General features: G+C 45.5%; 1 protein-coding gene and 1 pseudogene across 1 annotated transcript; one reads left to right on the forward strand and one right to left on the reverse strand.

The window, feature by feature from the left end:
• The first annotated feature begins 17,327 nt into the window (after positions 1 to 17,327).
• On the forward strand, positions 17,328 to 23,614 carry LOC101401351 (cytochrome P450 4B1-like). Its single transcript, XM_087445990.1, is given in 9 exon segments — positions 17,328 to 17,348; positions 18,181 to 18,305; positions 18,601 to 18,752; positions 18,903 to 19,009; positions 19,816 to 20,021; positions 21,877 to 22,010; positions 22,784 to 22,848; positions 22,949 to 23,031; positions 23,431 to 23,614. Coding segments are annotated over 9 exon segments (1,062 nt in total). The 5' UTR covers positions 17,328 to 17,342.
• Positions 23,615 to 27,195: 3,581 nt separating this feature from the next.
• Positions 27,196 to 39,824, reverse strand: LOC101398050 (cytochrome P450 4A11-like; annotated as a pseudogene).
• Positions 39,825 to 71,728: the final 31,904 nt, after the last annotated feature.

The raw sequence follows: 71,728 nt of genomic DNA on the forward strand, positions 1-71,728 counted from the left end.
AACACCAAGATGACAAGATTGCAGCAGAGAGAGGGTTTTAATTACAGGGCAGCCAAGCAAGGAAGCAAGAGAATGAGTCTCAAATCTGTTTCCCTGAAAATAGGGACTCAGGGATGTTTATAAGGCAGGGGGTGTAGGGGAGGAAGAGAAATCCTCTACCCTCTGGGTCCTTTTGGCTGGGCTATGAACTAAGTTGATATGAGATAGAATAACAGGAGAAAATCAAACAAAGCTTCCTAACACGTATACATGGGAGAGACTCAGGAAAATTGAGCAACTCGTCAAAATGGTGGAGGCTCTCACCTTAAATACCATCTTCACCTAAAGACAAAGGAGGATGTTGGGGGTGGTGATTTGGGACTTCAAAGGGGAGAAGGGCAATTCACATGGAAATGGAAGAGCAAATGTTTGGTAAACAGAACTTGGATAAGAATGGGCTTAGCAAGGACCCTCCCAGTCTATCAATACCCAGAGTTATCTATAGTGATGGCCTGTCCTGGGGACAGACCTTCTGTCTTAAATTTCTTTTAGGCAGTTAGTAGGGGGGAGGTCAAAGTTTCTTTCAGAATCTTTTGTTATTGAAAATAATCAAGGCAAAGAGATATATATTGAGGTGGCTAATTCTGATTCCACACAGTGGTAAGGTGGTCTGAAGTGTGGAGATTGATGATTGGAGGTGAGGAGAGGTGAGGTAATGATGATCTGCACAAGTGTAGTCAAACTTCATACCTCTTCATAGGACGCATGTTCATAAAATGGTGGCATTAGCATGATCTGAGTGTGGATTTTTTAGCTTCTTGACGTCAAAAGGTCACTTATCAGATATCTGCAGGGGCCCAGCTGATGGGTTGGTGGTCTCAACCAGCCTGAAGTGGAGAAGGGGTTCTAATTCCTGAAAAACAGCTCAAATACCCATTACCATGGTGACCGAGGGGCCAGGGAGATGTTATCTATGGGAACCTAGTGAGAGTTAGATAGCATATTGCCTAAGCAGCACAGTTAACAATGGGTGGGTGAAAAACTAAAAGCTATAATCAGTAGTTGCAAAAAAGAAAGAGAACTTTAGTTACTAGCTACCTAATCATCAATGGCTAACTGTTTATTGGTTTCAAAAATTTAATAACATGGAATACATGTTATCCTGTATACGTGGAAGAGACCCAGGAAAACTGAGTAACTCTCCAAAATGGCTGAAATCATTACCTTAAATACCATCATCAGCTAAAGACAAAAGATGTTGGGGATGGAGGGAATCAGTTATAAGAAGTTACCAGGAAAAACACACTAAGCAAGGGTAAGGTTGTTATGCAGATTTAAGTCCTTGCCTTCTGTATTGATAAGAGTTTCTAGAGATAAGGTCATCCTCCTCTTCCTGGTACAGCCAGAAAGATGTCCTTGCAAACAGAGATTTTCCTTACAAATGTAAATGTTTTTTGAAGCAGTAACTTCTAGTTGGTTTTCAGAGCTTCTGTCATGTCTGCTATTTCTTTAAAATAACCCACCTAAAATAATCCAATGCCAAAGAGACGTATTTTGGGGTGATAAATTCTGCTCTGCTACACATGCAAGTGACTGCAAATTTGATTCCTAGGCCTGGCGATGATGGGAGTAGGACGGGGAGGAGGAGGACTGGTGGTGGAAGGAAGGGCCTGGGGTGGGGAAGAGCTGCCCGTCAGGATTAACTTCTCCCTTCTAGTCTCCAGTTATAGCGTAGAGGCCCTGGAAACATCCACCTGTCATCCTCCTCAATTCTCAGAGTGTATCCGCTTGAGGCAAGTCATGTCCTATTCTAGGGTCCACCTCACTACACTCTGGGGCCCAGGGAGGACTTTGCACATAGGAAGTGCTCATCCATATTGTTGGCCTGAGGTTGGGGCCCCTGGGAGGGGCCCAGGAATCTGACCTATGTGTGTGTGTGTGTTTGTGTGTTGGGGGTGGGATGGGAGGGTGGAATGCCAGCTCCCAGCCCAGGAAAGGTGATCCCCTGAGACTGCATAGGCCTCTTCCCTGGCCTTGCTCATCACTGGGATGGTTCCTGTGACCTTGGGCTGTGTAATGAAGAGCACTGGCCTGGGAGTCTGGGTCATTTCCACTCAGCAGACATTGATAATGGGCCTTCACTGTGCTTCCTCTCTGGGCTTCCTTTTCCTTGTCAGTAACATGGAGATAAGCCTTTTTACCTTACTGGGTTAGAAGAGGATCAGAAGAGATCAAGTACAGGTACTTTGCAAACTGCTGGGCAGCTGGATGTCAGGTATTAATCATTGTAGAGGTTTTCTTGCTACAAAACACCCCGAGGCATTTGCTTCCTTCATCCTTTTCCTTCCTTCCAAATCAATCCAGTCTTTGGAATTCAGAGAAGGTCCCTCTTTTTCCAAGCAACTAGCATTGTCTTATCAATAACTCTGGGTCTGGCCCCATGCTGAGACCAGAGGATGAAGAAACAAGACTAGAGGTGGCCTTAGAAGACCCCAGTCTGTAGGAGAGACATGACGCAGCACAGTGTTCCAGATCCTTGGGCCCAGGGAGGGGATGCTGAGGTGAGTCCTAAGAGATCTGGAAGTAGCAGCCTGTGGAAGTGCAGAAGGAAGAGTGGAAGACACTACCTGCACAAAGGCACAGAGGCTGGAAAGAATGTTGCGTGTTTAGGAAATAAGTTTGTTCAACAAATATTTGTTTCTGGAGGTCTAGTGTATGCCTATGTTAGTAGCTCTGCACTTCTTGAGTGGTGAGAGGGAGGACAGAATGGAGAGGATGAAGCTGGAAGTGGGTAGGGGCAGATCACATAGGACCTTGTAGGCCATGATAGAAGGCTTTACTTTATTCTGAGGACAATGGGGGACCATTGAAGGAATTCAAACAATGAAGTGACAGCTCAAACTTGTGTGGTAGAAAGATAACTTTGGCTTTGGGGTGGTGACTAGATTGACAGAGACTACAGATGAGTCAGGAAGACCAGGGCAGAGGCTGAGGCAATGATCCAGGCAGAGATTGGTGGAGTGAGCCTGTGAGAGGGAGAGAAATGAGAGGCAGAGCAGGCTGTCTTGGCATCATGGGCATGGGAAAGGGAGGCAGTAAGGCCCCCACCACAGCCAGATGTGAGGGTGTCAGTGAGGCCTCCTATATGCGCTAGGAAAATGGGGGCACAAGATTGCCCTGGGGGCTTTGTTAAACTGTGGTATCAACGTAGCTGATCAGAGCAGAATTTGGCAAAGTCACTGAAAGAGAGACAAGGACCACTTGAGTCACAAGATTGGGTTGTAACCAGGAGGAATGAATTTCTATGTCTCAGTGTAAACATGTGGGTATCTGAGACCCAGGGAGAGGAGGCTCAGGGTCTGGCAGAACCTGTCAGTGTCTGGGCACAGGAACGTTGGGTTCTGGATTTCGAGAGTTTCATGGCAGGACCTTCCTGTGGGAACTTCTACATCTAGCTCTCTTAGTTCCATTTTGCAGATTCCAATGTAAGAATCACTTGGTGGACCTGCAGGAGATAGGGGCAGACTCTACAGGGCAGCCACCTTGGTATTGCTATAAATCATGGGGAGACCTCCAGTCCATGATTCTGGCTGGCATCAGGGTGGACAGTGGTTCCATTCCTAGGTAAAGGAGGAGGAGCAGATTTGGGGGGCAAACATGCTGTGTACATGTTTGGAAATGCTGGGTCTGAGGGTCCTGGAGGATGTCATGCAGAGGTGTTCAGGAGGTAGTTGGTCATGTTCCTGGAGCTCAGGAGAAAGATAAGCTGGGATGAGCTGTTGATTTAGGAACTAGTGTCAGGTAGATGGCAAAGGAAGCCACGGGAGCTCGTGAGAGCCTACAGGGAGAAGGTGCAGCATGAGAAGAGGCCAAGGGCTGGACTTTGGGGAGGCTCAGTCTTTCATTAACAAATGATGGGTGAGGAGCTCCTGAGAAGGGACATCAGGAGAGTTGGGAAGACATCTAGGAGAGAGTTCAAGAAAGAGAGGGGAATTGACTGTGTCACAGCAGCTGGAAGTCCTCTGGGCTTACCACCAAGGAGAGTGCTGGTCTCCTTAGCAGGAGCAGTGTCAGAGAGGTGGGAACCAAGGCAGGATGAAGTGGAAACAGTGGAGTCAGCTCTTTTGAGAAGTTAGGTTATGAAGGGAGGAGGAAATAGGGTGTTAGCCAGAGGAGGAAGCAGAACCAAGGAGTTTTTTTTTTTTTTTTTACATGAATCAATTTTTTTGTTGATGCCGTAATAGTTTATAACATTGTGAAATTTCAGTTTTACATTATTATTTGTCAGTCACCATACAGATGTGCCCCTTCACCCCTTGTGCCCACCTCCAACCCCCTTCCCCCTGGTAACCACCAAACTGTTCTCTCTGTCCGTGTGTTAGTTTATCTTCCACATATGAGTGAAATCATGTGGTGTTTGTCTTTCTCTGTCTTGCTTATTTCGCTTAACATAATACCCTCCAGGTCCATCCATGTTGTTGCGAATGGGACAATTTTGTCTTTTTTTCATGGCTGAGTAGTATTCCATTGTATATATATCTACCACATCTTCTTTCCATTCATCAGTTGATGGAGACTTGGGTTGCTTCCACTTCTTGGCTATAGTGAATAATGCTGCAATTAACATAGGGGTGCTTAAGTCTCTTTGGATTGTTGATTTCAAGTTCTTTGGATAAATACCCAGTAGTGGGATAGCTGGGTCATATGGTATTTCTATTTTTAATTTTTTGAGAACTCTCCATATTGTTGTCCATAGTGGCTGCACCAGTTTGCATTCCCACCAGCAGTGTATGAGGGTTACCTTTTCTTTACAACCTCTCCAACATTTGTTATATTTTGTCTTGGTGATTGTAGCCATTCTAACAGGTGTAAGGTGATATCTTAGTGTAGTTTTGACTTGCATTTCCCTGATGATTAATGATGTTGAACATCTTTTCATGTGCCTATTGGCCATCTGGATATCTTCTTTGGAATAATGTCTGTTCATATCATCTGCCCATTTTTTGATCGAGTTGTTTGTTTTCTTGTTGTTCAATTGTGTGAGTTTTTTATATATTATGGAGATTAACCCCTTGTTAGATATATGATTTCCAACATTTTCTCCCAGTTGGTGGCTTGTTTTATTGTTTTGATCCTGGTTTCCTTTGCCTTGTAGGGGCTCTTTAGTCTGATGAAGTCCCACTTGTTTATTCTTTCTTTTGTTTCCTTTGTCCAAATAGACATGGTATTTGAAAAGATTCTTCTAAGACTGATGTTTAAGAATGTACTGCCTATATTTTCTTCTAGGTTTCAGGTCTTCCTTCAAGTCTTTGATCCATTTTGAGTTAATTTTCCTGTATGGCAAAAGATAATGGTCTACTTTCATTCTTTTGCGTGTGGCTGTCCAGTTTTCCCAGCACCATTTATTGAAGAGATTTTCCTTTCTCCATTGTATATTCTTAGCTCCTTTGTTGAAGATTAGCTCTCCATAGATGTGTGGTTCTATTTCTGGGCTTTCTATTCTGTTCCATTGATCTGTGTGTCTGTTTTTGTACCAGTACCATGCTGTTTTGATTACTATAGCTTTATAGTATATTTTGAAGTCTGAAATTGTGATGCCTCCAGCTTTGTTATTTTTTCTCAGAATTGCTTTAGCTATTTTGGGTCTTTTATTGCCCCATAGGAATTTTAGGATTCTTTGTTCTATTTCCGTGAAGGATGTCATTGGGAGTCTGATTGGGATTGCATTGAATCTGTAGATTGCTTTAGGTAGTACGGACATTTTAACCATGTTTGTTCTTCCAATCCATGTGCATGGAATATCTTTCCATTTCTTTATGTCATCATCGATTTCTTTCAATAATGTCTTATAGTTTTCATGGTACAGTCTTTTACCTCCTTGGTTAAATTTATCCCTAGATATTTTATGCTTTTTGTTGTGACTGTAAATGAGATTGTCTTGAGTTCTCTTCCTGTTAGTTCATTATTAGAGTATAGAAATGCAACTGATTTTTGTAGATTGATTTTGTACTCTGCAACTTTGCTGTAGTTGTTGATTATTTCTAGTAGTTTTCCAATGGATTCTTTAGGATTTTCTATATATAAAATCATGTCATCTGCAAACAGTGAGAGTTTCACTTCTTCAATGCCTATTTGCATTCCTTTTATTCCTTTTTCTTGCCTAATTGCTCTGGCCAAAACCTCCAGCACTATGTTGAATAAGAGTGGTGAGAGTGGGCACCCTTGTCTTGTTTCTGTTCTCAGAGGAATGCTTTCAGTTTTTCCCCATTGAGTATGATGTTGGCTGTGGGTTTGCCATCTATGGCCTTTATTATGTTAAGGTACTTTCCTTCTATACCCTTTTTATTGAGATTTTTTTATCGTAAATGGATGTTGGATCTTGTCAAATGCTTTCTCTGTGTTTGTCGAGGTGATCATGTGGTTTTTATTCCTCATTTTGTTAATGTGGTGTATCACGTTGATTGATTTGCAGATGTTGACCTATCCCTGTGTCCTTGGTATAAATCCTACTTGATTATGGTGTATGATCTTTTTAATGTGTTGTTGTATTCAGTTTGCCAATATTTTGTTGAGTAAGCACAAGCAAGGAGGTTTTGTCTTGCTTTTTAAGTGGGAGAGACTTGAACATGTTTTAAATGCAGATGGGAAGGAGCCAGTAGAGAGGAGGCGGGTCTGTGATATGGGAGAGAGAGGGACTGATTGATGGGTGAGGTGCCTGAGTGGAGGGTTGGAATCCAAGGAGATTGGCCTTGGACAGGCTCTGGATGCCTCCTCTACTGGAACCGAATGGAGGGTGGGGAGGCTGGATGAGGGCAGGTAGTTCTTCAGGTCTGCTGGCTGACTTTTAGGGATTTTTTAATCTAATGGCTTCTATTTTTTCTGTGGAGTAGAGCAAGGCCAATTTTCTGGGAGCAAGGAGCAGAAGGGTGGAGGAAACAGTTGAGGATAGAGAAGGTTTTGAGGAGCAGATTGTGGCCAAGGCTACAGGGCTTTCTAGAAGGGCTTTCTGCTGATCTTTGCTGAAAAGTTACCTCAGAGAGGCCTTCCCTGACCCTTCCAACCCCTTGGCAACAGTAGCAGCCCTGCCCTTATCCTGCTGTATTTTTGTTTCTCAAGTTGTCACTACCTGAAATTATATTACTGGTGTATTTCATTCTTGATTATTTCCTTTTTCACCACCTGGAATGTAAGCTTGGGGAGAGCAGAGCTTGTCTCGTTCCCATGTGTCCCCAGGAACTAGCACCATGGCTGGCATTGAGAGTGGGTTCTCCACGCCCATTTGTTGAATGCCTGAATGAATCCCTGGGGGACCCAACTTGGGGCAGCAAAGCCACCTACACAGGGTAAGCACCAATGTCTGCAGCCTCCTGAACTCTTGGGCACTTCTTAGGCCCCTGCCCTCTTCTCTTCTTAAGTGTTTGGATGCTTCCCTCCAACCGGGTCATTGCTGAGGCTGAGTTCATCTTTGGTGCTGAAGACAGGGAAGGTTGAGGGGCAGAGCACACAATTTGGAACCAAAAGACTTGGACTCAAAAGTTGTATGACTTTGGGCCAGGCCCACTGTCAATCTTCAAAAGCAGAAACCAGTTTAAGAGGGAAAGCATTTATTTGGGATCGAAGAATTGCAATTCAAGGAGCACAGATTCAGGAAGAAACCCAAATAGTGTCCCAATTACAGGGTGGATGAGGAGGGTTTTTGTGGGTAAGGAAGAGGGTTATTAGATGAAAAGAAGAGGAAAAGAACAAGATCTTCTATAGGTGCTAATAAGCTGGGTTATTCTTTAGCAATACATGCCTGGTTACTGATTCTGTCTTTAGGAGAGAGTTTATAATCATCAGTCTTTGTGGTCAGGATGTCTGTTTTCCTGTTAGCTTTACAAACAGTTGTTTGGAAGATAATATTGATTTGGCCCAGTCCAAAGGTCTGGCCCAATTTAAACAGTCCAAAGGTTCAAGGAGTAAGACATGCAGGCATTTCCTCTGAAATGTCTGCTCCCACCCTATTTTAAAATGGCTCCACTTATGTCAACTTTTCACACCACCATCACTTCTCGGAGCCAATATGTGTGGCTAAGGGAGTCATGGTGACTCATTTTGATCTCACCCAAAGTCCGTTTACTCCTTCTATTGAGCCAGGGGTTCTATCTGTGTGTTGACTGTTCACACATGTTCACGTGTTCTCAAGTACGTTTGTAGTAGCACACTTGTCTCTGAAAAAGAGGCTGGAGGATGAAGCCACCTATTTGTCACTCTGTTGTGGGGGAAGTTACTTCTCTGCTCCTTGGGGCATTACACATTAGATCTCCTCCCTCCAGGATCCCCATGGCTCTCTGCTCAACCTCGTAGTTGGATCCCCAAAAAGTTTGTGTCAATTGAGTCCATTTTCTTCACTGATTTTTATGGTTATTTCTTTTCCTTTTTTTTCTTTTTGTGTGAGGAAGATCGGCCCTGAGCTAACATCTGCCAATCTTCCTCTTTTTGCTGAGGAAGACCGGCCTTGGGCTAACATCCATGCCCATCTTCCTCCACTTTATATGGGACGCCTGCCACAGCGTGGCCTGACAAGTGGTGTGTCAGTGCGCGCCCGGGATCTGAACCGGCGAACCCCGGGCTGCCGCAGCAGAGCGCGTGCACTTAACTGCTTGCACCACCAGGCTGGCCCCTATGGTTATTTCAGAGATGCTGCCTCTTCTCAGTTTTAGTTCGCTTTTCTTGGCGGGTGCTCTTAGCCCTTTAGTTTTGAATACACAGCTTTGCTGTCCTTGACACTGGCTAGGCCCCATGCATACCCCAAGTGCTGACCAATCTCGTGTGTGGGGGGCAGTGCCCACGGGTGGGGGAGACGACTGAGACCAGAGCCCCCAAGGGCACCTAAGGATGTCCATCCTGGAGGAGAGCAGACCTGGGTGGATATGGCCCCCACTCCCAATCCCTGCAGGACTTCCCTGGGCAGTGGGAGCCTGTGTGGCCCCAGAGACAGAGAGCAGACTCGTGGGGAAGTCCACAGGGAGGTGGCTTTCCGTTCAGTGACCAAGAAGTCTTTGGCAGAAAAGAGACAGTCCAAAGATGGCTGGGCTGTTTGAAAAGCAGTAAGTTTCCTGTCACCGGAGATGTTTGAGCTCTTGGGGCAGGATTCATTCACACAGGGTCAAGGTGCTGGGCCAGGCCACCCTGGGTACTGGGATTGGAGATCAGCATGATCTGCCTGGAGGGAGCCCCACCATGTTGGGGAAGAGGAAAGCCCTGCCGTTTCCCCTCCCTAACCGTCTGTTTTTATGAACTCCCATCCCGGGACAGTTCGAGCAGATTTATTTTTGTTCTCAAGCAGCCTCCCTGGGAGAACTGTGGCTGCAGCTGACTTGCTGAGCAGGTAGCTTGTTTCTTGAAGACTGGCCAACTGAGCTTCAGGGCAACTGGCTGCTGGCATGGGCAGGCTTGTCAACAGGGGAGGCAGCAAAAGAGCCTCAGTCAGGATCGCAGTCGGCCCGACTCAGGTGGGACAGTTCCCTGTGGTGTGTGGGCTGCACTGTTCCCACTTATAAAGATGGAATGTGGTTCCACTAGGCGATGTTGAAGTCTCTTTCAGATCTGATTCTCAGAGCAAGCTTACTTGGACTGTGGGGCAGCAGAGAAGAGGGTAGTGACTTATGCTTGCTCTTGCCAGTCCCTCCTGTTGTGTGTTCTTGGTGAGGTCAACAAGGAGTGCAACTGTGAGTGTGAGGGGTGTGGCTGGGTAGCTGGGCTCAGTTAATTACCTCCATGCCTGGCTCTTTCCCTACTTCTTTCCTCCTGGAGAAAAACAAGGTAGCCCACCCTCAGAGCCCTGTAGAGGTCCCAGTTCAGGGCATCTGAGGACGAGTATGAGACATCCAGTTGTGTAACCCAGAGGAGCTGGCTAGGCAGACATGCGTCCCCCAGGGAGGACGCCCCTGCCCTCTTGGGGCTAGTGGGGCCAGGTGTAGAGAGCTGTCCTCACTCCTGGAAGATTCTTGGGGCAATAAGGGCATAGGAGAAAGCTGGGCACAGGGAGGCAGGGGCCAGCTCAGGCTGTGAACATGGGGTCAGCATGTTCCTGTCAGGTCTCCTGTCCCAGGTGGGGATGCTGCAGAGAGGCACACTCATGGCTGATGAGGAGAGAAGTGGAGCTCAGATGAACCAGATCAGCCAAGGGCTCCTTCCAACCCTCAGATCCTGTGAGTCTGGATTCTCTGTGACTTAAGCCTCTCCCTGCCCCCCATCCAACAGGGCTCCCTGGACCTGGGAGGAATGGAGAGAAGGGGAGTAGCCATGGTGATCAGAAAGTTGGCATGGAAAATCCAAGAGGGTAGATGGAAAAATAAGAGAGACACTGGGGGAAGGGGGCATTTCCAGGGACACCAGCCAGGAAGGAGGCAGGAAAGGAGTCAGGGACACCAGAAGGTTCCCTCTCACCAGTGGATGGAGATGAGTTTCATCACTCTGTGCACTTTTTGACACTGTGTGCCCAAGGGCAGTGAAAACTCTTACAACCCCGTGGGTTGAACTCAGGATGCTGAGTTCAGAGGCAGTGAGGGAGGGATCCATGGGGACATTACACTGGGCTCTGCTAGGGCCTGGGTGGAGAGGAACCTCAGATCAGGCACATGGGTGGAGACCAAAGTAACCAGGCCCAAACTCCAGGGCCCTTGGGGGAAGTGGTTTGGTTCAGACAAGTATCCCTGGGGGCTACATTATCAGATGCTCTGTGTCCTTCTTCAAGGCTGTTTCCTGGAAGACACAACATCGATCAGTTGAGTGGCTAAGGACTATGAAAGGGAACCTTACAGGGAGGAAAAGAAGGGCCAGCACTTGTACAGACCTCAACATGAATGGCACACCTAGGATTGTGCAGTGCACAATTTATGCAACTGAACGTGCAGTGCTGACAGGCTTCAATGTGCAGAAGAGACTGTGGGGTTCTAAGCCAAGTCAGAGCACTACTAACCTACAAGCAATGGACAAGTAAGTTCACATCTCTGAACCTCAGTTTTCTCATCTGTCAAATGGGAGTAATCATCTGCTCTGCATTAGGTGCGTGAGGCAATCTGAGAATTCACTCACATAGTACCTGACATATAGTAGATACTCAATATGTATCTTTTCCTTTCCATTCCCTATGTGGAGAGAGAGAATGTGGAAATGATACCAGACCTCTTAATCTCAAGTTCGTGTGCCTGATGAACAGGAAGCCAATCACTCAGAGGTTGTTGCCTGCAGATGGAGAAAGGTTTATTGGAATTGGCCAAAATGAGAAGGCAGGAGGATAGGTTCTCTCAAATCTGCCTTAACAAGAGAAGAAAGCAGGGGTTTTTATAGAGCTAAGGAGCTTGGCAGGAGGAGTTTAAGAGAAACAAAGGAGTAATCCTAACTTGTGTTTCTTTCACTCCAGATAAGCCCTTGGGCAATCTGGCTTCTGGGCGTCAACAGCAGCTGGAGGCTGGTTATCTGGGGATGGTAACTTCCTTGAAGGCATTCTCTTTCTTCTGTAAAACAAGCTCATAAATCCTTGTGACCCTTGAGATACCCTCAGGTTAAACAAGAAAACAGTAAATTGACAAGATTAACTTCTTTCCATCTATGTCTGTGTTGGGAACAAGTTCGAAAGGTCTTACTGAATATTTGCAGTAATCCTCAGGTGCCCAGATTCAGAAACAGGTGGTGAATTGGGACATTAGGCAGAGCAGGCAGGCTAGGCCCTCCTGGAGAAACAAGTACAAATCTGCAATACTGTTTACCACACAGAAGTGCTGGTGGTGGTGACCACATGGACTGTGTCAAGGCCCTGTGCTGAGCTCCACGGTGACCTGTTGATGCCACTGATATGATCTGTGCACTTGGGACACTCACAGCCCAGAGGTGGAGGCAGGAGTCCTGGGTGTGAATCCCAGCTTCATTGCTAATGAACCATGTGAGAGAGCTTCCTTTCCTCATCTGTGAAATGGGAATTACGATAGTGCCTCTTTTATAGAATTTTCTGAGGATTAAATAAAAGAATTTGTGTAGCAGGATGAGCGCAGTGTCTGAACACATTAAATGCTCAACAAATGTTAATGTGCTTATTTGGGTGTGTTTGTGTTTTTAAAAAAATAACTTTACTGAGGTACAATTTACATACAATATAATGTGTACACTTAACAGTTTGATGAGTATTGAGAAATATATAAATCCATGTAACACCACCCCAATCAAGGGACAGAATATTTCTATCAATTTAGAAAGTCACCTTGTGCCCCTCTTTGCAATCCGTCTCAGTCTCCTCTTCCTCCACCAAAGGCAACCAGAAATCTAATTTTATCACTAGATCTGATTTCAATCATTGGAATATCACATAAGTAGAATCATACAGAGATAAATGTAATCACTTGTATCTGGCTCCTTTCGCTCAGCCTAATGTTTTTGAGAACCATCTACGTGCTTCTGTGTATCAGCAGTTCATTCCTTTTATTGTTGAGTAGCATTTTATTGTACGAACATACGACAATGTGTTTATCCATTCACTCAATGATAGACATTTGACTTGTGTCCACTTTTAGGCTAATATGAATAAAGCTGCTATAAATATTTATAAACAAGTCTTTTGTGGACATGTGTTTTCATTTCTCTTTTGTAAAAACCTAGGTCACATGTTAAGTGTACGCTTAACTGCCAAACTCTTTTCCAAAATGGTTGCATAATTTTACACCCGCATCAGCAGTGTATGTGAATCTCAGTTGCTCCACATCTTCATCTACACTTGGTCTTGGTTGATGTTTTATGTTTAGCCTCTCTAGAGGGTGGGTAGTGGTATCTCTTTGTGGTTTTAAGTTGCATTTCCAAGATGACTAAAGATATTGAGTATCTTTTCATGTTATTTTTGGTCATTTATACATCTTTTTTAGGAAGTGTCTGTTGTTTTAGTTTTAGCCTCTCCCTTTTTTTGGTATTGTTTGTCTCATTAGTGAGGAGTAAGAGTCACTTTTATATTCTAGATATAAGTCCTTTGTCAAATTCATTTATTACAAATATTTTCTCCTAGCTTGTGGCTTATCTTGTAATTTTCTCAACAACGTATTTTTATTTTTGCATTAGCACATTTGTATTTGAGTTACAAAACAAAGTCAGACTTTTTAAAATGAACTGTCTCATTTAATAATTTTTTTTTATGAGTAGGACTGACTCTGCCAATTAGGTTATATGGTGGGCTTTTTCCATAAATTAAATGAACTTAAATCAGCAGTTTAAAAGTTTTTTCCCCCCCTTTTGTTGATATATAATTAACACATAACATTGTGTAAGTTCAAGCGAATGTAAATGTTAATAGTATTAATTTTGTTTTGTTGTGGATGCAAGCAATTGTAACACCAAGTGGAATGTGGGTAAGGTACTAGCAGTGCTGGAGAGGCCCAGAGGAGGGAGAGATTTTGGTCATGGAGGACTGGAGAGGTTCCTGGAGAAGGGTGTTCAAGCTGGATGTGGAGGAATAGGCAGAATTTCACAGGCACCTTGGGTACAGGGTATACGAGGAGCAAGGAATGGTCTAAGCAAAGTCCCAGAGATGATGCCACACCCCAGGACGTCATCTTAGTCCTAACATTCACACTCACAAGGCTACCGCAGGCACAGTTAGCATCAGTCTAATCAGAGGATATGGGCAGCTTGCCAGCAAGGCAGCGTCAGGCATTCCTCACCACATCCACACAGGCATTGGCGATCCACGTCAGTGGGTGTGGGTCCATCTTGTCTTAGAATCCCCTGGCCCCACAGAATTCCAGTGTCTGCTAACAATCCCAGGGTTCCCACAGGGTCCACGCATATTATATGACTCACCACACTCAGGGAAGCCCAAAGCTTCCCGATTATAGTTCATCCATGGTTCTCCCCAGTTCAGAGGTTAGTTACCAGCCAGGGTTCATTTTTGCCATAGCCATGTTGCCTACTGTCAACTTAAAAATAAAATTTGCCTCTTATTTTATCCTTAAATATTTTATCCTCGAAAGGAGTTTATTCGGGAATAGACAAAAGAATTGTAATTTGGGATGTGCATGCTATGGCAAACTGTAAGCAAATCCAGAAAACAAAGGAGGGGAGCTGCTTTTATAGAGAAAAACGGGGAGTAGGGAGGTGCTGTTCTAAAGGAAAGTCCACTGGGGAAAAGTAACAGTTCAGGGTGGCAATGGCTTCTCATTGGCTGAGCTGCAGCATTTCTCATTGGCTGGGCTGTTGCCAGGTGGGGAGAGAAATCTTCCTTCAACAGTAAAGTAGTTTTGCTTCCGTCCAGGATGCAAATATCTGTCCCTTCCTGTTTGGTGTAAGTGACGATATAGAATATGGTGTGCAAGCTCCCCCTACAGGCCTTCCTGACTCCAATTTAATTAAGGTTTCTTTCATTAATTTCCACACCAGCAACATGGTGAACATTCTACGGTTATCAGGTTTCCTGTGAGACAGATTTGGAGAGTGTAACCCAAGGTCAGCTTCCCAGGTGACGGGGGACATGGTTTGGGTAATCCTTTGCCCACGGGTGGAAGTATCTCAGGGCGTGTTCCGAGCCCATTCTCTAGTGCAATTTGGGGGATTTGGGATAGGATGTGGCAGGAGATGCAGGGAGGAGGCTGGAAGGAAGATGTTGGGGAAAGGGAGGCTTGAAGGGGAGAGAACTACTCGTTGAAGGCTTAGTTTGTGCAGGATGCAGCGCTAGGTGCTCTCATGCAATGTGAGTTAAGGGTCTTGAATGCCACATGACCTCAACTAGACACACGTGCTGCGTGATTTCGTTAATGTCAAAGCAATCCTATAAGCTAAGTGTTATCCCATTTTACAGGTGAGGAGAGTAAGATTCAGAGAGCCGAAAGAACTTGCCTGAGTTCACACATATAAAAAGTAGGGGAAATCAATATTCAAACCCAGGTCTGTCAAGCCCCAAAGACTGCGGGCCACGGACTCAACTTTCCTTGGTTCCCATCCCAGCTCCCTTACAAGCTGTGTGGTCCTTGGCAAGCAACCTCTGATCTCTATACCTCAGGCTCCTCTTCCCTAAACCTGGACTTCACAGAGCTGTTGTGAGGATTTGATGAGGTCAAGATGTCAGGTGCTTAGACGAAGGCCTGGCACACAGCAAGTGCTTCATAAAGATGAGCTACACCTCCTCACAAACTATGGAGCTCAGACTTTATTCTGAGGCCCATGGGCAGGCCACTGAGGGGTTTTAACTGTGTCTCTGAGAGATTCCCTCAAAATAGGGAAAAATGGACAAACACATAATGGTACATTCCTGGGGTGGAATACTATGCAATTGTTAAAAGTATTGAGGGACAGTTAAGTGCGCTAGTTTGAGAAGAAGGACAAGATATGTTACATGAAAAAGAGAAGGTTTTGGAAAAGTATCTACTGCAAACTCGATTTACATAAAATGCCTCTGGGTGAGTACATGTGCTAGAAAACTCACAAAGAGCACACACCACCCTCTGGGTGATCCCTCCAACCTCATCTCAGGCCACTGCCCCACCAAGTGGTAGCTCCTGGAAGACACCATGCTCTTTCGCACCCCAGAGCCTCGGTGCTTGCTGTTCCCTAACCAGGAATGGTTCCCCCTTACTCTTCACCCAGCCAGCTCCTCGTCATCCTTCGGGTTTCAGCTGAAATGTCATCTCCAGCAGGAGGCCATCCTGGATCATGTGATCTCAGCAGGTCTCCCTGTTGGTCTGTCTCGTAGCACAGTGTTCATTTCCTTCTTAGCACTTCCTACTGTCTGTAATCATTTTACTTAATCATTTACTTGCGTATTATCAGTCTTTCCCATAGAATGAAAGGGCAGGACCATGTCTGCCTCATTCCCCTGAGACATTGAGACAGTGCCCTGCACATAGTAGGTCCTCAATAAAAATGTGTCGAATGACTCAACAGGGCTGGAATCGAGGTGACTTGTGTATTGTACAACAAGCTGGTATTACCTTTCTAGTGAAAAAGCTTCAATGCTGAAAAGAAAACTCTTTCTGGCTGCAGTGTAGACAGAGGGTTGGTGGCAGGCACCAGATGGAAGCAGGATGGCCAGTTTGGGGTTGATGAGCTAAGCCAGGTGCAATAAGAGGGTGGCTTGGACTTAAAGCAGTGACTCTGGGCTGGATAGGTGATTGAACTCAGCGATGTATAGGACTGGGTGACAGGCTGGGAGGGGAGTGAAGGAGGAGGGAGGGATGCTGGGGGCCTGCCTGGGCAGCCTCCCCTCTTCCCTGCCCAAGGTCTTGGGACCGGGCTGGTGACACTGGGTTCCTGAGTGGCCTGGTCTGCTGCTGTCCTTTCAGATCCAGCAGACGGGGAGCCTGGACAAGGTGGTGTCCTGGGCCCACCAGTTCCCGTATGACCACCCACTTTGGCTGGGATAGTTCCTTGGCTTCCTGAACATCTATGAGCCTGGCTATGCGAAAGCTGTGTTCAGCCGAGGGGGTGAGTGCTCCTGGGAGAGGGCAGGCCTTCCTGAGACCAAAGGGCGCAGGGCACCATGTGGGGAGGAGTTCTGGGCCTGCCCCCCTAAGTCTGGACAGCTGAGGTCCCCATCCTATTTATCAGCAAGCCTCCTCTGGGATCCCCCAGTGTCACCTGGCCTGATTTTCTCTTCGTCCTGCAGATCCTAAGGCCCCTGATGTGTATGACTTCTTGCTCCAGTGGATTGGTGAGTGGGCACCTGCCTTCCCATCCCAGACCTTTGGTGTTGGGTGACCAGGATCCTTCCCTGTCTTGTCCCTCCCTGCCCTGTCCCCACTCAGTCAGTTATCCCATCAACTGGACCACCTGCCCCCCGCCCAGTGCCCCTTGGAAGCTCAGCTGCTCAGTGGGAGGACAAGAGAGGAGGCAGGGGAGCTCTCGGCTGGTGGGGGAAGGGGACCCAGTTATCTTCTCCTTCCAGGTGTTTCCTCTTCCCTGGACAGGCAGGGCAAGTGTTCTGAAAATGTGTGAGTGTGCAGAGCAGCTTCCTGCAGGAGGTGGCACTGGAATTGATCCTAGGAGATTTTATGGGTTTTGCTGGCCATGGCAGGGCCTGAGGAAAGGTAGGTGGTAGGACCAAGGCAGGCGTCACAGAGGCTGTGAGACTGTGGGTGGCTGGAAGGCAGAGCTGGGTTGGGATATGAGGCTGGGCAGGGAGGACTTAGGTGGGGTTGGATGGGGTGCAGTGTGTTTGGCCCCTGGCTGCCAGGGGTGGGGCAGGTTTCTGTGGAATGACTGGCCTTTCTCTCATCCTTTCCCCAGGGAAAGGCCTGCTGGTCCTCAAGGGGCCCAAGTGGTTCCAGCATGGCAAGCTGCTCACGCCTGGCTTCCATTACAACGTGCTGAAGCCCTACGTGGTTGTGATCGCTGACTCCACGTGCGCCATGCTGGTGAGCAGCCCTGCGAGGCTCCTGGAGGCTGTGGCTGCAGGCCAGACCCTCCCCACCCCCAGTTTTCCTTGGAGGAGGGCAGTGAGGAGAATCGCTGAGGCCCGAGGCCCCATTCTGCCTGCAAGAGCAGGGCTGAGCCTTCTGCGCCTGACACCTGCTGCCTGCTGGTGCTGACCGGGTGCTGAAGATTGGAGGGGCCAGACAGCCCTGGCCCTTGTCTCCACCAGGAGACCCAGCCCTCCCTCACAGACCAAAGGGCCTCTGTGGGGCCTCAATAAGGCTCCTTCTGTAGCAGAGTTGAGGGCTGCCTGCATTTGAGGCTGTTAGGAATCCTTTCACATCTAAAAAGTGTCTCCTCCTCATTCTCAGCCCACCTCAACTGCCTAAAACACCGCCATTGGCAACTCATTTTTAAAAGAGATGCCGAGGGGTCCGGGGTCGGGCTCAGGGTCTCAGGGCTGATAATCCCCAGAGCTTACCCAGGCTAGTATCTTCCCTTGCAGGAAACTCCTCCCCAGCATGACTGCAAGGCATGACTTACACACAGACTATGCTGGGGAGCTCACCACCCCTCGGGTCTCCTCTTCCCTTATGTGTAGGCTGCCCTGGCTGGGAGAGAGTGTCTGTGTGCGCTGTGCAGGGCCTGCCTTTTGGTCCTGCCCTCTGGGCCTGAAGCCCTTACCCGCCCCCAACCCCCACACTCCAGCAGGATGGAGGCCAGGCCAAGGACTGGGGGTACATGGGGGGAGGACAGGCTGTGGGTTCTGGAGGACAGGGGTGGGGCACCCAGTGCGGCTGGCCCCCCACGTTACCTTCCATCTCTGGGCTCTAGGACAAGTGGGAGGAGAAGGCTCGGGAGGATAAGAGCTTTGACATCTTCTGCGACGTGGGCCACATGGCGCTGGACACGCTCATGAAGTGCACCTTCGGCAAAGCAGACGGTGGCCTGAGTCACAGGTCAGGGGGCGCTCGGGCTGACCACACTCTCTACCCCAGCCAGCCCAGAGGGGAGACTTGGCAGGACTCCTGGGTCCTGGGCTGAGAGGAGATAGGTCCTGCCCTAGGGAGCTGCAGCTCAGGGGGAGCCGGGCCCTGCCCACAGCGGGAGACAGATGCTGGCTTTAGCGGGGAGGCTTAGGGACAGGGAGAGGAAGGGCGGAAGGCGCGGCGGTCGGGGTGGACTCTGGAGTGCAGCTGCTCGGGCTCTGCTGGAGGTCGGTGTCAGCCCTCCGCCCCCGTCTCCACTGTGCAGGGACAGTAGCTACTACCAGGCGGTCAGTGAGCTCACTCTGCTGACGCAGCAGTGCCTGGAGTCCTTCCAGTACCACAACGACTTCATCTGCTGGCTCACCCCCCACGGCCGCCGCTTCCTGCGGGCCTGCCAGGTGGCCCACGACCACACAGGTGGGTCTTTGCCCAGGGCCCACCCACAGGCAGCCCAGCTTCTGGTCCAGCTCCTCCCGGCCCCTCTGGGGTCCTTCCCACTGCAGGAGCTCGGTTCCCGTAGGGCAGAGGATGGGTCCCCAGGCAGTGACACCCTGTGCTCTGGCTCAGACCAGGTCATCAGGGAACGGAAGACAGCCCTGCAGGACGAGAAAAAGCGGGAGAAGATCCGGAACCGCAGGCACCTGGACTTCCTGGACATTCTCCTGGGGGCTCGGGTGAGCGCACGCCCACCTGGGAACTGGCGCCACGGGGTCTGCAGACCATCTTCCCAGGACAGGGCTCACTGGACAGCAGCGGGGCTGTTCACCATTGTCCTCCTCTTTGCCCAGCAAACATGGCCTGTTCCTTGTCCCATGACACATATCAGCACAGGCTCAGAGGTGGGAAGGTGCCGGGTGTGGCTGGCCGTGGCGCTGGGGAGAGATGTCCTAGCAGGGAGGTTGGGTCACATGCGCAAAGGCCTGACGACCACCTCTAGACTTCTAAGACTGGGAAGAATCTCAGCACCCCAGAATCTTAGGGTCTTAGAGTTTTTGCATTCATTTACTCATTCACTCACTCATTCATTCATTCAGTTGATCCTTTATTCATTCATCCACAAACTCACTGAGCCCTACCCTGTGTCAATTCCTGTGCTAGGGATGCAGAAGATGAGAAAGACTTGGCCCTGCCCTCCAGATGCTTACAGTCTAGTGGAGGAGACAGGAGTTGGACGTTGACAGGGATCTCTTCCTCTACCTGGTGGCATTCTCTGTGTCAAGTGAGCAGAACTGATAGTCAGGGCTGGGTAAGGTCACAGGTCACTTGGCCAGAGGGATCAGGGAAGGCTTCCTGGAATAGGAGGCATCCAAGCTGGGCTTTAGAGAACAGAAAAGAATCTGGGGGAAGGTTCTAACCCCTAGTCTGAAAAGGAACTGTCCCTCCCTCCCTCGGGCCTTCATGTGACAACTACTGTTATGGGTTCCTCTTGGTACCCACCTCAAATGCCTTGGGCCGTCTCGTTGTGCCTCCGCTGACCCAGGATGAATATGGGATCAAGCTGTCAGACGCAGACCTCTGGGCTGAGGTGGACACGTTAATGTTTGAAGGCCATGACACCACCACCAGTGGCATCTCCTGGTTTCTCTACTGCGTGGCCCTGTACCCTGAGCACCAGCAGTGTTGTCGGGAGGAGGTACACGAGATCTTCGAGAACTGAGACTCCTTCCAGTGGAGAGTGAGGCTGCAGTCTGTCCTGCTCAGCCCCAGGGAAGGCCTGTGCCCATGCTGTCTGCTGTCATCCTTGGATGACACAAGGCCACCCTGGAAACCAGGTGAGGGTGGTGGCAGCTCTCCTGTTCCCTCCACTGAATGGCTTTTTTTTGGGGAGCTGTGCATGGACGCACCCCTGAGCCCATTCTCCCACAATGGAGCCTTTTCAGGTGTGAGTCATGAGAGAAGGTTGTCGACAGGAGGCTGATGTCCTGTGTGTTGACTCCGTCAGATGGCAGAACCTGACTGCCCTTCTGGGTTCCTGGATAGAGCAGGGAGCTCTGGGAGAGAAACAGAGCTGGGAAAGCCAGGGGAATTGATCCCTCCACCTGCCTCCACAGGTGGCCTGCAGCCTCCAGACTCCTCGGGGGAAGGAGAAAAGTCTGTTTCGAAATTCCATCACTGAAAATCTTTCGATTGTTCTCTGGGATTGAACTCATCAACACGAGACCAATTGGACCTGACCTCTCTCTGCAGCATGATCTCTGGGAATCTCCCACAGGCTCCGCTCCCACCTCTGCCCTCACATCCCTCTCTCCCTGCCTCCTCCCCACAGGCCTTCACATCCCCTCTCTCTCTGTGCTCCACGAGGCCGGCACACAGCAGGGACATGGAATATGCTCAGTCGATGGGAGAAACTTCGGATTCACTTAGGGACACTGACCTGTAATCCAGGGTCTAAGATTTGGAGGACAAGTCTTCACTACCCATTTATTGGTCAGATGTTGGAAGCCTCCCAAGTGTGTCCAGCCATGTGTCAGGAGGTGTTGGGGGTGTGGGTGGGGAGAGGAGGAGGAGGAGCCAAGTTGCTGCCCCTGGGGAGTTTTTAGAGACAAATTCACATAACCAACAAGCTAGAGAAAACCACAGAATAGGGTAAGATTGAGTGGCCCCATGTTGAGGGCAGAGGAATCAGAAGGCGTGGGGCTCGAGTTGGCTTTCTAAGGAGGGGTGAAACTCGGATAGGCAGAGGGAGAGAGAGCTGGGCCCTCCAGGTTGGGTAACAGTGTGAACACAGCCTGAGGCAGGGAGTTCAAGTATTTATTTATTTTCACTTCATTCCATCTAGAACTTGAAGCAACTTAAAGAGCATTTATTTTTAATAAAATAGTAAAACACAAATGAAAAATGAGGACCAGGGGAAAAAACCTTAGGGTTTGAGGCTCTCTAATAAGGTCTTGCACAGAGTTATAGTTTTACGACATTTGATTCTGAGCTTCCTGGTGGCAAAAGGGAAAAGAAAAACATATACATATTTATGTATATATATGTTTATATATATTTATATTTATTATATATTTATTTATATATTTAAATATATTTATATTTATTATATTTATTCATATATATTTTGACATATATTATTTTATATATGACTCTCTCTCTCTGTATGTAGGTTTTTGTTTTTACCTGAGCTTGTCATTGTTCACGCATTTATTACTTCATTTGACCAGTGTGTATCAGCCCTGTTCCAGCTCCACAGGGGAAACAAAATAGAACCTAGAGAACTGTCCCCGTGGGGCTCCTGTGGGGCCCTGGGAGACATGGGAGTGACCTTGTTTGGATGCCTGGGTGCGCATACACCTCTAGGGTCCCGTGCTTTCCCTTCCTAGCAGTGAAGATGAGGGAGGGATGGAGAGGAGTGGAGCCAGAACCCCTGGGCCTGAGTGGCCACGCCATGTCCAGTCTGGCCTGGACACTTGGAGCGCTTGTGTCCCTCTGACTCTCGGGTGTGTGATGGAGGTGAAGGGGATGGTGGGGCTGGGGCCTGCCTTCCCGTGGGAGCCTGTGGCTCCGCAGACCCAGGAAGTCCTGGCTGTGTTGCTGGCAGGGATGATCTGGGCAAGATGACCTACCTGACCATGTGCATCAAGGAGAGCTTCCGCCTCTACCCGCCCGTGCCCCAGGTGTTCCGCCAGCTCAGCAAGCCTGTCAGCTCTGTGGATGGCCGCTCTTTGCCCGCAGGTGCATGGGGTGGATTTGGGGATGCTTCTCTGATACTCTCTGTGTCTTTAGCCAAATCTCTGCCCCAGTGGGGAAGAGCTCAGGCTTTGTGTTTGGCTGGTCCCAATCCTGGCTGCACAACGTATGGGTAAATCCCTCTACCGCTAAGCCTCTGTTTCGTCTTCTGTAAAATGGGAATGAGAAGAGTACCTGCTTCACAACATTGTTGACAGGATTAAAGAGACAATACTCATCAGGGCTGTCATGTACCACCATGCGGGCTGTGCCCTGAACAACTTCAGGAGGCATCATTCACATAGACTATGATGCTGTGCAGTGTACAACCTGTACAACCATGTGTGGTGGCTTTGTAAAGAGTGTTTAACTCTGTATCTGGCACATAGTAAGCACCCAATGAGTGGTAGCTGTTACTATTCATAGCATAATCTTATGAATAATATCTTCCCTTGAGAGTCAGTTGATGGAAAGCAGAAAGTGAATAACAGTCCTTGCCAGTCCCACCTCGTGGTGGAGTGGGTTCAGTCCCCCTTCTTTTCCTTTCCACAGCCGTCCATGCCAGGTGCTGTGTCCAGTGCTGGGGCTGCAGGAAGCAGGTGTGATGAGGATCAAAAGCCCTTTGATGTGTTGAGGGTGGTCATGCAGTCTCCGTCACTGGCAGTGCTCAGGCAGGGCTGGTGCCCAGTTAGGGGACACTAGGGGATGCTGGTCCTCTGAGGAGGTGGGCCTGGCTGTCCCAAGACCACCTGGTCACCAGACCTCTGCTCTGCCCACAGGCAACCTGATCTCTCTGCACATCTATGCCCTCCATAGGAACAGCACAGTGTGGCCTGACCCTGAGGTACCCCATCCTTGGGCCAGGGGTCAGATGGGGTGGGAGGCTGTGTGTGTCCCCCTCCCCCAGGACCTGGCAGGTATTGAAGCAAGGCCTGTCCCCTCAGGTCTTTGACCTCCTGCGCTTTTCCCTTGAGAATGTGGCCAGACGCCACCCCTATGCCTTCATACCCTTCTCCGCTGGACCCAGGTAAGGAGAGGCCCAACATCCCTAGGCCCTAAGGTCTGGGCAGGTGAGGATGGAAGGTGTTGTGGGGGGGCACCATTTTGGGGCACTCTGTGATGAGGAGACCATGCTGGGTTTGTGGTGATCCTAAGGCAGGGTACGTTCCATATTCATGTCCTTGGCAGGTGGTGGGGTGGGTGAGTCCTTCCAAGAGGGACCCCTGAGCCAGAACCCCCATTGTGAATCTACCTGGTCTGGGACCCTCACCACACTCCCAGGATCTGGTTCCTAAGCCCAGGTCAATCAATCGATCAGCCAATTGTTCACCCCAAAATAATTATTGGTTTTGTTGGCCACTGAGGTCACTGGGTTCCTCACTCTGTACACCCCACAGCCTGATGCCATTTTGTGCTGTCATCACAGGAACTGCATCGGGCAGCAGTTTGCCATGAATGAGATGAAAGTGGTCACGGCCCTCTGCTTGCTCCGCTTTGAGTTCGCCCTGGACCCCTGCCGACCATCCATCGCGATGCCCCAGCTGGTCCTGCGCTCCGGGAATGGCATCCACTTCCACCTGAAGCCGCTGGGCTCAGGCTCTGGGAAGTAGCTCTGCCGAGAGTAGGGCCCAGACAGCCCAGGCCGTGGCCTGACCCTGGGCACCGCCCTCCCCAGGCTGGATTGTGCAGTAGCTGTGGCTCCCTGCCCTCCGGAGGCTTGTCGATTAGAGGGGGAGTCGGCACGGGCATGGACAATCACCTCGAGGGCAGGGCCATGTGTGTCTATACATGCCTATCATGCATGTATTCTAGAGCTCACTCACTCCTTCCACAAACATATGGTGAGCACCTGCTTCCTGCTGGAATCTTCACTTATCTCCCATAATTGGCAGTCTTGCTAAAATGTAGCAGAAACTTACATCCAGCCTGAGTGACACGGTGAACACAATGGAAGCTGTGCCTGGGGATTCATGGTTGTGAGCAGGCACTCACCCATTCCACGTGACAGAGGGATGGCTTTCGGGGCTGTGCCTTCACTGAGAGGTGTTTCTTTGTTTCACTTTTGTGTGTGTGTTTGGAGTATAACAGGAATAAGGAAAAATTGCCTAAACCAGAAATGTCAAGAACAATGAATTTCTAAAGCAAACTCCCAAGTAACCACTGCCAAGGTCAAGGAATATGGAATATGGTTCCACGGGTGCATCTTCTGCCCCTCCTGAGTAGGTTTCTGCGGCACTCCTGCCATCGTCAGCGTCTGTGTCACAGTCACCTGGTGCTCTGAGCACTGGGACTTTGGCTGGGAAGTTGGCAGAGTGGCATTTGAGGGGGCTTCCTGGAAGAGAGGTTGCTTGAGTCAGGCCTTGAGGTAGAGTGAGGCACTAAGGTGCAAAGGAGGACTTTTGGGGAGCACTCAGATGGGGCCACATGCTGAATCGAGATCCCTCCCCAGGAGTCCCTGCAGCAGCTGCCTGATGGCTGGGGGCACACACACCTCTCGGGTTCAGGTCTAAGGCCATTAGTGGACTCCAATCCAGGAATGAGACAGCTGTGGAAGGGAGGGCACTGGAGCCTGGGGGAGGGACGGGAGAGGGGAATTCTAGCCCTGGGACTTGGAGGTGTCTCCGTGTTACCCTGGAGACATCCTTCTTGCTATAGATGCTTCCTCCCTCAGAAGAAGGCCACAGCCCTGGAAGGTTGGCCAGGGGCCACCTGCTCACTCCTGCCAAGACCCAGACCCCCTTGGCCACCTCAGCCTGGGATGCAGAGGCCCCCACCAGGGTGTCCCTCGTGCCACCAACTTCCGCCTCTGCCCTGGCCCTGGACAGACCTTTCTCTGCACCAGTGAAGATATAGTTTCAAAAGCTATGACCTGGGAGCTGAGCCCAGAGGTCATAACCACCTCTGGCCCATGGGTGGCGCCCGAGTCTAAGACGTGTCTACTTCCCTTATCTCTGGATTGTCAGGAGGCCTGTGAGTCAGGACTGGAGGGGCCGTTATCCCACTTCAACATTAAGGGAAGGAAGCTGCCAAGATGCTCATCAGGGAGGAGCTTGAGCTGAGGCCTTCTGACTCTGGCCTCTTTTGACCAAGACTTCATAGGGAGCGTTGACTCTCTCTCTGGGGGCAGGAGTCAGTGGGAAATAGAGCTGAGAGCTCCAGATACTGAGGGAAGGTGGGGATCCCTGTGGGAGGGGAGGACAGAGGCTGGGGATAGGCGAGTACTTACTCCTCCCAGCTCTGCAAACACGGCCTGCTGCCTCCAATGATCCCAGGCATTTTCGTGCATGTGTGTGAGGGCAGAGTGTGCTGTGTGAGGGACACATGTAGCTATGGCTGCACAGGAGTGTCTCTGTGTGTGTCACGGGGGTGTGCATATGCGGGTGAACTCAGCCTGGGGTTCCCCATTGCCTGGAGCCAGCAGGGTCATTTCTTGGTCACTCTCTTCACCCCCTGTGGAATCCTGTGGTTAGAGCACGTGTCCATGGCCTGCCACCTAGAATTCCAAGTTCTGATTGTCTTGTGCTCTTTGAGGGTGGTCAGGCAAACCCTTGTGCACCACGTGATTCCAGGGCACCTGCCAAACTTCCTGTCCAGGATGCTCCCAGGTGAATCTCATGCCCCAACCCCAGGACACTCCCAGCTGACTCTCATACCCCAACCCCTGGCCAAGCACCGAGTGTCCACCCTGCCCCTTCTCAGAGCAGGGCTGAATTATCCCAGTGACCAAGAGGACAGGGGATGGGGAGGAAGGTCCTGGCTGCAGGCACTGGCTGGGGGAGAAGCCCCAGGGAGGCAGAGCGTGGCATCACACCATAGGCAGAAGGCTGCAGGGAGGTCTGTCTATGGCATCCAGGGCCCTGGGCTGGGAAAGGCAGGGGGTGTGACGGGGAAGGACCTGTGTGCAGAACCAGCAAGAGAGCAGGGCTGTGTTGAGAGAGGCTAGTGGAGGAGTGCAAAGGGGCCTGGTGCTGGAACAGGGCCCAGGGTCAGGTGGACCAGTCCCCACACAGTCAGCAAGTGTGGCAGTGTTGAATAAGCCCCTCTTCCCTCAGGGTGGCTGACCAGAGATGCAGGGGACTGCCAAGGGACTGTGCTGTGAGAGAGGTACCACAGCTGTTTGCTACTTGGAGTCTGATGTTCTCTCCCACCAGCCAACCGATTTGCCCACCTGGGCTCCTCCCAGTCCCTCTTGGACAGACGCCCATGCTGTGGCTTCTGAGGCGATGGGACACGACTGGCCCTGTTGGGGTCCTGGCACCACAGAGCAGATACTATCTACCTTCCTTGTTTCCTCTGTCTTCCCTCTCCTTCTCTCTCTCTTCTCTTCCATCCATCTCCTTCCAAGGGAAGACAACACTCCATGCAACACTGTGAGCTTTATTGCAGGGAGTGGGAAAGAAGAAGGTGGGTGAATGACAAATGAGTAGACAGTTAACACACAGAAGAGATCGGGAGCACAAACCAATGGTAGTTACACAGGGACTCAGCAGGCTGAATACTGGTTCCTCTGGGCATCCACATCCTAATCCCTGGACCCTGTGACTACGTCCTGTTCTGTCTGAGTGGGCCCGTGTAATCGCAAAGGTCTTCATAAGGAAGCAGGCCAGGTGAAGACAGAGCAGAGAGACATTTGAAGATGCTGGTGGATTTGAATATGGAGGAGGTTCCAGGAGACAAGGAATGCAAGGAATGCATCTCTAGATGCTGGAAAGTCTAAGAGAGGGATTCTCTCCTAGAGGCCTGGAGGTAGGGCAGCCCTGCCAACACCTTGGTTGTGGTCCAGTGAAGCCATTTCAGATTTCTGACTCCAGAATCGTAAGAGAATAAATTTGCATTGTCTTAAGTCACTAAGGCTGCGGTAAATTATTATAGCAGCAAAGGAAACTAATACAGGGACAGACAGGTAGATAGAAAGGGAAAGACAGGCAGACAGGCTGGAGGACAGGCAGGGCATGAGGAGTTAGGTGATGCAGGTGGGTCAGAGACAGACAGACAAACATGTAGGAGGCCTGGAGAAGGACGAGAGAGAGAAGGGCGACAGTCTGATGGGCAGGAGGCAGGAGATCAGGTAGGCTGGCAGGTGGGCAGATAGAAAGCTAGAAGTGGGCAGACAGGCTGGGGACTGGAGAGAGTGACAGGAAGACAGGATGGCTGCAAGGGCCCCTCAGAGCCTGCTTTGTCCCCACAAGTGTTAGAGGATCTTCCTGAGATGCAGGTGGATCCATTCTTGGACTTCAACACAATTCTTGGGAGGGGAGCAGGGACCCTGGAGGGATCTGGGGCCGGCTCAAAGTGGAGCAGTGTCAGGGCCATGGCTACCTTCAGCTTCCCGATGCAGTTCCTGGGCCAGGGAGGGGAAACAAAATGAGAAGTGGCCTCAAACTCGCTTCTGAGCTGGGCAGGCATTGACCACTGGGCCCCGGCCAGGAACAGGGCATTCAGGGGTCTCCTGCATGTGGCCCAGCCCTGATCCCATCCTTACAGGTCACACACCTCTACCCCAAGCCTTGGTTCACACCCTCCCCCTGACCTCTGACAAAGCCTATTTCCCTCCAGGACTAGCTCCTAACTCCTACTTCTGCTCTCAGCAGGCCTGGAATCCTGTTAGGTGAGGGTCAGTGCTCTAAGCCCCAAGTCAAGTCAAGCGAATTACTAAAAAAGTTAATTATTAGTTTCCTCACTCCCACACAAGCAGTTTCTGGTTTCACAATGTGGAGACCAGGTCAGGGCACGGTAGGGGGCAGAGTGGGCCACACTCTCAGACTCTCACCGTCTAGGGGGAAACACAGGGACCCCGATTCTCAGAGAAAGGACAAGATGGAGTTGTGTAAGGAAGTCAGAATGGCAACAGGGAAGCTTCTCGGAGGGGCCACGGGTTAGTGACCCTCAGCCTCCCGTACCATGTGCCTCCTAATTAGTGGTCCGGACTCCGGCCTCCCCCTCATCCCCTCAGTCAACTGTCTTCTGTAGCCTTCCAGTCTAGCCCAGAAATGTCCCTCCTTGCCATCCCTCAGTCTCCTCCCTGGACTTTTCTGTCTCCCTGCCTCCCCTCTGTCTACACTGAAGCCATGGCCCAGCTCAGACCCTCCTGTGCCCTCCATCACAGGAAGGACATGTCCAAATGCCTCAGCTGGCACCAAAGCCCTCTGTGGGTTGTTGCCTCACTCACCTCTTACCTGTCCAGCTCTGCTTCCTAGCTCAGCTCATGTTGGGATCACCGTGAATGCCTCCCTCCACCTCTGCCTGCCAAGTGCTCAAGGGTAAGTCCAATGACAGCCTGCCCTCACCCCCTCTGCTGGCTCTACCTCTTCCTCCCCAGACCACCAAGGCACCATTAGTGATGTACTCAAGGACATATCACCGACCAGTGCCCAGGACAGTGCCAATATGGAACATTCAACTATCTGCTCAATGAGTGAATGAGCGAGTGAAAGAATGAATGAATGAATGATGTGTGTCTTGAGTAGAGGTATTTATTTCTTGACTGCAGACTCTTGAAGGCAGGAACAGTATCTTTCATCTCTGTGTTCCCATCTCCCAGCACAGGACTTGGCACACAGAGGCAGGCTTAATATATAGTTTTATAATCGAATGCAGTTAATTGAATTGAAAAGGAAAAAACCCCAAAATGGAATAAATAAAAGTAGCATTAGTTCTGACCTAGGAATTGAGCTACCTAGTACTCTCCCTTCCTCTAGTGGCAGCCACAGCCTGCAGCCAGTGTCTATGAGGAAGGACCCAGTTCTGGGAGAAACCAAATCCTAGAGTCAATTTCTGGAAGAGCAGTTTGATTAAAGCCTGTTCTGTGAAAATTGATTCACCATTTGAAGAATCCACACAATTATGGATTCAGAAAAAGCTTGTTTCTGGTAACTACTTTCAATGTTTGTGGAAGTTACTGCTTCACAGGACGATTTCAGCAGCATTGGAGGATTTTCACAGCAGCCACTCTGGAGGGGATTCGTCCAGCTCAGCAGCTGTCTCATGTGTACTTTGTATTTTACACACCAGGAAGTTTTCAAATGCATGTGTCATACACGGAATAGCGGATTTTCTCTCAAAAGCAGTTGATTGTCCTCATTATGTTATACTTTTGCCAACATTGTACCATGTAGACTCTGGGACTATAGTCATATAAAGAATTTTGCCAACTGGAAAAGTTGTCATAGTTATGTGAATAGTAATATGCAGTCAAATTTTATTGGGATACACTGCGAAAATAGAGAAGACACACATTAGTGTGAAATTTTCTTCCAATGACTACTGTAACCTTCCATGTATATGGCTGAACAGTTAGGACAAGGAAAGGGCTAGAAATCCAGACACATGCAAACATCACTGAGACAGTGGGTGGCGGATGGGAGAATTAAGGAGAACAGGTGCTAGGCTGGACTGCAAATGTGGGACAAGAGAAAAGCAACTGTTTAGATTACTGATAATTGAGAAATACAAACATCTAAATTTTAATTTTCATGAAAATTTCTAATTCTGAAAAGTCATACTCCTAAAGTGGGGAAAACATCAGAATACACTGAACTTTGGAACAGCACTGACACTGAGTCATGGCTGGCCATTTGGAAAGTCAGTGGGTCAAAGTCCCTGTGGCATGCTCTGAAATACCATTTTTCTTTTGTACATAGAGACACATGCCTCCTTCCCCACACACCGACATACAAGTGCATAACTACAGACACCAATATGAATGCAGGAGGTCACAAACGTCGGGTGTGCACCCAGTGACACTCTGCCCTCAAGTACAGAAAATCGCACCTTGGTCCTCCTGAAGAAGGGCAGGAAAGCGTGGCTGTGTTGAGTAGAACTCAGTGCAAACCAGGAAGGATCAAACACCTGCAGAGAGAGCACCAGGGACAGGACAGTGGGGTCAAGCCCCTCCTTCCAATCCACGAGGGAACAGGACGCCCAAGGTGGGAGTGAGAGGAGGTGTTGGTCTGCAGAGATCATCCCATCCCCTCCTCCCACGGCCATCATACCTCTGGGTTCGGCCACACCTTGGGGTTGTGGTGAAGGGCATAAAAGGAGAGCACAATCATGATTCCTGTGGGGCAGGCGGAGAAGAGAGAAGACTGATCATACCCATGGGGTGGGGCCCCCTCCCTCTGCCAGCAGGGGGCATGTGCATGCAGGAAAGTCTTGGGAGCCACTTCCCCTCACTCTGAGTGGAATGATCCTGCTGCAAGAGAGGTGGGGTGGACATGGCAAAGCTCATGTGCACAGATTAGGAAGAGATAACCTTGACCCAGGATTGAGGAGCAAGAAAGAATTGGAGGCTTACTTTTCGGAGCAACTCGAGTGATGACTCACATTTATCAAATGCCATCCATGAGCCCTTGGGGAATATGCATTAACTCATTCAATCCTCACATCAACCCTCAAAGAATGTTTCCCATATCCCCATTGTTCAGATGAGGCACTGGAGCCTCAGAGACTGAGTGACTTGCCTATGATCACACAGCTAGGACGTGGCAGGGCTGGAATTCAAACTCAGTGGGAGTTTAGGCAAGAGGTCCCTCCAGCCATGGCAGGGGTCTCAGATCTGGTCATCAGCTGCTCTCTGCCATCAGCCTGAGGGGTCCTCAGAGACCGGGCCATCTGATCCATGACAGTTGGTTTTCTGATCTCTCTCATTTTCCTAGACCCCATGAGGAAAGCAGCATATCTCCTCCTACCCCTGTCTGACTGTCTCTCCAGCCCTCACACCTCAGAGAATTAGAATTTTAGGGCTAATTCCTAAGCCCAAATTCAGAGGCTAGTACTTGTTTATTTACCTTTCCCTGGGTTCAAGGTCTGTGCTAAGCATTTCATACACCTCATCCTAACTACAAAGTAAGTATTGATTTTCTTGAGAGGAAAAAGAGACCCAGAGAGGTTTGGAACTGCTCTAGGACACAGATATTTCTGATCTTCGTTGTGTTCTTGCAGAGTGCTCAGGTTAGCGAGTGTGATGAAGTTCAGATCTCCAGGTAAGAAGTGTACGTCAGGGAAGGTGATGGGCTTGCTGAGCTCTCTGCCGACGCCTGGTACTGGTGGGTAGAGTCTCAGTGCCTCCTTGATGCACATGGTGGTGTAGGGCATCTGGTCCAGGTGGTCCCTGAAACCGAAGCCCATCCTGAAGTGCGGGCATGGTCTGGGAGACCAGGGGCTTCTCTAGCTGAGTGGGCAGGGCTCTCCCATCTCTAGAGCACTCACCAGGTGATGGAGGCACCATCCCCCAGGAGGCTCTGGATCTCCTCCCAGCACCTCTGCTGATGCTCAGGGTGTGCGGCCAGAGCATAGAGGATCCAGGAGATGCCACTGGCTGTGGTGTCGTGGCCCTCGAACATGAACGTGTCCACCTCTACACGGAGGTCCTTGTCAGACAAGCTGCTCCCATTCTCCATCTGGGAAAGGCACAGCGAGAGTGCAGGGTTTGCCCCTTCTTCTGAGCTTCTGGCTAAGCCTCAGGCCTCTCCTACACACACTCACTCTGGCAAAGAGGAGGATGTCCAGGAAATCCAAGTGCCTCTTCTTCCTGACCTTCTCCAGCTCTCCCTCCTTCTGTAGGTGAGCCTTCCTCAGCTTGATCACTTGGTCTGTCCCAGAACAGTGGTTCCCAGGCAGAGCTGAGATCTCTGGGTGCTCACATACAGCAATTCACAGTAGCCCCATCTGCCCCCTGCCCCCATCTGGGTGCCCGGTGGGTCAGGATGGGTGTGGGGGTGGGTGTGCACATCAGGGGTGAGAGTTCTTGCACCCTCTGATTTCAGGTCAAAAATACCCTCAGTAGCACAGCCCTGGAAGCCCTGCTTGATTGCTGCTGAGCAGGGGTCTCACTTAATCATCACCCAAGTGTTTGCACAGTGCCTGGCACCCTAACATCATCAGCTCAGTTCCCAACCCTTGTACCAGGGAAGTACCCAGCATAAGTATGTCCCAGATCCTGAAGAGGAACCTGGGGGCTTGGCTCTACCTGAAGGGTCAGGGCCAGTCCCTTTGAGACATGTCTGATAAAGGAGGGGAGCAGCCCATGGAGAAGGAGCCAAAACCTGTGTGTTGATGGGTGAGCTGGCAGGCCCGGTGCTTCCAGCGGCCATCAGGGGTCAGCCTGTAGATGATGTAATTCTGGTAGGAGGCATTCCTCACGTGGAAAAAAAGAGTTTTCAGGTCCCCAATGGCCTGGATGTAGGATTGGGAGTTCCTAAAAGGAGAAGATGCAGAAGAAACTGGAGTGGAGGGAGGCCTCTGACCTGGGGGTGGAGTGGGGTTCTTGATGGAGGTTTCCTCAATCAGTGGGGACAGGACACTGAGGCATTGGTCATTGTTGTCTTATAGCCCTTGAGACCCTCAGTTCCTCGTTATAAATGGTGTGGGCAGTCAGGCTTCTGCCTGTGCCAGGGACCAGGGATCTGTGGCCGAGTCAAGGTTTGGTCTGGCTGGAATTTGAACTTGGTCTGGAACTATCACCAGAATCTTGCTTTGTGTAGAAGTGAACATCTAAGTTGTCCCATTAGCCACTCAGGTAAGTCCACACCAGTGGGTAAGAAATAAGACTCTGCAGCTGAAGGGTTGTCACTGACCTGTCTCTCTGGATGCTGCTTTGGTGGCTGAAGGCGCACTTCATGATGGGGTCCAGGGTCATCAAGGAGACGTATCCAAAGATCTCCAGATGTGAGTCCTGGCTGATGATCTCCTCCCATTTGTCCTGTCGTGTGTTGGGGTCATTGATCCTACTCTGTTCCTCTGATGACAAGGCCATGCTCTCTCTTAGTATCTCCAGATATCCTGGTAGGAGTCACTCACTTTCCAAAACAGATGCATTATAGCAAATTAAGACTGTAAAGCAAATGTTTGTAAAGTGAGGCCTAGTTTCTCAGAAAGCTTTATTATATAATAAAGTATGTTCTGTCATAATAGTCTCAGTTAGTTTTTAATTTTAAGAACAAGTTACAATGATAACCACTTTTGGCAGAACAGAAAACATTGTCTTTAAGGAGACAAAGGGGAAAACTTCTCTGTCATGTGGCTGAGCTAGACCTGAGGTACAGGTGAAGTCCAATTTTAGGGAGCAAATGTGTTAAGGCAAGAAAAATCCTAAGGGGTCAGTACTGGGGCTCCTAAGGAAGGGACATCAGGGATGTCAATTCCTTTCATTCATCAAATGTTATCTGAGCAGAGTTGGTGAGAAATCAGAGTCTTGATCAGAGGTGAGGTTGTGGCAGGTCCCGGCTCTGAGAGTGTAAACCTGGTCTCCATTTCCCTCCGTGGAGTAGCTCAAATTCATGCAGAAGCCCTGGGCCTCAGGGCAGAGCCCACCTGAGTCACATCCTGGTGTGTCCACCCTGCCACTGAAGGCGCCACTGCTCAGGTTAGCCAGGGTCAGCTCGTCCTGCTGTGCAAGGGAATGACTCATGCTCTAGTCCACCAAGATGAATTCATGGAGGTATGAAGAGAGCAGACCCTGTAACCACCATGGCCCTTCTTTCCCTTGGTGATGAGCAAAGTGTGGATCCAGGCTGGTACCTGGATACCATCCTATCCAATCCACTTTTGGAGGGCCCTGTCTCATAATGGTATTCTGGGTGCCTATGTTTGATAGATGTCTGGGGGACACATGTGTCTGGAGTAGACTCTGTGAGTTGTGCTGTGGGTAAGTGTGTGCAGGTGAGGGAGGGATGATGGACTTACCAGCATCACTCGGACTGAGTCGGTCATGAGCGCCATGTAGGGCTTCAGGATGTCATAGTGGAAGGCTGGAGTTAGCATCCACTAGTGCCGGAACCACATCTGCCCATTCAACAGGAGCAAACCATACCCTAGACCAGAGATGAGTGTGTGTGGGAGTGGGAAACAGGATCAGAGTGACGACTGGGGACAACTCGGGAGGAACTAAGGGTGTCAGAAGAAGGCCCATCATGGGCAAAGACAGGAAAGGCTAGTACATTTCAGAAATGAGAATTTCCCCAAATGGCTGGCACATAGGAAGTCATTATGACAGCTGTGAGATAAAGGTTGAAAAAGAGTAGGGGGCAGGTCATAGAAGGAATTCAATAAAAGTCAGGCTGAGATCATGGCGAGGACTGAGAAGCGATGTGGAAGAAGCTGAGCTTCAGCAGCGCTTTCACCATCATTAGGATAGGGGAGGGTCTTGTTACAAGAAGAGAAACGAGGCTTGATCCAGAGATGAGGGTGATGACATAGTGGCCAGACACCTCTTGTTCTCTGTAAGCCCAATAGATAGCACTTGGCAAACTGAGCTGGTGGGTGGACCAGAGTCCTAGTTAGATGTACTTACCAGGGAGCCAGGAATCTGTAGGGCCTGTGAGACTTTGGGTCTGAGAGGTAAGGAAGGACATTACAGGAAGCTGGAGGGGACCATACAAGGCCAGCAGCTCTCAGGAGGCAGCTGTGGTCCAGACCATGGGCTGCCATCCCTTCCTGATGATTGTCAGCTGCCGGTTTGTCTCAAGCCACCTCCCACTTGCCTCCTCTCCCTGACTCTCTCTGTCCTGATAGTTACTGTTGTCTCAGCAGCAGGACACCCACAGGACTAGGAAGGTGAATCTCCAAGAAATACTAGCTCTGTCCTCAGTGCCAAAGAAAAGACAGAAGACTGGTTTTCTTACGATTGGTGGTGGCTTAGCCATCCCATGAGCCAGGACAGGGAACAATGAGAGGTGCCAAACACAAGTCAGTGGGCAAGGGAAATTGTCTTTCATTCTGGGGCAATTTACACAACAGATCATCTTCATTTGGTTAAAAAGGAAAGAAACAAAGAAAAGAAATAAGAAATTCAGCCCCACACAGCTCCTTAAGCCTTCAGTTTAAGTAAACAGTGTTGACATTAGGCTGGCTTGTGTGCTGGGAGGATGGTTGGAAGAGGGTTTAAGTATTGATGGCTGAACTGCCAGTCTCTTGTGGAATTTCACAGACCCAGGGGCATGTACCCAAGAGGGAAGAGCTGCTCCAGCTGGGATGTGAGTTTTACTCTCATCTGATCTCCACAGGATCACCTTCATGTAGTCAGGGTCATAGACAATGAAGAGAACCTCACTTCCCCACAGCCAGCAAGGATAGGCACACGGGAATTTCTCTACCCTGTTCAGAAGCTCTACCCTTTCCAGAAGCTCCTTTTGTAAATGCTACCAAGGGAAAGACAAATCAATAAAACCTTTGTCTTTAGGTCCAGTGCTTTGGGTGGTGGTGAAGGGCAGGATGGCCACAGGCAGAAAGTTCTGGATGTATCAGCAGTGATTAGGAGTTTGGAACCATTTCTGATGAGCTGGGCTCTGATCTAATTTCTTGCTGCCTCACCGAGACTTAGCCTAAGGCTAAGGCTAGCTTCTGGTTGGGCCGTGTGTGGGCCCTCACTCAGAACTGCCTTCAGAATCTTACCCATAGGAGGTGCTTGATAAATGTCCAGTAATGGTCTCCACGGTGTACAAAACTTTTCTCAGACTTATTATATGAGAGTTATTGGTTGAATTGTGTGCCCCTCAAATTCATACATTGAAGTCCTAACTGCCAGCATCTCAGAATGTGACTTTATTTGGAGATAGGGTCTTTACAGGGTAATCAAGTTAAAGTGAGGTCATTAGGGTCGACCTTTATACAATATGACCAGTGTCTTTACAAAAAGGGGGAAATATGGACACAGAGACAAACACTCATTGAGAGAAGATGATGTGAAGAGACATATGGATAAGATAGTGATTGATTAGCCAAGGTGAGAGTGTGCACCAGGCACTTCCCTCACAGCCTGCAGAAGAAACCAACCCTACTAATTCCTTGATTGTGAACTTCTAGTCTCCAGAACTGTAAGCCACTACATTTCTGTTGTTTTAGCCACCTAGTTTGTGGTACTTTGTTAACGGCAGCCCTAGAAAACTCGCCCAATTATGTAATCCTCAAGGCAAACCTGTGTGAGGGATGGATTATTACTTGATCCCATGTCACTGAAGACTGAGGAAATTCATGTTGAAGGATATGCCCAAGTGAGCTGCATTTCAACTAAAGTCTGCTTATCCCAAGTTATCTTTTCCTGAGGTTCTCAAGGCTCCCTGGGTGTCTCTGTTATCGTATTTCAATTCAATGTTCTCACCTCTGAGCACTGTGTTGGAAAACTTACCTTTCATATCTCTGATCTCTGTGTTCTTAGAGCTAGCACAGAGCATGGCTCATAGGAATTATGCCTTAATTTTCAAAGAAGGAATAACTGCATGAAGGAATGAATGAGTACATGTAGGACAGTGAATGAGTGAGGCTTGATTGAAATTCTTGTTGCAAATGGCAGATATAATCTTGAGCTAATGTAAGACAAAGAGAAAGGACAACAAAGAAGGCTGAAGACCCAGGAGGGGTCTTATGGAACCCAAGGGCAGGGGACAGCCAGGGTGTGGAAAGGACAGAACCAGGGACGGGAGAGCTTCCAGGATTGGGTCTCTCATTCTTTCTCTCTGTACGTGCATGCATTCATTCTCTCAACAAATGTTTATGGAGGCTCTACCTTGTCCCAGAGACTTTACTAGAAGCTAGCAATACGGTCACGAATAAACAGAAAACAGTCCCTGTCCTCGTGGAGCTGGGTCCCCATGGTGGAGAAGGGCAATTCTTTCTTTCTGGTGTTGGGACGTAACCATACTACATGAAATGTCTGAGTGGCACTGTGAATCCTATTCTGAGAATCTGATTGTAATATCATGGCCAAGGTGTCCACCAGCTACAATCAACCATGGCTGGGGTTGAATAGGACTTTCAGGGGCCCACCCTTTGTGAGGGAAGAGATCTCAGAGCAGAGGAGCTGAGCAGACATCTCAAAATGTTTCCACCGCAGTGAAGGAGCAAATATATGAATGAGTAGATAAGCAGATGGATTCACTCATTCATTTGATACCTGTGTATTGAGTACTTACTTTGGGTCTATTGCCATCCTCATTGCTGGAGATTCAGCAGTTAACACACAAGCCCCTGCTTCCACGGAGCTTATGTTCTAGTGGGGGTGGGGGCGGAGCAGACAATCCTGCCCTTAATTGAGAAGTGTCCTGCTTGATTGAATTACCTCAGAAGGCCTCTCTGTTCTCCCAGGTCATGTCCAGCACTGGGGCTGCCCTTCTCCCTTGATCCAGTTCAGGGACTGACCAGTGCGAGCTTCTTACCGCCCCAGCTATGTTACCTGGTCCTCTAGGATCCCCTCCTATTGGCCCAGTGGAGGCCTGGGGACCCTGTTTCAGCACAGTAGTATGCCTCCTTTCTGATTGCTTGGTGCCCAAGCCAGTCAGCTTCCTGAAAACCCTGCTCCTGGGCACTGTCATTAGTCCCCTTCGGGTACCCCAAGGAGCTAAACTGTGTTCTGCCTGTCCGTTCTCCTCTCTGGGCCATTCTGGTGCCCACTGGTCTGTCAGCCCTTCAGTCAACCGGCTGGGGCTGCCGTCTGTCCCTCAGCAGGTCTGGCCAGAGCCAGTTGAGACTCTTGTAGAGGAGATGGTGCCCATGGTGGCAGTGGTGGCAACCCTATAGGCAAATACCCAGTGCCCATCTGGGCTCCAGGCAGTGGGGCCACTCAGGGCAGGCAGTGCTCCCCTGGAGCTGTGCTCACCTGGCTGCTCCTGGGAACTGCAGCCACAAAGGAATTTTCCCAATGGGAGACACAAGGAGAGTAGGTAGACGGAAATAATGGGGCCGCAGAGGCCATCGCCAGATGTGTGGGCTCTGCTGACATGGCAGCTACGCCTGCGATAGGAGGGACGACACAGGGAAAGATGGGGCTGTTTGGGTTATTTGGATCCCAAAGTTGTGAGTCCCTTTTTCATAGATCCTGCTGGATTTCACCTCTATTTAATGCAGTGAGTTTGTTAAGCCTACAAAATGCTCATCCTTCACAGGCGTTAATATTATTTTAAATCATACAAATTAGAGTGAGTGTAACTGTGACCCTTGTCTGTGCCAGTCCCCATTCTAAGATTATAATAACTCACTTGAGTACTATCAGCATCATCGTCATTCTCAATTTAGAGATGAGGAAACCGAGGTGTAGAGCGGGTATTCAAAGTATGTGGCAGAGCTGGGATGTGAATCTGGGTATCTTGGCAACAGAACCCATATGCTGACTTGCCGCACCTTGTCACTTGTCATCTGGCCTGAAAGATTAGCTTCAACCAAATTGCATGTCGCATTCTAATTCCTGACTCAGCCAATAACAGAGGTATTCAATAAATGAAAATCTCAGGCGGTATTATAAGAGCAAGAAAAATTTGACTGCAGTATCTGTCAGGCCAGCAGAAGGTGAGAGGTGATTCAGCACCAGGAATAATGTTAGTTCTGTAAATGGAAATGATGTACTTACTGGGTCTACCTCTCATCTAATGACCACCCGTGTCATGAGAGTCACTAGAGGAATTTTTAGTGGTTCCTTATATCAAATCCTAGCTCAGAAAGGTGACAACTGCATCAAACAAAAGGTCACAATTTCTCCAAATCAGGAAATAATCTGGAGTCATCAGTACAACAATTTGCAGGAACAGACTGGGCCTTGGCTGTCTCTCTGCGGCTGGGATAACAGTTCCCGTCTTGGCTCCCCTCTGCTGACAATCGCTTGGCCTCCTTCTCCGAGAAGAGAGAAGCCTCAGCTCTCTGCAACACCCCACCTCCTGGGCTTGTTCAGTCCACAAAGCCCTGGTGAGCCCCTCTCCACGTGGCCCCTCACCTTACTCTTGGCCCTCCCCTCAGGGACCAGTGCTAACAGAGCTGGCTGGGGAGGCATCGTCTCTTACCCAACCTGCAGGCTCCTTTCTCTGTCTCTCCACACACCTGAGTCAAGCATCCCTATGTGTCAGGCTCTGTGCTGGGTACTGGGGCACAGGAAGAGGGATGACATCCTCCACCCCAAGGACTGCACAGTACTGGGGTTTGGGGAATGAGAGCTGGGAGGCAAACATTCTGTTCACTGGTGCAACTCGAATGTCAGTACTCCTTACCTGGGGCCATCTGGACACCTACCCGCTCATGTGTGCCGGCGACTTGTCAGGGTTTTGGCAATGAAATCACCAGTCTGGAAAATCCCTCAGTCTTGAGCACATAGAGCTCCTTGGCCCCCTACACCTGACATCACCCCCCAGCCCAGCAGGTGAGCCTCTTTTCCTGTGACTGGACACCTTCTTAGATTCATATCTATCGTCTCCACAGACTGAACTGCACAGGGCAGGGATCCATAGCCTGATGTCTGTGTTCCCAGGCAAGCTCAGGGTCAGGCAGAGAGGATGTGGTTGAGTGACTGGGGCAAGGAAGCATCTAGAAGACTATTCTGTGACAACATCTGGGGCTGCTCATCCTGCAAAGCGGGGAGATTCAGAAAGGAACAGTCATTGTCCTAAAGTACAGGGCTGCCAGGTCAGCCTGCAGGTCTACCTAAGGAGGGAGTGTCTGACCGACCTGAGAACACCAGCACAGGCTTCCTGAGAGGGAGTGAGCTCCCTGGACTGGGATGAGGATCAGAGCCCTAAGAAGTAAATTAGATTTTCCCAGGGACCACGTGCTCATCACACGATAAGGCTTTGTCAGACGGATTTGCTGACCATGATCCGGTGAGCCCTGGCCCACCCTTCTGTCCCACTTCCCCACCCTGCTCCTTCCTGCCTCCTGACTGTGCCCGTAAAGCCAGTGGGAAGGAGGGCACGGGAACTCCTGGATGGCTTTGAGCAGCCACTGCCTGTGCAGGTAGAGCTGGGCTGCCTTGAGCAGCAGCAGAACCAGGCCGAGCAGGGAGGCCACTTGCAGGAGCCCAGAGATGCCGCCCAGGGGTCTGGTGGGGCTCAGCACAGAGACACTCATGGTGCAGAGGCTTCTGGAGCGCTGACTTCCCTGACTGTTGTGGACCTCCCCTGAGCACCCAGCCCAAGTCAGTCAGGAGAGAATTGTCCCACCCACCTGTGTGGAGGGCAAAGGGTGAGGGCAGAACTTAGACCTGGGCCACCAGCGTTGATTAACTGTGGAAGATCCACATTGTGAAACAGTGAGAGAAAAGCTTTCTCAGCTGACAGTGATAATGGCCCTGTACACATCAACCTTCCACTCATCCATTTCCTAACCAAACACTTAATAAGCACCTCCTATGTCCCAGGCAGATGCTAGGTGCTGGGACACAGCTGCAAGCACAACAGATATGAACCCTGGCTTAGAGGAATCCACAGTCTGGTTTACAAATGTTCAGTAGGTGTGGTTGGTTTATTCATGATCCTCATTTCGGAGATGAAAACTAGTTACAGAGAGGTAAAGTGATGTGGCAGCAGTAAAACAGTCAGGGGTAGTCCCAGCTGGGATTAGAATACTTCTCTGTTGGACTCTGAAATGGCCTGTCTCAGCTGACTCTGCAGTATTCCATGGGGTTTGTTCCAGTCCACTGTCCATTTGTGACCCGGGGTGACAGTGCTGGTGGATAGAGCACTGGCCTTGAACTCAGGAGGCTCAGCCCCAGATTAGGCTCACTACATGGAAGCCAACAACTTAAACTCTCTGAGCCTCAGTTTCTCCTTTTGTAAGGGGCATAATAACCCCATTCCTAAGTACATGCTAGGAATCCTCATTTGTTCAGTCATTCATTCACTCAGCAAATATTTCTTGAGCACACAGCCTAGGTCAAGGCAAAAAACTAACTTAGAACAATGAAGTATGCAAGGCCTATACTGGAGGAATGAATAGTGAACTGGTTCTGCCCAGGGAAGGAGAAAACTAAAAAAAGGGAATGGGGTCTTGAAGGATGTATAGGAGATCATTAGATGGAGAGTGCTAGAGAGAGAGATGAGCACTGAAAAAGTCATGCAGATCATATATAAAGGAGCAAGACATGGGGACAAGTTAATCTTCAAGTCTCTCATCCTCAAGTTTTTTCATGATTATCTCCTTCAAGTTCATATCCAAGGCCCATAATTCAAAAAGTAAAACACAATGTATTTCAGGAAGAATTCCTTGAAGGCAGCCTTCCTAGGGGCCACTCCTGACCTGCTCCTTCAACCATCTAACCTCTTACTCCCAACACTCTATTCCATTTCCCTACCTTGTGACAGGTGATTAATCACACAATCCATGAGGCCAGGGTTCTTTTCTTTCTCACCAAAATCATGGGCTCCTGTCCAAACCCCAAGGCATGTAACCACTTACCTTTATTCCTGCCAACCGTCCGCTAGCTCTGTGGTTACATTCCGTCTCCCTCAATTCCCAATCCAAGGACTCTTGGACCCTGACTCTTTCCCTGACTTGACTCAGTGCCAGGTTTTCACCCACAGCACGTGGAGCAGTAGTGGAGAGAGTTTTGGAGTCAGTGAGCCTGGCTCTGAATTCTGGCTGAATTCTTGAATTCTTTCTTGCCCTCCCCGAGTCCTCAGTTTCTTCTGTATGGTTGAGCTCAAAATGCTGGTAATAGCTAACATTTGGAGAGCACTTGCTATGTTCTAGGTACTGAGCAAAGAACTTTAAATGTTTTCTCCCACAACAACCCTACACAACATATTTTTTTAAAATCCCCAATTCCAGTTGAGGAAATTGAGGCACAAAGAGGTTCCCTGCTTGCCGAGGGTCACCCTGTTGGTAAGAGGTGGAGCCAGGATTCAAACCCAGGCAGTCTGGCTCCAGAGACTCTGCTGTTGACCAGTAATGTAAAGAGATGATTGTTGGGTTGAGCCTCCAGTCCATACATGGTGGTCCCCGAACTTTCCAGGGGGCATCTCATGTTTGCTCTGTTTTACCCAGTGTTTCCAAGCAGCAGGAGAGTGTTTCAGGTTATCAGCTCCACGTATTGGCCTCAATGCAGCCTCCCTATCCAGGGCTGTTGTGAGAAAGTGTTGGGTAAACCGTGCGGCTAGATGTAGCCATCATTGAAGATGATGTTTATGGGGGATTTTTAATGATATGAGAAAAGCTTATAACAAAGTGATCAAAGCAGAACGTACAACTGTCTGTAGAGTATGAGCTGAACTCTGAGAAAGTTGTGCTGCCATGGTCAACAGTTATCAACCAGTAAATATATTTCCCATCCATTTCTATCCACATACCCCAACCAAGGACTCCTTGAAGGTGGTAACTAGGCCTTCTACGTCCTTATGCTCCCACAGCGTGGAACACAGGACTGTGCCTGCTGATGGTGCCAATAAATACTACTGATGTGACGACTGAAGGAAGGAGAGAATGAGTAAAAGTTTGGACTGGGTAGATCACCATCTTGAACAGACCAGGTTCAGTTTTGGTGCCACATTTTAAAAGAAAATTCATATTTTTATTCCTGGATGTTTCCTAGTTCAGTTTATAGGCAACAGAAAGGCAGAGGAGGGGGCAGTCAATCCCCAAGGCGGCAGCTTGAAGTGAGTACTCCTGTGGGTAGATCACCCACGCACTCCCTGTTTTCTGGGTTTCGGGTAAAGTTGGGTTTGATGCTGATGCAATTTATCACATTGTGTTTACTTTTACTCCTCTACAAGGACTGCATCTCTCAAGTAGAAGTCCCTTTTTTTAAAAAACAAAATAAAGAGCCTTATTGAGATATAGTTTATATACCATACAATTCACTCATTTACCATCAATGTTTTTGATATATTACATTCTTATTTTGTTTTAATTAGTATCATATATGTAACATAAAATTTTCCGCATTAACCATTTTTAAGTATACAATCCAGTGGCATTAATTACATTGACTTTTGTACAGCTATCAGCACTACTTATTTCCAAAATGTTTGCATCACTGCAAACAGAAACTCAGTAACCATTAAGCATTAACTTCCCATTCTGCCTTCCCACAGCCCCTGGTAATCTCTAATCTACTTTTTATCTCTACGAATTTGCATATTGTAAATTCCACATGTAAGTGTAATTGTACAATATTTTTCCTTTGATGTCTGGCTTCTTTCACTTAGCACAATGTTTTCAAGTTTCATTCATGTTGTAGCATGTATCAGAACTTCATTCCTTTTTATTACTGAATAATATGTCATGGTGGGTATATACCACATTTTGTGTATCCATTCATCTATTGATGGTCACTTGGGTTCTTTCTACCTTTTGTCTATTGTGAGCATGTTGCAATGAACATTGCCCTACAACTCTCTGTTTGAGTCCTTGCTTTGAATCCCTTTGGGTGTGTACCTAGGAGTAGAATTTCTGGATCAGGTGATCATTCTATGTTTAGCTTTTTAAGAAACTGCCAAACTGTTTTCCATAGGGGCCGCACCATTTCACATTCACCAGTAATGCAGAAGAGTCCCAATTTCTTCACATTCCATCCAATATTTGTTATTTTCCATTTTTTTTGTTTAAAAAATAATTATTGCCATCCTAAAGGATGTGAGGTGGTATCTCATTGTGGTTTTAATTTACATTTCCCTAATGACTAATGATGTTGAGCATCTTTTCATGTGCTTTTTGCTATTTGCGTTTCTTCTTTGGAGATGTGTCTATTGATGTCCCTTGCCCATTTGTGAATGGGTGTTGATTTTTTGTTGTTGAATTGTAGGAGTACTTTTTTATTCTAATATGATTTGCAAAGATTTTCTCCCATTCTGTGGGCCGTCTTTTAGCTCTCTGATCTATTTTGTGTTACTTTTTGTACATGGTGTAAGGTAAGGGTCTAGCTTCATTCTTCTGCATGTGACTATCCAGTTTTCCCAGCATCGTTTGTAGAAAAGACTGTCTTTTCCTCATTGAATTGTCTTGGCCCTCTGTTAAATATCAATTGAGCATGTATGTGACGGTTTATTTCAGGGTTCTCTATTTTTCCTTTTTTCTATATGTCTACCCTTATGACAGTATCACAGTGGTTTGATTACTGTAGTTTTGTAGTAAGTTTTGAAATCAGGAAGTATGAGTTCTCCAACTTTGTTCTTCTTTTTCAAGTTAGTTTTGGCTCTTTTGAATCCCTTGTGATTGCATATAAATATTTGGATAGATTTTTCTCTTTCTGTAAAAAACATCATTGGAGTTTTGATAGGGATTGTACTGAATCTGTTGATCACTTTCAGTAGTTGTCATCTTAATGATATTGAGTGCTTCAATCCATTAACATAAGCTGTTTTTCCATTTATTTGTGTTTTCTTTAATGTCATTCAGCATGTTTTATAGTTTTCAGTGTTACAAATCTTTCACCTCTTTAGTTAAATTTATTCCTACATATTTTATTTTTTTCAACGCTATTATACGTGAATTTTTAAAAATTTTCCTTTCAGATTGTCCATTGCAAGTATATAGAAATAAGACTGATTTTGTGTGTTGGTTTTATATCCTGCGATTTTGCTGAATTTTTTTATTAGCTGAAAAATTTGTTGATTCTTTAGGGTTTTCTACATATATGATCATATCATCTGTGAACACAGATAATTTTACTCCTTCCTTTCCAATTTGGTTACTTTGTTTCTTTTTCTTGCCTCATTGCTCTGGCTACAACTTCCAGGACTATGTTGAACAGAAGTGGTGAAAGCAGACATTCTTGTTTTTCCTGATCTCTGCAGAAAAGCTTTCAATCTTTCACCATTGAGTATATTGTTAATCGTGGGTTCTTCATAAAAAGCCTTTATCATTTTAAGGAAGTTCCCTTCTATTTCTAGGTTATTGAGTGTTTTTATCACGAAAGGGTGTTGAATTTTGTAAAATACTTTCCCTGCATCAGTTGAGATGATCATGTGATTTTTTCCCCTTCATTCTATTATTGTGATGTATTACATTTATTGAATTTTGTATCTTGAACCACACTTGCATTCTATGAATAAATCCCACTTGGTTAAGGTGTATAATCCTCTTCATATGCTGCTGAATTTGGTTGGCTAGTATTTTGTTAAGGAATTTTGCATCTATATTTATAAGGAATATTGACCTGTAGCTTTCTTTCCTTGTGGTGTCTTTGTCTGGTTTTGGCATCAAGGTAATGTTGGCCTCATGGAACAAATAAAGAAGTGTTCCTTCTCCTTTAACTTTTTAGAAGAGTTTAATAAGAATTGGTGTTAATTCTTTAAACATTTGATACAATTCACCACTGAAGCCATCTGGTCTGGGCTTTTCTTATTTGGGAGGTTTTTGGTTACTGATTCAATCTCCTTACTAGTTACAGCTCTATTCAGATTTTCTATTTCTTCTTAAGTCAGCTTAGCAGATTGAGTTTCTAGGAATTTGTCAGTTTCATCGAGGTTATCTAATTTTTTAGTATAGAACTGTTCATAGTATTCTCTTATAATCCTTTTTGGTTCTGTAAAATCAGTAGTAATGTCCCCACTTTCCTTTCTGATTTTGTAACTTGAGTTATCTCTTTTTTAGTCAGTCGAGCTAAAGGTTTGTCATCTTGTTGATTTTTTCAAAAAGCCAATTTTTGGTTTTGTTGATTTTCTTCTATTGCCTTTTTATTCTCTATTTTATTTATCTCCCCTCTAACCTTTATTATTTCTTTCCTTCTGTTAGCTTTTGGTTTAACTTTTTCTAATTCCTTATGGTGTATGTTAGCTTATTGATTTGAGGTCTTTCTTCTTTTTTAATGTATATGATTACAGTTACAAATTTCCCTCCTATCACGGCTTTCCCTGCATCCCTAAGTTTTTTTTTTTTTTTGATGTTTTAATAGTTTTTAACATTGTGAAATTTTGGGTTGTACATTTTTGTTTGTCCATCACCATATATGTGACTCCCTTCACCCCTTGAGCCCACCGCCACCCCCATAGCCCCTGGTAACCACAATACAGATTTCTCTGTCCATGTGTTGGTTTATATTCCACATATGAGTGAGATCATATGGTGTTTGTCTTTCTCCTTCTGGCTTACTTCACTTAACATAATACCCTCCAGGCCCATCCATGTTGTTGCAAATGGGACAATTTTGTCTTTTTTTATGGCTGAGTAGTATTCCATTGTATATATATACCACATTTTCTTGATCCAATCATCAGTCGAGGGACACTTAGGTTGCTTCCACTTCTTGGCTATGGTGAATAATGCTGCAATGAACATAGGGATGCATAAGCCTCTTTGGATTGTTGATTTCAGGTTCGTTGGATAGATTCCCAGTAGTGGGATGGCTGGATCATAGGGCATCTCTATTTTTAATTCTTTGAGGAATCTCCATACCATTTTCCATAGAGGCTGCACCACTTTGCATTCCCACCATCTGTGTATGAAGGTTCCTGTTTCTCCACATCCTCTCCAACATTTGTTGTTTTTTGTCTTGGTGATTATAGCCATTCTAACAGGCATGAGGTGATATCTTAGTGTTGTTTTGATTTGCATTTCCCTGATGATTAGTGATGTTGAACATCTTTTCATGTGCCTATTGGCCATCTGTATATCTTCTTTGGAGGAGTGTCGGTTCATTTCCTCTGCCCATTTTTTGATCGGGTTTTTTGTTTTTTTTTGTTGTTCAGTTGTGTGAGTTCTTTATATATTATGGCGATCAACCCCTTGTCAGATGTATGTTTTGCAATATTCTCCCCAGCTGGTGGGTTGTCTGTTCATCTTGATTCTGGTTTCATTTGTCTTATAGAAGCTCTTTAATCTGATAAAGTCCCACTTGTTTATTTTTTCTTTAGTTTCCCTAGTCTGGGTAGGCATGTCATCCGAAAAGATTCCTTTAAAACCAATGTCAAATAGTGTGTTGCCTATATTTTCTTCTATGAGTTTTATAGTTTCAGGTCTCACCTTCAAGTCTTTGATCCATTTTGAGTTAATTTTTGTGAATGGTGATAGCAGATGGTCCACTTCCATTCTTTTGCTTGTGGCTGTCCAGTTTTCCCAACACCGTTTATTGAAGAGACTTTCCTTTCTCCTTTGTATGTTCTTAGCTCCTTTGTTGAAAATTAGCTGTCCGTATATGTGTGGTTTTATCTCTGGGCTTTCAATTCTGTTCCATTGATCTGTGTGTCTGTTTTTGTACCAGTACCATGCTGTTTTAATTACTATTGCTTTGTAGTATGCTTTGAAGTCAGGGATTGTGATGCCTCCTGCTTTGTTCTTTTTTCTTAGGATTGCTTTAGCTATTCGGGGTCTTTTGTTGCCCCACATAAATTTTAGTATTCTTTTTTCTATTTCCATGAAGAATGTCATTGGGATTCTGATTGGGATTGCATTGAATCTGTAGATTGTTTTAGGTAATATAGACATTTTAACTATGTTTATTCTTCCAATCCACGTGCATGGGATATCTTTCCATTTCTTTATGTCTTCGATTTCTTTCAATAATGTCTTGTAGTTCTCATTGTATAGGTCCTTCACCTCCTTGGTAATATTTATTCCTAGGTATTTTATTCTTTTTGATGCAATTGTAAATGGTATTATCTTTTTGAGCTCTCTTTCTGTTAGTTCATTATTAGCATACAGAAATGCAACTGATTTTTGTAGATTGATTTTGTACCCTGAAACTTTGCTGTAGTTGTTGATTATTTCTAATAGTTTTCCAACGGATTCTTTAGGGTTTTCTATATATAAAATCATGTCATCTGCAAATAGTGAGAGTTTCACTTCTTCGTTACCTATTTGGATTCCTTTTATTCCTTTTTCTTGCCTAATTGCTCAGGCCAAAACCTCCAGTACTACGTTGAACAGGAGTCGTGAGAGTGGGCAGCCCTGCCTCATTCCTGTTGTCAGAGGAATGGCTTTCAGTCTTTCCCCTTTGAGTATGATGTTGGCTGTGTGTTTGTCATGAATAGCCTTTATCATGTTGAGGTACTTTCCTTCTATTCCCATTTTGTTGAGAGTTTTTATCATAAATGGATGTTGTATCTTGTCAAATGCCTTCTCTGCGTCTATTGAGATGACCATGTGGTTTTTATTCTTTGTTTTGTTGATGTGAGGTATCACGTTGATTGATTTGCGGATGTTGAACCATCCCTGCATCCCTGGTGTAAATCCCACTTGACCATGTTGTATGATCTTTTTAATGTATTGCTGTACTTGGTTTGCCAATATTTTGTTGCGGATTTTTGCATCTATGTTCATCAGCGATATTGGCCTGTAATTTTCTTTCTTTGTATTGTCTTTGTCTGGCTTTGGTATCAGGGTGATGTTGGCCTCGTAGAATGATTTAGGAAGTGTTCCATCTTCCTCTATTTTTTGGAAAGTTTGAGAAGGATGGGTATTAAATCTTCTTTGAATGTTTGGTAAAATTTACCAGAGAAGCCATCTGGTCCTGGACTTTTATTTTCTGGTAGGTTTTTGATTACTATTTCAATCTTTTTACTTGTGATTGGTCTATTCAGATTCTCCATTTCTTCTTGGTTCATTTTTGGGAGGTTGTATGAGTCTAAGAATTTATCCATTTCTTCTAGATTGTCCAATTGGTTGGCATATAATTAATCATAGTATTCTCTTATAATCCTCTGTATTTCCATAGTAATCTCTCCTCTTTCATTTCTAATTTTATTTACTTGAGCCTTTTCTCTTTTTTTCTTAGTAAGCCTGGCTAAGGGTTTGTCGATTTTGTTTATCTTCTCAAAGAAGCAACTCTTTGTTTCATTAATCCTTTCTACTGGTTTTTGGGTCTCAATTTCATTTATTTCTGCTCTGATTTTTATTATTTCTCTCCTTCAGCTGACTTTGGGCTTTGTTTGTTCTTCTTTTTCTAGTTCTGTTAGGTGTAATTTAAGGTTGCTTATTTGGGCTTTTTCTTGTTTGTTAAGGTGGTCTTGTATCGCTATGAGTTTCCCTCTCAGGATCGCTTTTGCTGCATCCCATATGGTTTGGTACGGCATATTTTCATTTTCGTTTGTTTCCAGATAATTTTTGATTTCTCCTTTAATTTCATCAATGATCCATTGGTTGTTCAGTAGCATGTTGTTTAATCTCCACTTTTTTGTCACTTTCTCAGTTTTTTTTTCGTGGTTGATTTCCAGTTTCATAGCATTATGGTCTGAAAAGATGCTTGTTATGATTTCAATCTGCTTAAATTTCTTGAGGCTTGCTTTGTTTCCCAACATATAGTCTATCCTTGAGAATGTTCCATGCGCACTTGAGAAGAATGTGTAGTTGGCTGTTTTTGGATGGAGTGCTCTGTATATGTCTACTAGGTCCCTCTCGTCCAGGTTTTCATTTAAGTCTACTGTTTCTTTATTGACTTTTTGTCTGGATGATCTATCCATTGATGTAAGTGGGGTATTAAGATCCCCTACTATTATTGTGTTGTTGTTAATGTCTCCGTTTAGGTTTGTTAATTGTTGCTTTATGTACATTGGTGCTCCTATTTGGGTGCATATATATTTATAAGTGATATGTCTTCTTGATGGAGTGTCCCTTTTATCATTATATATTTCCTGTCTTTGTCTTTCTTCACCTGTTTTATATTGAAGTCTACTTTGCCTAATATGAGTATGGCAACACCTGCTTTCTTTTGTTTGCCATTAGCTTGGAGTATTGTCTTCCACCCTTTCACTCTGAGCCTGTGCTTGTCTTTAGTGCTGAGATGTGTTTCCTGGAGGCAGCATATTGTTGGGTCTTGCTTTTTAATTCATCCTGCCACTCTGTATCTTTTCATTGGCGAGTTCAATCCATTTACATTTAGGGTAATTATTGATATATAAGGGCTTAATGTTGCTGTTTTGTCACTTATTTTCTGGTTCTTTTGCATTTCCCTTGTTTCTTGTCCCATTTGTTTCGGACTGCCAATTCAGTTTGGTTATTCTGTCTTATGACTCTTCTAGTTTTCTCTTTGTTTATCATATGTGATTTTGTTTTGATTATTTGTTTAGTGGTTACCTTGAGGTTTGTGTAAAAAATCTTGTGTATGAGATAGTCCATTATCTGATGGCCTCCTATTTCCTTATACTAAGTCAATTCAATCACTTTCCTCTTCCCCTTCTAAGTCTTTCTTGTTATACCTTATTCTATCTTGTGTGGTGGCTGTGTGTTTACAGCGATGAGATTAAATTTATTTTTGGTTAATTCCTTCCTTTGATCTTTGATTTTAGTATGTAAGTGGTTGCTAACCTATTCTCGTAAAGATCTACTATTTTTCTGAGTTATTCTACCTATTTTTCTCCTTGCTCCAAGCTTTGTATTCCCTTTCTCTTCTTTTTTTCAGGCCTGAGGGCCTTCTTGAGTATTTCTTGTAGTGGGGGTCTCGTGGCCATGAACTCCCTTAGCTTTTGTTTATCTGGGAGAGTTACTATTTCTCCATCATATTTGAAGGATATTTTTGCTGGATAGAGTATTCTTGGCTGAAAGGTTTTGTCTTTCAGTATTTTGAATATATCATTCCAGTCTCTTCTAGCCTGTAAAGTTTCTGTTGAGAAATCCGCTGAGAGCCTGATGGGAGTTCCTTTGTATGATATTTTTTGTTTTTGTCTAGCTGCCCTTAATATTGTTTCTTTGTCATTGACTCTTGCTAGCCTTACCACTAGGTGTCATGGAGAGGGCCTTTGCCTGTTGACATATTTAGGTGACCTGTTGGCTTTGCTTACTGGTATTTCCTGCTCCTTCCCCAGATTTGGGAAATTCTCAGCTATTATTTCCTTGAATAGGCTCTCTGTTCCTCTTTCCCTCTCTTCTCCCTCAGGAATACCTTTAATTCTTATGTTACATTTCCTGATAGAGTCAGATATTTCTCGGAGACTTTCTTCATTTCTTTTTAGTCTTAGTTCTCTGTCCTCTTTCATCTGGAGCATATCTGTATTCCTATCCTCTATAATGCTAATTCTTTCCTCCATATTGTCAGCTCTGTTCTTTAAAGATTCCAGATTCTCCTTTATCTCCTCCATTGTGTTCTTCATCTCCTGCAGCAGTGATTGGTTTTTCTTTATGATTTCAATGTGTTTTGTGAAGAAACTCCTAATCTCATTGAATTGTTTGTTTGTGTCATCTCGTATTTCGTTGCGTGTTTTTATGATAGCTATTTTGAAATCTCTGTCATTTAGGTTATGGATTTCTGTGTCTTCAGGGTTGGTTTCTGGGTGCTTGTCATTTTCCTTCTGGTCTGGTGATTTCATGTATCTTTGCATTGTGGTTCCTGTGTTGGCTTTACTTTTCCTCATCCTGGAAATATCTGGTTGCAATTTCCACCTGCCGCCACTGTGTGGCGGTAAAGAGCTGTGTAATCTGAGCCCCCTGTGCTCTGCTGCAGTTTTTCCCTGCGATCTGCGGGTCGGATCGCTTGGTCTGGTCTCGTTGGCTGAGCTGCAAGGTCCGGTTTTGAGGGGGAGGCTCTCTCTTTTGCCCTCTGGGTCCCTGGCATGGGGGGCTTCTCATTCACCCCTCGTTATCCACTGTCTTGGGTGCTCAGATGTTGATGGTAGCCCTGTAGCTCTTCTGAGTCCTCTCTCCTCACTTCCTCTGGGGGCCCAGCACGTTCCACTCTCAGATGTGTGGCAATGTGGATCTTTCCGATCTTGCTTTTCACTGTCTGGGATTCCATTGTTGGTCTGTGACTGTTCCTTTTGTTGTATCTTATCTCACGGGAAAGCTCACTCTGCCATGAGGCTGATGTCACCCTAAGTTTTGACATATTGTGTTTTTGTTTCCATTTGTCTCAAGGTAGTTTTCTAATTTCTCTTGTGATTTCTTTTTTGACTCATTGGTTGTTTAAGAGTGTGCAGTTTAATTTCCACATATTTGTGAATTTTTCAGTTTTCCCTTGTTTCGATTTCTAGTTTCATTCCATGCGATCAGAACATATATTTTGTATTAAATCAATCTTTTAAATTTATTGACTTGTTTTGTGGCCTAAAAAATGATGTATCCTGAAGAATGTTCCATGTGCTCTTGAAAAAAATGTGTTCTTACGTGTATTGTTCTGTAGATGTCTGTTGTGTCCAATTAGTTTATCATGTTTTTCAAGCTCTCTAATTTCTTATTAATCTTCTCTCTGGTTGTTCTATCCATTATTGAAAGTGGAGTATAGAAGTCACAAACTATTATTGTAGAACTGTCTATTTCTCCCTTCAAATCTGTCAACTTTCTTTGTTTGTTTGTTTATTGTGGTAACATTGGTTTATAACATTGTATAAATTTCAGGTGCACATCATTATACTTCTATTTCTGTATGGATTACATCATGTTCTCATGTTCACCACCCAAATACTAATTACAATCCATCACCACACACATGTGCCTCATTATCCCTTTTGCCCTACTCCCTCCCCCCTTCCCCTCTGGTAACCATCAATCCAGTCTCTGTCTCTATGTGTTTGTTTGTTGTTGTTATAGTCTACTACTTAATGAGTGAGATCATACGGTATTTGACATTCTCCCTCTGACTCATTTCACTTTGCATAATACCCTCAATGTCCATGCATGTTGTCACAAATGGCTGGATTTCATCATTTCTTATGGCAGAGTAGTATTTCATTGTGTATAAATACCACATCTTCTTTATCCATTTGTCCCTTGATGGACACTTAGGTTGCTTCCAAGTCTTGGATATTGCAAATTAAGCTGCAATGAACACAGGGGTGCAAGTATCTTTACGCATTGGTGTTTTCATGTTCTTTGGATAGATACCCAGCAGTGGAATAGCTGGATCGTATGGTAGTTCTATCCTTCATTTTTTGAGAAATCTCCATAGTGTTTTCCATAGTGGCTGTACCAGTTTGCACTCCCACCAGCAGTGTATGAGAGTTGCCTTCTCCCCACATCCTCTCCAACACTTGTTGTTTCCTGTCTTGTTAATTATAGCCATTCTGATGGGCATGAGGTGATATCTCATTGTAGTTTTGATTTGCATTTCCCTGATAGTTAATGATGTTGAACATCTTTTCACGTGCCTGTTGGCCATCTGTATTTCTTCTTTGGAGAAATGTCTGTTCAGGTCTTTTGCCCATTTTTTAATTGGGTTGTTAGTTTTTTGGTTGTTGAGATGCATGCGTTCTTTATATATTTTTGAGATTAACCCCTTATCAGATGTATGGTTTGCAAATATCTTCTCACGATTGTTAGGTTGTCTTTTTGTTTTGTTGATGGTTTCCTTTGATGTGCAGAAGATTTTTAGTTTGATGTAGTCCCATTTGTTTATTTTTTTGATTGTTTCTCTTACCCAGTCAGACACGGTGCTTGAAAATATGTTGCTAAGACCAATGTCGAAGAGTGTAATGCCTGTATTATCTTCTAGAAGTTTCATAGTTTCAGCTCTTACATTCAAGTCTTTAATCCATTTTGAGTTAACTTTTGTGTATGGTGTAAAGTAAAGGTGTACTTTCCTTTTTTTGCATGTGGCTGTCCAGTTTTCCAAACACCATTTTTTGAAGAGACTTTCCTGTCTCCATTGCATGATCTTGGCTTCTTTGTTGAAGATTAGCTGTCCATAGATGTGTGGGCTTATTTCTGGGCTTTCGATTCTATTCCATTGATCTGTGTGTCTGTTTTTGTGCCAGTACCATGTTGTTTTGGTTACTATAGCTTTGTAGTATATTTTGAAATCAGGGAGTGTGATACCTTCAGCTTTGTTCTTTTTTCTCAGGATTCCTTTAGCTATTCGGGGTCTTTTGTTGTTCCACATAAATTTTAGGATTCTTTGTTCTATTTCTGTGAAAAATGTTGTTGGAAATTTGATAGGGATCTTATTGAATCTATAGATTGCTTTAGGAAGTATGGACATCTTAACTATGTTAATTCTTCCAATCCAAGAGCAAGGAATATCTTTCCATTTCTTTGTGTCTTCTTCAATTTCTTTCAGCAATGTTTTATATTGTTCAGTGTACAGATCTTTCACCTCTTTGGTTAAATTTATTCCTAGGTATTTTATTCTTTTTGTTGCAATTGTAAATGGGATTGTATACTTAATGTCTCTTTCTGCTACTTCATTGTTAGTGTGTAAAAATGCAACTGAGATTTATATGTTGATTTTGTATCCTGCGACTTTACTGCATTCGCTTATTACTGCTAAAAGTTTTTTGGTGGATTCTTTAGGGTTTTCTGTATATAAAATCATGTCATCTGCAAATAGTGACAGTTTCACTTCTTCCTTTCCAATTTGAATCCCTTTTACTTCTTTTTCTTGCCTGATTGCTCTGGCTAGGACTTCCAATACTATGTTAAATAGGAGTGGTAAGAGTGGGCATCCTTGTGTGGTTCCTGTTCTCAGAGGGATAGCTTTCAGTTTTTCACTATTGAGGATGACATTAGCTGTGGGTTTGTCATATATGGCCTTTATTATGTTGAGGTACTTACCTTCTATACCCATTTTATTCAGAGATTTTTTTATCATAAATGGAAGCTGTATCTTGTCAAATGCTTTCTCTGCGTCTATTGAGATGATCATGTGATTTTTATTCTTCATTTTATTAATGTGGTGTATCATGTTGATTGATTCGTGAATGTTGAACCATCCCTGCATCCCTGGAATAAATCCCACTTGATCATGGTGTATAATCTTTTTAATGTATTGTTGTATGTGATTTCCTAGTATTTTGTTGAGGATTTTTGCATCGATGTTCATTAGTGATATTGGCCAGTAATTTTCTTTTTTTTTGTGTTGTCCTTGTCTGGTTTTGGTATCAGGGTAATGTCGGCTTCATAGAATGAGTTAGGGAGCTTTCTCCCCTCCTCAATTCTTTGGAAGAGTTTGAGAAGGCTAGGTATTAAGTCTTCTTTGAATGTTTGGTAGAATTCACCAGGGAAGCCGTCTGGTCCTGGACTTATATTTTTGGGGAGGTTTTTGATTACAGTTTTGATCTGCTTACTGGTGATTGGTCTATTCAAATTCTCTATTTCTTCTTGATCCAGTTTTGGAAGGTTGTATGATTCTAAGTATTTATCCATTTCTTCCAGATTGTCCCATTTGTTGTCATATAGCTTTTCATAGTATTCTCTTATAATCTTTTGTATTTCTGAGTTGTCTGTTGTAATTTCTCCTCTTTCATTTCTGATTTTACTTATTTGAGCCTTCTCTCTTTTTTCTTGATGAGTCTAGCTAAAGGTTGGTCAATTTTGTTTATCTTTTCAAAGAACCAGCTCTTGGTTTTATTAAGTTTTTCTATTGTTCTTTTAGTCTCTATTTCATTTATTTCTCTCTGATTTTTATTATTTCCATTCTTCTACTGATTTTGGGCTTTTTTTGTTCTTCTTTTTCCAGTTCCTTTAGGTGCCTTTTTAGATTGTTTACTTGAGATTTTTCTTTTCTGTTGAGGGAGGACTGTACTGCTATATACTTCCCTCTTAGAAAAACTTTTGCTGTATCCCATAAATTCTGGCATGTCGTATTTTCGTTTTCATTTTTCTCCAGGTATTTTTTTTATTTCTCCTTTGATTTCTTCGTTGACCCAGTCATTGTTCAGTAGCATTTTGTTTAATCTCCACATAATTGTGGCTTTTCTGATTTTCTTCCTATAGTTGATTTCTAGTTTCATACCGTTGTGGTCAGAAAAGATGCTTGGTATTATTTCAATCTTCTTAAACTTATGGAGACTTGTTTTGTGGCCTAATATGTGATCAATCCTGGAGAATGTGCATTTGAAAAGAACGTGTATTCTTTGGTTTTTGGATGGAATGTTCTATATATATCTACTAGGTCAATCTGTTCTAGTGTGTCATTAAGGCAAATGTTTCCTTATTGATCTTCTGTTTGGATTTTTAACACACTTTGGTGTAAGTGGTGTGTTAAAGTCCCCTAGTACTATTGTGTTACTGTCTATTTCTCTTTTTATGTCTGTTAGTAATTGCTTTATATATTTAGGTGCTCCTACATTGGGTGCGTAGATATTTACAAGTGTTATATCCTCTTGTTGGATTGTTCCTTTGATCATTATGTAATGCCCTTCTTTGTCTCTTTTTACAGTTTTTGTTTTAAAGTCTATTTTGTCTGATATGAGTATTGCTACCCCAGCTTTCTTTTCACTGCTATTTGCGTGGAGTATCATTTTCCTTCCCTTCACTTTCAGTTTGCGAGTGTCTTTAGGTCTGAAGTGTGTCTCTTGTGTGCAGCATACGTATGGGTCTTGTTTTTTTATCCAATCAGACACCCTATGCGTTTTAATTGGAGCATTTAGTCCACTGACGTTTAAAGCACCTGTTGATAAGTAAGTACTTACTGCCATTTTTAAACTTTTTTCTCTTGGTGTTTTAGTAGTCCTTCGCTGTTCCTTTCTTCTTCTCTTGCTCTCTTCCCCTATGGTTTGATGGCTTTCTTTAGTATTATGTTTGGGTTCCTTTCTCTTAGTTTTTTTTGTATTTATTGTAGATTTCTGATTTGTGATTACCATGGGGTCCATATACAGTAACCTAAGTAACCTACGTATATAGGAATCTATATTAAGTTTATGGTCTCTTTACTTTGACCTCTGTTTGAAAGCTCTACTCTTTAACTCCCCTCCTCCCACATGTTATGTTTTTGACTTCATATCTAATCTCTTTTTTGTGCATTTGTATCCATTACCCTCTTATCATGGAAATAGATACTTTTTCCTATTTGTGGTCTTCTCTTTTCCCCTTAAATAAGTCCCTTTAGCATTTCTTGTAGTACTGGTTTCTTGGTGACAAACTCCTTTAATTTTGCTTGTCTGGGAATCTTTTTATCTCTCCTTCCATTTTGAATGGTAACCTTGCTGGGTAGAATATTCTTGGCTGTAGGTTTTGTCCTTTTAGCACTTTAAATATATCTTGCCACTCTCTTCTAGCCTGTAAGGTTTCTGCTGAGAAGTCAGCTGATAACCTTATGGGGTTTCTTTTGTATGTAACTTGTCTTTCTCTTGTGGCTTTTAGGATTCTCTTTATCTTTAATTCTGGACATTTTAATTATGACGTGTCTTGGTGTGGGCCTCTTTGGGTTTACCTTGTTTGGTGCTCTCTGTGCTTCATGTACCTGGATGTCGGTTTTTTCGTTAGGTTAGGGTAGTTTTCATTGATTATTTCTTCAGATAGATTCTCTGCCCCTTTGTCTCACTCTTCTCCTTCTGGGACACCTATAACACAGGTGTTAGTGCACTTGATGTTGCCCCAGAGGTCCCTCACTCTTTTTAATTTTTTTCTCTTTTACCTGTTCAGCTTGGGTGATTTCTTCTAATCTTTCATACAGCTCACAGATCCGTTCTTTTGTATCCTCTATTCTGCTTTTGAATCCCTCTAGTGAATTTTTCATTTCTAGTATTGTATTCTTCATTTCTGATTTGTTCCTTTTTATATCTTCCATTTCTTTGTTGACGTTCTCACTGAGTTCATCCATTCTTCTCCCAAGATCAGTGAGCATCCTTAACACTCTTTGTTTGAACTTTCTGTCAGGTAGGTTGCTCATTTCTGTTTCACTTAGTTCCTTTTCTGGGGCTTTGTCCTGTTCCCTTAATTGGACTGTATTCATTTGCCTCCTCATTTTGCGTCTTTCCCTGTGCTTATGTCTATGTATTAGGTAGGTCAGCTACATCTCCTGCTCTATGAGAGATGACCTTATATGAGTGATGCCTTATGAGGCCCTGCTGTTTGCTTCCCTCAGTTCTGAATGTTCCAGGAGCGACCCCTATGTGGGCTACGTGTGTCCTTCTTTTGTGGCATGGTCGCTCTCCCTGCAGGTGCCCATGGAGGCAGAGCTATGCCCCTGGCCAGCTGTTGTAATGCTCAGCTGCTTGTAGCTATTGTGTGCCCTTCAGTCTCTTTATTGGGTCTGGGGAGCCCCAGCACAGTTGGCTGCAAATTCTAATAGCACATTTGTGTTGCAGTATTTCTTTTAAGTGAGTAGGCTCCCCGCAAGGCAGGTTGTTAGGCTCAGGATCTTACAATTGCTATAAGCCTCCAGCCTTCAGGTCACTTGTCAGCTTTCTGAGGATTGCAGCGGGTGGGGCTGGCCTCAGGCATGAGAGCACCCAATTGTTTCAGGCTGTAGAAGGTGGGGTCAACCCCCTATGTGGCTCTTTGAGAAGCACAGTCTTCCGCAGCTGACAAGCTCTGCTGCACACAGTTCCACACACACAGTCAACACAGTCCTGACCCATGTGCGTGCCCCAATCTCCTGAAGTGGACCCAGTCTCTCCAAAGTGGGAGCCCCACACACTCCACCCCCCCCCACACTCTCCACCTGCTCCTTGGACCCACTTGCCAATCTGTGGAGAATCCAGGCAGCTCACTTAGCAGGCCCACAAGTTGCCTGAGGGCTTGTTGTTGGGTGGGGCCAGTCCCTAGGGTGGGCTGCCTGCTCTGGCTGAGCTGGATTAAATCATTGCTCTAGTGGGTGGGGCGGACCCTGGCCTAGCAGGCCCCAGGGAGTACTGCAATGGTGTCTGCCAGTGTTTTTGTCAGCTCACCAACACCAGGCCACAGCAATGGTTACCGCCAATGTCCCAGTCCCTGGAGGGTCACTGTGATGCACTCACAGCATATCAGGTGAGTCTCTTTTCACCAAAGCACTGTGCACCTTTCTTTCTGATGATTTTAGGTTGCTTTCTGAAATGGGTGAATTTGTGCGTGGGCCCTTTAAGAGACTGTTTTAATTTCTTTGTGAACCAGCTTTTCTGGGAGTACTCCCAATGTTTTAGTAGCAAGTAAAGTCAGATTTTATGCCACTCATCTGGATTGTGCTGGGTCCAAAAAATGCCTACAGAAGGGGTGCTCCCCGGCTCAGGTCCCCACTCCTCCAGGGAAGGCTGCATACCTTTGGATTGCTCCTGGGCAGCCATGAAGTGCTGCGGCTTGTGGAGGTGGCATTTTTTTCTCTCCAGAAGGGAATGTCTGCCTCTTCCACCTCAATTAGGATTGTTGTTTGTTGTAGGAGCTCCTCTTATCCAGTTTTCAGTTCTCTCTCAGGGGTAATTTTTCCATGAGTAGTTGTAAATTGGCTGTGTCCATGGGAGGAGGTGAGTTCAGAGTCTGCCTACACCGCGATCTTGACTTCTCTCTCTGTCAACTTTTGATTCATATATTTTGAGGATCCTGTCTTAGATTTGTATATGTTTATAATCATTATATCTTCTTTCTGTATTGCACCTTTTATCAATATATAATGTCCTTCTTTGTCTCTTGGAAACTTTCTGGTTTCAAAATCTATTTCCTCTGACGATTATGTAACCACTCAAGCTTTCTTCTTGTTACTATGTGTATAGAATATATTCTTCCTTCTTTGATTTTCAACAGTTTTGTGTCTTTATATCTAAAGTGTGTCTCTTCTAGAGAGCATATAATTGGATCCAGTTTTTTTATTATCTAATTTGCCAACCTCTGTCTTTTAATAGGAGTCTAATCCATTTATATTTAATGTGATTACTTATAAAGAAGGATTTACTTCTGCCATTAAGCTATTTGTTTTTGTTTGTCTTATATGTTTTGTGTCCCCCATTTTTTCCATTACTTCCTTTTGGTATTCAGTAGATTTTTTGTAGTGTGCCTCTTTGATTCCTTTCATCTTTCTTTTTATATAATTTTTAATTTATTTTCTAAGTGGTTTTCTTGGAGCTTACATTAACATCTTAAACTTATACCAAAATCTCATTTGAATAATACTAACTTAGTTTTAATAATATATAAGTGTCATGCTCCTAGACATCTCTATCCCATCTCGTTTTTGTGATTATTGTCACAGATTATATCTGTTTATATTGTATTCTCGTTAACATAGATATATAATTTTAATAAATTTTCCTCATAAATTAAATAGGAAAGGGAGAGAAATTACAAACCAATAGAAAAGTACATTAATACTGGCTTTTACATTTATCTACCAAGTTACCTTTACTAGCATCCTTTAACATACAATTTATGTCTTCAAGTTACTGTCTAGTGTCCCTTTATTTGAGGCAGAATGACTTTTTTGAGTATTTCTTGTAGGGTAGGTAAACTGGTAGTAAATTCCCTCAGCTTTTGTTTATGTTGGAAAATCTTAACTTCTCCTTCATTCTTGAAGGATAATTTTGCCAGAAACAGAATTCTTGGTTGTCATTTCCTTCAGGACTTTAAATATGTCATCCCACTGCCTTCTGGCCTTCATGGTTTCTGATGAGAAATCAACTGTTAATCTCACTGAGGACCGCTTGTATGTGATGAGTCACTTCTTTCTTGCTGATTTCAAAATTTCTCTCTGTCTTTGGGTTTTTATAATTGACTATAATGTGTCTTGGTGTGGATCTCTTTAAGTTTATTCTACCTGGAGTTCACTGAGATTCTTGGATGTGTATATTCATATCTTCCATCAGATTTGGAAAGTGTTGGGCCATTATTTCTTCAAATATTTTTTTCTGCCCTTTTCTTTCTCTCCTCTCCTTTTGAAATTCCTATAATACGTATGTTGGTATGCTTGATGGCTCCCCACAGATCTCAGGCTCTTAACTTTTACCGTTTTTTTTTCTGCCTCGCAGACTGGATAATTTCAAATGTGTTATCTTCAAGTTCTCTGATGCTTTCTTATACCTGCTTAAATCCGGACTTGAATCCCTTTAGTGAGTTTTTCTTTTCAGTTATTTTACTTTTCAGCTCCAGAATTTCTGTTTGGTTCCTTTTTATAATTTCTTTTTATTGATATTCTCATTTTGTTCAGACATAAGTTTCCTGATTTCCTTTAGTTCTTTGTCTACGGTTTTCTTTAGCTCACTGAACATATTTAAGACTGTTGCTGAACATCTTTGACTAATAATTCCAATGTCTGAGCTTCCTCAGGAATGGTTTATGTGATTTTCTTTACTTCCTGTGAGTGGGCCATATTTTCCTGTTAGTATGTTTTGTAAATTTTGTTGAGAACTGGACATTCTATTATGTTTTAGTAACCAGGAGTCTAATTCTCTTATTTCTCAGTGATTGCTTGCATTTTGCTTTTGAGTTCTGAAGCCATTCTTTTGTGGGTCTTCCAAACTATTTTTGCAAAGTTTGATTCCTTGTTGTGTGTAGACAACTGGTTTTTTTCCCTTGTCTCCTTGTTCATCCAGTGACCTGACAAATATTTCTTTAAAGTCTGGCTCACAAGATGGGGGGGCGGGGGATAGATCCTATTACTTTAAATACCTTCTTAGCTGGGAAGCCAATTAAGCCTGTGGGGGCCAAAACAATTTGTGCTGGTCCATCAGCATCCAATGTCAGCAATCAGTAACCCAAACACACAACTCCAACTCTGGGAGGACAAGGCCCTATTGCCCACACTGGCTCCAGCAAGCTGCCCTGGAAACATGAGCCACTGTCCCCACAGCTGCCTGCCCCAGGGTTGGGGAATGGGAGATGGGACTCACTAGTGCAGAAAGCTGAAACTCACTGAAATTTACCAGTCTCTTCATCAAGCTCTCCCCTGGATGCTGCACATGTTCTACTGGACTCAGAGTTCCCAAACAGTTGCTTCAGACACCTCCTGCCAGTTCAAGTGTGGTTTCAGTGGAGATATGGATTCCTGGAGCTTCCTACTTTGCCATCTTTCCTAATGTCACTCTGGCAGTGGGCCTTCTAAACCAGAACATTTGCCTGTATTTCCCATCTGAGGGAAAGCACAGAATTGCCCAATTTCTTTTTAGCTGGGAACCATGTGTATCACCAATTCCTATCTGAATGAGAGTCAGAGGTAAGTTGTGAGAAAGTGAGATTTCCTTTCCTCAGTGCATAACACAGTGTGGCACATAGTAGAGCTGCAAAAACAAATGTCTATGCTACATTTGCCTAGTGCCTCTCCTTTCCAAAGCACAATCACAGCTACTCCTCAGTTTCTCAGGTGTTATTAACCTTATTTTGAAGGCTAGAAAACTAAGGCTCAGAGATATTAATTGACTTTCTCAAGGTCACAAAGCAAGTGAGTGTCAGAGTCAGAGATAACACCTCAGATTTCCAGCTCCAGTTTTGCTACTACCTGCCTACAATTTATTTACCATAATACTATATTCTCAGCATTGTACTAAATTAGCTTCCTCAATACTTATACTACCCTGTCAGGTGGGTACTGGGAACAACACCTGTGGGGAAGCAAGGGCAGCAGGGATTGGGCAGGGGGAGAACATGGACTGTGAGGCACTTGAAACAGTTTCCTCAGGCAATCTCATGGTGAGCACTGAATCTGAGCTGTCCTTTAGAGTTGTCCTGAGAGGAGGTGAGGGGAATTCACCATTGTACCTCCACACTGACTAGTCATTGGTTGCTGGCTATCCCTAAAGGAGGAGTGTAAACTTGGGTAAGGCCGCTTCATGTGGCCTAGGGAATTTCCCAGAGTGGAACTCAGATGTGAGGCATCAGCAGCTAATACTCTTGGAAGTTGAGGGAATAAGTGCCTCAGTCCTGAATGGGGCTCTGAATGGTGTGTCATAATATTCTCTATAATCCACCCAGTTCACTGTTGGGATCCACATGCTTCATATAGTAAATTCTTTGGGAATCTTAAAAAAGGAAGGTTAATGAGATGACCATTTGTGGTCTCAAGGCTGCAAATGATACTCATCATCTCTCTCCTCTACTATTCCTTCTAGGTTTCCCTCACCGTCAGCTGGCATCTCTGCTGGTCTAGGTGCACTGACCCAGCTCCTTATCCCTCAGGGGCTGGGCCCTTGATCACCTTGGCCATCTCAGGATGCACTTATCTATCTACTGTCATAATTGGGCAGGGGGATACCAAAAGATTTCCTAGTGGATCATTTGGGTGCCAAAGCATGCTACCTTGCTCTCATTATGAAGAGCAGCCATCTCGCCTCCTAATGATCAGGGTCAATTACCCTTAATGGTTGGGACTCCTTTCCTTGCCTGCTCTTCTCTTGGTACAATGAACCTGAAGTAACTGGGTGGGAGTGATAGCTTAATGTTTAATGGGACTTTTGCTGTGCTACCTGGTCAAAATATCTGCCCCTTGGGAAACAAGTCTTTAGATTCACAGAGCCTCTTTTTGGGGGTATAGGGAGCGCTAATTCTACACAGTGCATCACTGAGGGTGATGGTGAGCAGTCAATCTTCCTTCCACCCATTGGTTTCTAGACCCATGTAGTCTATCCATTGAGAACACAGAACCATTAGGTCAATGAGTAGGTTGTACATTACATCCTGGAGCTAGAGTCCCATCCTCACAAGGTATTGTCTCCAAATGGGCTGTGACTTCAAAAGGCCATTCCATCACCTTTTCAGGACAGAAACATTTTGGTGGGCAGTATGTGATAGACCACTGGGTCTGATGGTTATGTGTCCACTGCCACAACTCTTTTCCTGTAAAGTGGTTTCTGTGGTCCAAGGTGATGTTATGTGAGGTCCTCTGTTAGTAGGTCAAACACTATGTGAGCCCTTGGACAGTGGTGGTAGCTGAAGCCCTGCCAGCAAGAATGGTAAACCCATAACTGGCACTTGGCCAAATTCATTTTAGATTTATTCTGTCTGTTTCAGGATGCAACTTGTCCAGTGTGCTTATCTTCTCAGGGGATGGTGCTGTTTCCCGGACTTGGCATTGGTCTCTTTTGCTGGCAGGATGGATGGTTGTGGTGCCAATCCCTAAGTCAAACTTAGCAAGTAGGAGGGAGCCCATGTTATTGCACCCCTTCATAGCCTCCATCCCTGCCACTGTGGCTATTCTGCTCATGGACCCTTTGTGACAGTACTGGGACATGTGATGACAGAGGGTGTCTGATGTTAACTGATTGAGTCACTTTGTGGCCTAGGGAATTTCATGCCTCTTCTGTGATAAAAACTCTTGGGTGAGTATTAGGATGCAGTGCAAAGATATTCACACTTCACACCCATTCCTATTTTTTCCCTCCATGTGCGTGTTTCCCAGACATCCTTGTCCCCTACTTCCTAATCATTCTCTTTCCAGGCCCCAGTCAAACCAGCCAAGCTATTCACCACTGCTCATGAGTCCATATATATTCTTATACTGAATCACTTCTGTTTCTCATTAAATGGATGACCAGATGTATTTCTCAAAGCTTTGTCCATTGGGAAGATTTCTTCTCACTGCTGCTCTTCAGAACCACCCCTAAATGGGGATGTAGAGAAGCTGCATTCCATTATCAACTTGCACTCACATCCTGAACCAACTCAAGCATGTGGCAACTGCAGTCTTTTTTCTTTTCCTTCAGTGGGTCATAAAGGACCCCACATTCAGCTATTGGTATGAACTGAGGGAGACTTTACCAGGCAACAGCAGGTGGACAACGTGAAGGTTTGAGCCACCTGCTCACACAGTTTATTTGTGTTCTTTGGTCCTAGTTGTGTGGATCCCAGTGGTACCATTTCCATCTTATGATCTATTGCTACTGGGCCTGACCAACCTTATGGCTTAGTAGGTCTGACAGAACCAGATCAAACTGACAGTTGTGGCTACATGGTCACTTGGAGCTTGATGGTTAGGCATTCTATCTCTACCAGGGCCCAGTAGCATGTCAAGAGCTGTTTTTCAAATGGCTGGAATTTTTCACGGGCAATCTGGGACCCAAGATTTTCAAGTGCATTGACTCAGATGTCCTATCTCATGTATTACGGTCCCATTCTTCCTAATTGGTACTCTGACCTTGGTATGACAATCTTACTGAGGTTGAAAAATTAACCACCTCTGGATGTCCAACTTCTATTCACGTGCTTGTTTGCCATCCATATGTTATCTTGAGCTCTCTTCACCAAGCCCTGGGTCCTGAAGATTTTCTTCTATTTTGTTTTTGATTTCTTTTCATTGTTCACATTGAGCAATAGTCTTATTGGCAGCCATATATCATGCCTCTAGGGATATCGTATTTCATTAACCTCTTCCATAGCTCTCTGCAGGTCAAGCTCATTGATGATCACTCCAGCTTTACTGCTTCTTATGATAATTGCACCCACCTTGCTTCTGATGCTTAGGGACTGTCACCTGGCCTCTTTTATTTTGGGGCATACTATTATGGCCACTGTTTATCTAGGACCCCAGTTCTATACTGGCATCTCTTATCATCAGCTCTGCCTAGACAGGACAGCCACCACTGAACTCGATGATGCTGGTGTCCCTCATTCCTTATCACTTTGGTGAAGCACATGTTCTCTGAGGCCTTTCACATAGCCAGCTGTTGAGTTTTTCAGCCTTATATAGTATCTCTATTCTAGCAAGCCTACTTTGAGCCATTTAAATCCTTATTTCACAGCAGTGTTGCATTTCTACTTTTTAGTGAAGGCTTTTTCTTCCCCCCAAGTTTCCGATCTTTCCTAGCAGCATGTTAGCCTTGTCTCCTGAGGTCCTTGACAAGTGTTAAATCCTACATCACAGGAGAGGATTTCATATTGATAAATCCTCCCTTATCTGAATCTATGTTCTGTCTCCTTGACCTAGACTCCTCAGGCTCTTGTCAGTCATGTTGCCTAGGTCCTTCAGCTCCTCCAGAGGATGTTCCCTTTCATCTTTACCAGACCCAGCACTTTCCTGGCTGTGTTATGTTGTGATTTAACTCTAGTTATTGGTCTGGTGGTCTGGAAGAGAGGTGGGAATAGACCCTGAGGGAGGAACATCTTGTTGTGCAAGATAGAGGCTTCTGCCTTGTCCCTAAGCAGAGGGAGTGTGCTTGCCTGTATGAGGGAAAAGTGAGCCATTTCTGCACACTGGAATTGTTCAGGGGAATCTAGAGACCCAAGATTTTTATGTGCTTTGACTCAGATGCCCCTATCCCATGTATTAGGGTCTCACTCTTCCAACTGGTACCCTGACCTTGGTGTGGCAGTCTTGATGGAGTTGAAAATTCAACCTTCTCTGGGGTTTTGCTCTTCTTAGAATTAAGTCCTGAGAACTGGTCTTCAGTCTTTTCTGCCCTCTGGCTGCAGCAGGGAAGTCCCTGGAGAGGGATGCAGCTTTGAGCCACTAGCACCCAACACAGAAGGGAGCCTGGAGAATGAGAGCTTTGGTCCTGCAGGGGTATCTTAAAGGTGAATTAGGGCTTCCACTGCAAGCCCTATATGCAATTACCGTAAAATGCCCGTTTTATAAGAGAGGAAAACGAGCATCCATAGAGGTAAAGCAACTTGCTCAAGGCTACACAGATAGTAAATAGTGGCCATTATTTGAAACTGGTTTGTTCTGACTACTGAGCCAATATGCTATATTATTTTGGATGTGTTTTTGCCCAGTTAGTCAGCCTCAAACACCTGCTTACTTACTTGGATCTTGCCCTCAGTTAACTTTTGGATTACTTGTGGTTTGCAGAATAACAGCCCTCCAAATATGTCTATGTCCTTATCCTCAGAACCTGTGAATATGTAGCCTTATGGGACAAAAGAGACTTTGTAGATGTGATTAAGTTAAAGACTTTGAGGTGAGGAGACTATCCCTTATTATTTGGGTGGGTCCAATCTAATCACATGGGTCCTTAAAAGCAGAGAACCTTTCCTGGCTATGGTCAGAGAGAGATGTGACTACAGAGGAAGGTTCAGAGAAATGCAATTTTGCTGGCTTTGGAGATGGAGGAAGGGGTCCATGACCCAAGGAATGTGGGTGGTCTCTAGAAGATGGAAAAAACAAGGAAATGCATTATCTCCTAGCTCATCCAGAAGAAATGCAGCTCTGCTGACACCTTGATTTTAGCCCAGTGAGACCCATGTCAGACTTCTGGTCTATGGAACTGTGAGATAATAAATGAGCAATATTTTAAGCCACTAAGTTTGCGGTAATTTGTTACAGTAGTAATAAAAACTAACACCTTCCTCTGAGATTATTCCTGCCTCCTCCATTCGTGTAGCTATAAGAGGTGCACAGTCTTAACTGAGAAATTTTTGACTGCCTCCACAGAAGCAGAACCAGATGACAGAAGCAGAACCTTGAAGCTGACTCTCTTCATCTTATGAGAGTCCCTTGAGTTGTGGGAGAACAGATATCTATTTATCTGGGACACCTCAGGCTGCAATAGGACCTTTTATTTGTGAGGTTTTGCAGAATCTGTCCCTCTCTGAGTCAAAGATCTGTACAGAGACAGGTAAGGAAGGGATGAGTACTCCATCCTCAGCTGCATAGTTGGAAGTGAGGGAGATTTTGGGGATCAACAACGTGGTCCGGACGGTCTCAGTGGAGGGAAGGGCAGTAATTCCATAGAAATAAAATTGCCTCATGCAAAGGGAGGTATAGAATGGGCACTAAGCTCAGCATAGAACTTAGGAATTTTTAGGGGAAGGAATGATTTTCCCTCATTTTGTGGCTGGTTCTGGTAACTTTTTCTGGTGCGGTGCTTTGAGGAACAGTGGCTGAAATGGGGAGAGGGTGTCAACCAAAAAGAGCTGTGACCTTGGCAACCCAGTAGGTGGGGCTGATGACTGAAGCTTAGGCAGGCTTAGTGGTCCCTCAGCACCACTCCCAGGTGGCCTGACAGGGAGAAAAACCAGTTTCCAACAGTGCCACCTGGGGGCAGTGAGATCAATGACAGCCGCTGGGGCTGAAGCAGCAGCAGGCCTGGAATACACTACCTCCTTTAGGACTGAGTAAGGTTCTGGGGACAGGCGTGTGTGGGAGGAGAGGCCTCAAGAGGGGCCTGGCTGAAATTGTGCCCACGGGCATTCCTGGTATGAAATGAATCCTTGGCCTTATCCTCCACAATCCTCTCCTGGCTGTGAATTTTCTGCTGGGATCTTCAGAGCCCATGCAATTGGGGAGGAGATGATTTCAGAAGGAATCAGATATGCACAGCCCACAGGGAGGATTCTAAAGGAATTCTGCAGCAGAGATCACTATTGGGCCTTTAAGAGACAGTGGAGAAAGTGTGAGGAGGTTTCCCACCAATTCTGAAGGGGGTCCCATGTTCCCCAGCCCCCCGTCTAGTTCAGGCTCTCATGGGCTCTTTTAGGTCAGTGTATCTCAGAGCCCAGGTGGCACCACCAGTTCACCAGGGGCTTCCTTTGTCTCTCTTGCTTTTGTGTCTTTAGTGTCAGCAACACTCCCCACACCCATCTCCTTTCTTGAGCGGAAATCTTCAGGGGATTCAGAAGTAGATCTGCCTCTGCTGTTCAGTACGTAAACCTGAGTTCCAGGTCATTAATTTACCAGTCTACCCTCTTGATTGTGGTCCAGATTTTGTTTTTGTTTTCTGCCTATTTCTCATCTGTGTTCCTTCTTGGGGCACAGGTCATCTGACTCCCCCATCCAACCCTTTTCCAAGGCTTCCGTGGTGGATTATCTCATAGCACAAAATTAAAATGTCCAGTTTTTGCTCCATGAACTCTGTAAAACTAAGGTCTAATGTTCTCATCTTTCCTCCCTGTGCCCTTGTCTCCATTCCTCTTAGTAAAACCTAATAAAAGAACAGCCTTTCTCTGAAAGTCTCCATGTTTCCTTGTCCCCCAGCTGATTCCTCTCAAGTTCACCTCTAAAAAGACAAGAGCTATAAAACACCTCTATCTGAGAGTGTGTGAGAACCCCATGGGAGATTAGTACCTCACTCTCTGGTGCATCCACCCTGTTCTAAGTGTTCATTTCCTTTCCAAAAAGGATATGATATGTTGTCCCAACTCTTGTTCTGGAAACTTGTGCTCCTTGGGCAGTGTCTGTGTCTGTTGGAGGAAGTGTTAACAAGGGAAGTATCTGGGTTTGTGTACCTGTCTGTCTTGTGGGCTTGCTGTTCTCTGGTTCCGGAACCAAGACTTGAGGTTTCCCTGGGCCTGCCGAGGGCTGCAGGGAGTGAGCCCTGGGCCCCCTTTTGCTCACTGTTTGTGGTTAGTGCACACAAATGAAGAGAACCTTCACCAACCATGACTGGTAACTTTCCTCTAATGCTGTCTTCTGTTTCCTCTGCTTCACTCTGCAGATCCCAAGTCCAAGAACCTGTACAAGTCCTTGATTTCGTGTCTTGGTATGTATGTGCAGATGAGAGGGGTGCCCCACTCTCTCACTTGAAGTCTCTTTCCATGGGAGAGCGTTCCAAAGAAACTGAAATCAGAATTCACAAGCGTCAGGAGTATGGTGGGTCTACGCTGCAAGTTATCCAGGGGAAGGTCAAGAGGGACCACTAAGGTCAGCACAGCACGGCTTCCTAGGAGCCCTCCTCGTCCACTTCTCTCCCCAAAGTCTCATTCTCAGGGCAGCTTATGTGAGAATGTGTCCCACCTCTGTCTTTCAAACTGCAGCCTCACCATCCATATTCTTTATTTAATCTTTCTTCTCTCTTGTTTTCTTGGATCTTTTTCTTTCTTTTGGAGTTCCTCTATTTCCATATGCAAATCAGTAAAGTTTTGCTCTGAAGTACAGTTTGGCAATATTCCGTGAGGAGATGAATTAGGCCTTTTTGTCCTATAATTGGTATTTGTGTTAGACAAGGAAGGAATTAAATGATAGAATGTAGGTGGTGGATTCAGAGTGTAGAGGAAGAGGGAGAATCCCTCCCTACTCTTTCCCTTAAGGTTCTTATGGCTGACCAAATAATTAAAGGACAGGTTAGCAGGAGAAAATAATACCAAGTTTAATAACATGTATACATGGGAGAAACTCAGAGAGCTGAGCAACTCATCAGTCTGATTAACCTACTCCCTTAAGTATTTTCAGCTAAAGGTACAGAGGGTGTTTGGGGTGGGGGTAGTGGTTTGGGACTTCAGAGGGGAAGAAGACAATTCACATGGAGAGGGAAATGTAAATGTTTGTCAGGCAATTATTTACATGGCCACCTGTAGAGAATGTGGCCAGAAAGACAGAATTCTGATAAGATGAGCTTGTTGGTGCCTTTCTTATCGCCTCCTCCCTTTTATGTTAAATTTTTTAAAACAGTGTGGGAAGGGAAACTCAAATGTTCTTCCTGAGTCTTCTGAGCCTTTATTGTCTTCAGCTCGAAATAATCCACATACCACAGTGGTGCATCTTGCGGTGGCCTGAGCTGAGCACCATCAAGAGCTACTTGGATTTGAACCTGTCCCCCACTGACCAGTGAGTGTGGTCTTGGGGAAGTCATCTCATCTCTCTATGCCTCCGTCTCCTCCTCTTTGAAAATGAGATAAGTTACATCTCTCTGGGCTGTTGTGAGGATTGAATGAAACACGTATTTTCAGCACTTAGTGTAATGGCCTCATTGTACCAGTGCTGGACCATGCATCGCAACCCTGACATGTTGGAAGCACTCAGTGAATGACGGCAATTATATGTTAATAAATGTTAAGGTCCTTTTAAAGCCTAATCTTTCATGACCCCCCTGGTAACAGAAGATTGTGAGGCATCAGCATTGATGAGTGTTTCCACTTTGTATCACTTCCAGGTGTGAAGTACAGACTAGGGCTCAAGGAAGGGATATCTGGGGACAGAGTGGACCCTCTTGTCCAGTTCCTTGTGAATTTTGTGTTTCCAGTGTAGTTCATGGATTGGTTTGGAGCAGAGGGGAGATGATATTTTTTGTGTTTCTACTTTGAACTAGAGACCAGGCTAGGTGCCTTATGTATATACCTTCATGTAATGTGCACAGTGACACAGTGAAGTAGATATTTATCATTACACTTCGTAATTGAGAAAACCAAGCCTCAGGAAGGTTTAATGACCTACTCAATTATGGTCATGTGCTGCATAATGACACTTCAGTCAATGATGGACCACATATATGACAGTGGTCCCATAATATTAGTACCATATAGCCTAAGTGTGTAGTAGACAGTACCATCTAGGTTTGTGTAAGTACACTGTATGATGTTCACACAACCACAAAATCACCTGATGACACATTTTTCAGAATGTGTCCCCAACATTAAGTGACAATTGACTGTACACTACAAAGGTAGTAACTGAGGATTTCAGGATTAGCACTCTCATCAGGCTTTGAAACTTGGGGTTTTTCTCACAATACTAAATACATACATCCCAGATGTAAGTATCAAAACTCACCTCAATCTTAATAGATGAGCACTACTTTGATATTCCACCATGTCATGACTACCTGTGTGTCATGGTCGCTCCATGATGTCTGTGTTCCTCACCTCTCCTTCCTCATCTCATCTAATAAAGTGGCATGAGGTTGTGTGCCTTTTATTTCTCAAGGAAAGGACTAATGAGTCTCAATGGACCCAAGTGGTTCCAGCACCGTAGGCTACTAACTCCTGGATTCAATTTTAACATCTTGAAATCATATGTCGATGTGATGGCCCATTCTGTGAGCACAATGCTGGTAAGTGAAGGGACAGAAGTGCTCTGTTGTGTTGCAGAATGCTTCCAACAGGGAATGGATTGGACATATGCTTAGTGGGTAGTGTGAGTCAAAGTGGGATGATTTCTAGAAATTAACCAGTGTACAAGTACCCACTGAGCAATAGGTGTCTATGTAAACCTTTGTGATGGTTCTTGTGTGATAAAAAATGATGAAGATCTGGTTGTCTGTCTTAGATGTATTTTGAGATCCTATGGCAGTAAACCAAGGACCAAGTAGTGAGATTCAGATGGTAAGTGCTGTAGGTGACAAGAAAGGAAACCAGGACCAGCTATAACAGCTTCAGATTCAGGGGAGACTCTAATTGACCGGGAAATCTGAGCTGGACTTGAATATGTGGATAATATGGATGGGGGAATTCTAGGCAGAGTGAGTCAGCATGAACAAAGGTTTGGAGTTGGAATGGACTCGCCTGAAGGCCATAAAGGCCCTACCAAAGGATAAGTGCCTACATTAAAGTCGCAGATGAGAGTTTCTTCTTGTAGACAGTGGATCATCATTAGGAGCTGACTGAGCCCTTCCAAAAGGGCAGGAGGACGTTGCAGAGGAACATTCCTATGGGCGGTCCCTGATGTATAAATGAGTTCTATTCCAAAACTCCACTGTACGTGATATATTTTTAAATTGTACTTATTTAAAAATCAGACAAGTAATTCACTAATACAGTTTCCTCATAAACACTTCAAACACCACAGACCAAGTCAAAGTTTCCCTCCACCTTCAGCAAACCGATCTTTTTCCTTAGAACCACTGTTACCAGCTGGTTGGCTGGGTTCTCAGGCAAGGTCGCAGAAGTGGATTTAACCTGAACTTTGCTGG

Source organism: Ceratotherium simum, chromosome 22 (genome assembly GCF_057802395.1).
Source record: "Ceratotherium simum simum isolate JZ-2026a chromosome 22, ASM5780239v1, whole genome shotgun sequence".
Taxonomy (NCBI): Eukaryota; Metazoa; Chordata; class Mammalia; order Perissodactyla; family Rhinocerotidae; genus Ceratotherium; species Ceratotherium simum.